Source organism: Trachurus trachurus (genome assembly GCF_905171665.1).
Source record: "Trachurus trachurus genome assembly, chromosome: 1".
In the NCBI taxonomy this organism is placed as follows: Eukaryota; Metazoa; Chordata; class Actinopteri; order Carangiformes; family Carangidae; genus Trachurus; species Trachurus trachurus.
The window spans coordinates 39308495-39369442 of record NC_139891.1 but is presented as its reverse complement, the minus strand read 5'-3'; the positions used below and the strand labels follow the sequence as shown (position 1 = coordinate 39369442).

At 40.2% G+C, this 60948-nt stretch overlaps 1 protein-coding gene across 1 annotated transcript; it reads right to left on the bottom strand.

Moving 5' to 3' along the window:
* Positions 1 to 265: 265 nt before the first annotated feature.
* tpcn3 (two pore segment channel 3) lies at positions 266 to 27920 on the bottom strand (the record flags this gene model as incomplete). Its single annotated transcript, XM_083970192.1, has 20 exons — positions 266 to 445; positions 2096 to 2211; positions 2751 to 2864; positions 4482 to 4562; positions 6211 to 6440; positions 7559 to 7628; positions 7717 to 7804; positions 8807 to 8871; positions 10030 to 10059; positions 12466 to 12651; positions 14002 to 14146; positions 17479 to 17686; positions 18795 to 18921; positions 20418 to 20519; positions 20969 to 21087; positions 21923 to 22039; positions 24396 to 24524; positions 24636 to 24750; positions 26624 to 26706; positions 27825 to 27920. 20 exons carry the CDS (start codon positions 27918 to 27920, stop codon positions 324 to 326), a joined length of 2343 nt encoding a protein of 780 aa, XP_083826318.1. The 3' UTR covers positions 266 to 323.
* Positions 27921 to 60948: the final 33028 nt, after the last annotated feature.

Here is a 60948-nt window from a genome sequence, read left to right as displayed (position 1 = left end):
TTAAAAAATATACATATTTTATAATGAGAATGAAGTCATGGTTTTGGTTCCTGTTCTCTAAATCACTGAACTTCCTGTTTTTCTGTCAAAACAAACGTTGTGTTTGTGCTCAGAAATAAAACATCGTCAGATCAAACATCAGTGGAAATCGTCTTTTATGTGAAAAACTAGACTTTGACTTGATGTCTCCTCTGAGGGAGCTACAGGACAGAAATATAAAAATATAAACACACACTGAGATACAGATACAAGAGCTGCTGGATATAACTGACACAATCTGGTCCCTTCTTATATAGATTTATATTTATATGTTTTAACAGTTTTTATACAGAGCTGAAGGTCGGGTTGGCAAAGTTCCCGTTGGGGTCGTCGCTCTCGGCGAAGTCCTCGGGGTCGAGGTCGGCCTCGAACATCCGCTGCAGCAGCGCGTCCACGGTGCGGTACCCTGACGGGAAACAAGACACCACATCAGCAACAACACACACAGACTGATCATCAATACCGGATCAATAAACCTGCCGAGGTGAAGACTGATCATCAATACCGGATCAATAAACCTGCCGAGCTGAAGAGCACAGCAGCTTTTCATTTAAAAACACTTTGTCAGGAGCAAAGGAAGATTGGTGCTGCCAAAGAAAAGAACATCTCAGTTCTCATGATAATGAAAAACATCTGATTGAAGCGAGAATTTCTTTTTTTCTAATTTACTCATTATTTATTTTTTATTATATAATAAAAAATTATTTATCGTAGAAATGGTTGTTTTTTACATACGCTTTTTTTTTTTTTTTTTTACATAATTAGTTAAACATTTATTCTATTTTAAACATTTCTCTTTTCACGTGCTTATAGCTGAGCTCTTTTTAAGAACTTAAAACTTTATCTATTTTCTTTTATTTGCTCTTGTTTTTAACTCTGTTTTTTGTGTTTGTTTTTATTCTGTTTTATGCATCTCTTTAAAAAAAAAAAAGTTTTGTCTTTATGTAAAGCACATTGAGTTGCCTTGGTATGAAATGTGCTATATAAATAAAGATGCCTTGTCTTGCCTTAAATGTTGTGATAAAATTAAAAAAGTAAAGTAAAAACTTCAACCAGGAACACATGGAAAATATCTTGAACGAACAAAAACAGACTTTAGATAGTTAGATATTTTTGGAGGGTCGAGGAGGCAACAACATGCTTTTATTTTGAAAAAATTGTGAAAATTTAAGAGAAAAGATTTTTTTTAAAAAGAGAAAAGAAAAAAAATCTGACAGATTTGTCAGATTTGTTTTTAACCTTCATGCTAACACTAGCAAGCTAACACGCTCAGGGTGCTAACATGCTAATGTGCTAAAGCTAAGCTAAAATAGCTTCCTATGTTCCTTGTGTTTAATTTGATCTTTGGTGTGTTTGTCTCTTGACAGAACTCAAAGTGGAGGGAACATGAAGGTCTGGATCAATTTTCACAATTGATCTTCATCTTAGTTTACAGTTTTCTGGATCTGCCCTTCAAAATAAAAGCCTGTCCTTCTTAGAAATGTTCCCTCTTGTTCACTGATCCTTTAAAGGGATAGTAGCATTTTTTTAAAGTGGGGTTGTATGATCTACAAATATGCCCTAAGTACTTTAATTGCAGTAGAAGACTCTCTGCACTCCTCCCGTTAGCAACGCCAGCCCATAATAGCCCTGCCCAGAGATTTACAACATACAGTGTTGTGAACAGACCCAAAGAAATGGCCTATTTTCACGGCCTAAAATAGGTTTTACCTGAAAAAAAAATACACAGTTCCATTGTTCGCTATAATATAATTTTTTCCAGCCCCTCAAAGTGCAGGAAAAACACAGTTTTTATTTGTACCTAAATAAGGTAAAACCTCTTTTAGGCCGTGAAAATAGGCCGTTTCTTTGGGTCTGTTCACAACACTGTATGTTGTAAATCTCTGGGCAGGGCTATTATGGGCTGGCGTTGCTAACGGGAGGAGTGCAGAGAGTCTTCTACTGCAATTAAAGTACTTAGGGGCTATTTGTAGATCATACAACCCCACTTTAAAAAAATGCTACTATCCCTTTAAAATCATCTTGTTCTTTTCTGCTGCTCTGAGACTTTTCTCACTTTTTGAGGCGATTTTAAACATCAGGGCCGGTTTGTTTGCTGCTGGCGATTGGCCGCTTCCCAGGTCGTTGTCGATGGTTTCCATGGCGTTGACCAGGTTGTCCTCCATCTTCTCCCTGGTTCACAGAGCAACACGGACAGCGGCGGTTACAAACACACATCACAGTTCTGGTCGTAAAACCACAAGTGTTGGGAGCCACGGCTTTAAAAAAATGTGAAATGTCCAATTTATTGTTTGACCATATTGTCATGAGTCGTGTTGACACGCACTGCAAAAACTCAAAATCTAACCAAGAATATTTGTCTTATTTCTAGTCAAAACAATCTCATTCTACTTAAAATAAGACTCATCACATTAAAAAGCAGCTTGTTTTTAGACACTTTTTTACTTCTATCAAGCAGATTTTCACTTGAAATAAGTAGAAAAATCTGATAGTGGAGCAAGTTTTTCTTTCACTGGCAGATTTTTCTACTTATTTCAAGTGAAAATTAGTTTGAAACAAGTGAAAATGATCTAAAAACAAGTTAATTTTTAGGTGATGAGTCTTATTTTAAGTGGAAAGAGATTAGTTTTGACTAGAAATGAGACATTTTGACTAGAAATAAGACAAATATTCTTGGAAAGACGTAGAGTTTTTGCAGTGTGGTAACTCACTGCTCCACAGCCAGCTCCAGCTCCTCGATCTTCTTCTCCAGAGACGTCTGCAGGTCGCTTTTATCCACCGAGTACTCCACGAAGAACGCCTCCAGGACGAACGCCACGAAGATGCTGAGAGACGACAGCAGTAGTATTATAAACAACATGGTTCAGTTCATGGTTCATTTTTGGTCAAATTGCCATTAAACATGTGCTGAATTAACCATTAGCACTTACTGTTACAACAAAAAGAAACAAAGATAAAATCTGTTTGTTTAACGGCAAAATACAAACAGCTGTGTAACACTTCTCACAACACCATGACTCATCGATACTCAGATCAATACTCATTAAAGAAACTGCAGGGTCTGCTCTGGATACAACTCTGCTGTTTTCCTACACAGCCAAATAAAGGTAGATGTTTGTGTTAAAGCTCCATACAGTATAAAGGTACACTGCAAAAACTCAAAATCTTTCCAAGAATATTTGTCTTATTTCTTGTCAAAATGTCTAATTTCTATTCAAAACTAATCTCTTTCCACTTAAAATAAGACTCATCACCTAGAAATGAACTTGTTTTTAGATAATTTTCACTTGTTTCAAACTAATTTTCACTTGAAATAAGTAGAAAAATCTGCCAGTGAAAGCAAGTTTTTTGTGCTTGTAATAAGAAAGAAAAACTTGCTCCACTATAAGATTTCATTTTAAGTGAAAATCAGCTTGAAAGAAGTAAAAAGTGTCTAAAAACAAGCTGCTTTTTAATGTGATGAGTCTTATTTTAAGTATCATGAGATTTGTTTTGACTAGAAATAAGACAAATATTCTTGGTAAGAGAGTTTTTGCAGTGTAGATGTTTGTGTTAAAGCTCCATACAGTATAAAGGTAGATGTTTGTATTAAAGCTCCATACAGTATAAAGGTAGATGTTTGTGTTAAAGCTCCATACAGTATAAAGGTAGATGTTTGTATTAAAGCTCCATACAGTATAAAGGTAGATGTTTGTATTAAAGCTCCATACAGTATAAAGGTAGATGTTTGTGTTAAAGCTCCATACAGTATAAAGGTAGATGTTTGTGTTAAAGCTCCATACAGTATAAAGGTAGATGTTTGTGTTAAAGCTCCATACAGTATAAAGGTAGATGTTTGTGTTAAAGCTCCATACAGTATAAAGGTAGATGTTTGTGTTAAAGCTCCATACAGTATAAAGGTAGATGTTTGTGTTAAAGCTCCATACAGTATAAAGGTAGATGTTTGTATTAAAGCTCCATACAGTATAAAGGTAGATGTCCATGTGTAGTGTGATTATAAAGCAGCTCTAGGTTCTATATTAATACTGTGAAAGTATCAAAGCCTCAGTCCACAGAGAAATGCACACAGCCTGTATTCAGAAACTGAGCCTTAAAACCAGCTGTCAGGACTTCCTGTCACTTTGTGATGTCACAACAAAGCCCCGCCCCCTCACCACCTGGACAACACCATCCCACGACTGGCAGGATTTGTTTTCTCTGGGTGTTTTATTCTGAAATCTGCTCTATTTTTATTGGATCACTTTAGAAAACAGTCAGCCAATCAGAAGAGAGACTCAGAGCCTCCTGTCTTCTGATTGGCTGACACCGACCTGTTACTAGAGCTCCAGAGAGAAGCTGAGAGAGGAGATGGAAAACTACACTGAGATGTTTTGAGATCTTCTCCCTTCAAGCCTTAATTGTTTATTGACAGATGACGATGGCGATGATCCGTTCAGTCTTACTTGATGATGACGATGACGACCAAGATGTGGAAGATGATGAAGAAGAGCCTGGCGGCCATGTGGGTGACGGTGGCGAAGCCGCTGCTGAGCAGTGGAGCAACGTTAAGGAAACAGAGTTCAGTCAATCGGACTGAAGAGGTGACATTTGAACATCACACAAGGAAGAGATTCACTGTTACACCCCTGAGCTGCCAGGCCCTTAGATGTTCAGAAACGGGGTCCGCCCGCTATTCTGACATCCCGCTATTTAGACATGCCGGTATTCCAACATCCCTCTATAGAGAATGTGAAGTTACGTCACGCCGTGGGACGTTGGGCGCCATCTTTGGAGGATCGCGGATGTAAACACTTGCTCGTCTCCCTAAAAAATGTTCCCCAAAGTCGCTTAAAAGTAATCATGGTGGGACCTTTTTCAAAAGTCTTAAAAATATTAACACATGGTGAGTGGTATTTTATGGTTGTAATTAGTCTCAAATCTAAAAATAATTGGTAACATTCTGACATAGAGAAGTTTTAGTGGTGGCCGTCAACGCTAAATTTCTCACCACCGCCTCCAGCTCCAGTTTTTTTTTGTTTTTCTGACTTTTTATGCATTTATTTTGAAAGGACAGCTGGAAAGAGACACAATCCAATGTTCATGTAGCAGTCACTTTACCTTGGATCATATAGGAAAGTGGGTCAAATTGTCCCTAACTCTATGTAATTGATGTGTTTTTTCTTCTTTTTTCTGCATTTGTGTTTATTATGAAGTCAATCTTAAATTTCATTTCAAGTGGCTTTAAAAAAGTCTTAAAAAGTCTTAAATTTAACTTGGCTTAAGCTGTAGGAACCCTGAGTAGTATATGCACTAATACCAAAAACGAGATAGTTCACGATGTCTGGATAAGTCAGTGGAGGGAGTAAATCTGGGTCTTGAATCCAGTCCCCACTCTCTGTTTACGTCCCACAACGCAAAGCGGCGTGACGTCAGCTTCACATTCTCTATAGACATCCCTCTATCTAAACATGCCGGTATTCCGACACTTTTTGGTACCGCTATTCCGACACGTCATCTTTTTTTCTTTTTTTTCACCTTCAGCACCACGGGCAGCCCTGCGGATGAGCCGCGGAGAAGCTGCAGCTGTGAGCGTCTGGGCTCTGGGATCTGGGCCTGATGCAGCACCTGGATGACGCCACTGAGAGACAGACACTCTCGTCAGACACTAACTTTATTCCACCTCCACTTTCCCCTGATTTTACAATTGTGAAACTTATAGGAAATAAAGTCTTTTTTTTTACTTGCAAAACCGACTCCTCCTGATATCCGCACCTCACATGCTCCACTGCCCGTTGCACATGTCTGATGTTTTGTTTTTTCTTCTCTCTAATGGGCCTATGTATTTGTGTGAGAAACAGTGTCTCAGATGAAAAAAAAAAAAAAAATCAGAAGGAAACGTCTGACAACAATGTAATCAATCAATCAATCAATCAATCAATCAATCAATCAATCAATCAATCAATCAATCAATGTCAGAAAAGTGGAATGTTTGAAAAATAGTAAAGTGCCACTACTCCGACAATGAAAAAAAAAATGTTGGAATAGTGGGATGCTTGAAAAATAATGTTAATGCCGCTATTCCGACAATTAGAAGTCAATGTCGAAATAGCGGCATGTCGGAATAGCAGCATGTAACCTTCAGAAACATATTTAATATTGTTTTGTAACTTCATGCTGTTCAATCGAGGGTATAAGGAAAGGATATCGTGCCACTGGTTGACCACAGTGAGCTCCACCAGCAGGATGAAGGACGACACCACGTTGTTGAAGTTGTTCTTGCAGTAGTTGAGTTGAGCGAAGTCGGTTCCCTTCAGCAGCGGGTTCCCACAGTACGCCTTCGCCGGGTCGCTGTCGTCCTCGTAGAACTTCACCTTCCCTTTGAACAGCTCCATCCCCACCATGGCAAAGACGTAGTACACCACCTGTGGGAGGAGGAGTTTTTAAAGGGATAGTTCACCCAAAATTGAAATTGCTGGGAGAAGTTTCAGAGTCCTCTGTGGCTTCTCTGAGTTACAGGGGGTCTCGGCGTAGCAGTGCATGTCCATATGACGGTTGCAAATGGATACCAACTGTCTTAGTAACAAAAAGACACACCAAAAAACATCCAAATACCTCCATGCTGCTCGTATGTAATGTCCGTCTTGTATTGAAGCCCCGAAATGCGAAATTGTTCCGGAAAAAATTAAATAAGTCTATATTTCAAGCTTGTTTGTAGCGGAAGCTTCTCGAAGCTCCTCTTCCTGGTCCGTTCAAATCTCACGCGATGGAGATATTTGGATGTTTTTTTATAATTTTGGAGTTTCCATGTGCTTTGCCGACGTTACCGCGGTAACAACACGCTACGGCAACTCGATTGTTTAACTATTTTGAACCATTAACCATAACGTTACGTTAATAAACAAACGTTTTAACTGCCCCGAGTCCTGACCTCGGCTCTAACTTCTGCTTGAACTGTCACCTTTGACGTCATCATCAGAGTCGTGTAGTTGTTTTGATCACGTGACATAAGTCACACAGGCAGCTCGCAGCCTCGCATTGGACGGAAGGGGGAGGGTGGGGGTGATTGACAGCTGTGACAGCCAATCGCCGGGTCCTCTCGGGTACTGTAGGACCCGGCCTTTCACAATAAGAGCCCCGAGCCCCGAGGCAAACTCTCCCGGTTCCGGTCGGGTCGGAGCCTCGGGTTTTCGGGCTGTCGGGTTTTTCCGAAGACCTCTAGTGTGAGCATTTAGCCAAGAATTACAGAAATAGCTGAAGTCTATGTTGGAAAAATTTTGAAATTACAAGGGGACCCGAAACAGCACTAGCTTCACTTTGTCAACATTGCTAAATGGCTAAAATTATCTGACTAACAGGTCAAACTAAGATCACTGTAAACTTTATATCAGCTCAACATCGGCATGGTTATTTTTTCAGCTTTACTTTTTTTTAACCTTTATTTAACCAGGCAAGCAAATTAAGAAAAAAATTCTTATTTTCAAGTGCAGCCTGAGGGGGAAGGGGGAGGGGAGGACAAGAAAATCATCTGTTAGCAACTTACAACGATGAGCTGTCCAAACGTGAGGATCGCCGGTCCGATCCTGGTCAGGGTGTTGATGATTGCACGAAACCTAAGAGAGGAAACAGGCCTCAGCGTTACCATGGCAACAGACACAGCTGTGGACCAGTCAGGACGGAGGAGGAGGGAGTGACGCTGACCTCTCGATGCTGTCCACCACCCGGATCAGTCTGAGGACTCTCAGGATGAAGACGATGTCCAGGATCTGTCGGCTGGTGTAACCGCCCGCTGCAACGCCAACACCGTCAGTAACCATAGTTACAGAGTCGTTAACACCATCAGTAACCATAGTTACAGAGTCGTTAGTGTTAATTGACCTCTGGCTAAGCCCCGCCCCCTCCACTCGGACAAACGGTCAACATTCGGTGACAGTTGCTATGGCAGCTGTCACCGTAGGAGACATTTCACAGGAGAGACAGAAAGATTAAATATCATCTGGAAGTCACCAAAACTTCACTTAGCTTTACTGCTATGGCTGCCGTTTGCCGCGAAACGCCGATAGCGACGGGCTAATTTCTGTTAGCCTGTCTATATTTTACATTATACGTTAGCATTAAGCTAGCAGACTTTATGCTTAGTTGTGATACTGGCTAACATCTAAACATCTCTGACAATATGTTGCCTCAAATACGTTGTTGACTTAACTTAGAACAGATGTAGACATCTTTGTTCATTTTATCCACGTTTAGTTGGTGTTGTGGTCTACTGCATAACTTTATCCAGAGCAGACACTTCTCTCGGTTGAGATGTGGCTTGGGAAAAGGTAAAAAAAATCCCCCCCATGGCCTCTCAGGATACCTAGTGTTGGAGTTGCATGTACCCCATGAACACCGTTTGACCATTTTAAACTTAAAATGTCAAGAAAAAACATATAAAAACCAATGAAAACTGACCAACTGCAATGCATTTCAATGGACGTGGAAGCAGAGAATGTCCGAGTGTATGGGCTAGCTATGCGCACTGTGATTGGCTCATCGCGTTTGGGGGCGTGGCTTAGCCAGAGGACAGTTGATCCAGGAGACAAAAAGTTATTTTACTTTGAGAACTCTGCTAGTTGTAAAACGTCCTGAGTGTCATGTTTTGGTGTTTGAGGAAACATTTTCAACAAATAAATGGTGAATTTGATTGATTATAGATAATCATCATTGCCAATTACTTTAATTATATTGTCTGTACTTCTCAAACTGAAGCTTAAAGATCTTTCACAGACACGAAACCAGCAATACTCACATGATTCCATGGCGGAGTTGATGATGGTGGCGATGAGGGCGGATATAACGATAATGGTGTCGAACCTGGAGACAAACGAGCAAACAACAAACAATTAAACAACAATTAAACGTTTCTTAATGAGGTTGGAAGCAAAACCAGCCACTGTGACGTCGGCAACGTGTCGAACAACAGAAAACCTTCAAATCTTGGACGTTTCAACACAGCTGGACGATGCAAATCTGCCCTGCTGGCCACTGGAGGTACTGCATCCAGTCTCCATTATTAAAAACAGCTTGTAAAATAGTTTACAGACTGTTTTGTGAGGTTTTTTTATACTTTATGATACGTCCATGACATTTAATGACACACTGTATTTACATCTGCATCAGCTGCACTGGGGGCGCATGGCTGTACAAACAAACAAACAATCAAGCAAAAAAAAAAAGAAGCTAAATTTACAATGAAAACGCCGACAGCTGCTGCAAATGAGTGTAAAATGTGCAATCTAATGTAAATGCAGACGACTGCTCTGTGATAAAAACTTCGACTTGTATAACACCAGTAATCAGTTTCTTTACATGAAGGCGTTAAATCAATATACGTTTTCATGCTGAGGTTGTAGGTGTTAAAAGGTTGGATTGTTACCCCAGAGCTGCTGCAGTGCTGCACAACATTACATTGTACAGATGCACACGCAATATTATAATGTAAACAGTTATAACATGATAAAAACATTAATAATAAATAATATTTATCATGAATAAAGAAAAAAGCAAAGTGAAGTGAGACTTTACCCCTTAACCTCTGTATTTTATGTGTTTTCTTATTTTTCACTTCTAGTTTCTCTCTTTTCATAGTTTGATTTGTGTGGAAGCCCTGAAAGCAAGTATACATGCACATATTTTAGGTGTATCTAAATGTTTGTTGTTGTAATGCTCATCTTCCTCATTCTGAATAGAAAATAGAAAATAGGTGAAGACTTTCTGACTCACAGGCTCAAGGCTGAAATGAGTAAATCTACCAAATGAATGAATTATTTGATTTGTCTCTCAGGGCTTCTGTAGGATGAATATGCAGAAGCTGTTTTACTCCCTAATAACAAAAATAACATATTTAAAATAAAAAAAATGAAATAAATTAACAATAAATAAATAAAATAAACGAATGCTGCATGAAGCGTTAATGAGTTGGTGGAAGCAGCAGCAGCAGATCAGGTAGAAGCTGGATCATCAGTCACCTACCTTGCACTTATGATCTGGGCTGAAGATAAACTGTGTGAGATGGATTTGACAGCTCATTGATTATAGATTAGTGAAAAGCAAATGTTAATCAAGTCAATCAATTATATAATAAAAACAAATAATACTTGTAAAAAATCTCTTCAATGTTGTTGGACCTGTAGTTCAGCAGGAGTTAGAAACCTGTGGCGCCCCCCAGAGGCCGTTCTCAGGAGTCTTCACATCAGTTTCAGTATAATAACATCATCATTCAGTCGATATGAAATAAACTCTGTGTTGTTTGGACGCAAGAGATGAGATTTCCTTCAATAAATCTGACAAGAATGTCTTTAGGTTTGGTTTCCAGATGTTTACTTGAGGGAAATAAATAGAATCAATAATAAATAACTGGTTATTTTATACATTCTGAAAAAAACAACAGAAAAAACTAACCAATTTCCTACTTTAAAGATGAACTTTGATGCATTAAATCTTATTTTTGCTATTTTCAATGGTGAATTTTAAATAGTAATTAATCTTATACCTTTTATATATTTTCTGTCTGTTTCCTTTATAATCTTTTGTATTCACTTGTTGCAGAGTATAAAATGTGCCATATAAATAAAGCTGCCTTGACTATAACAGAGGGACAGTGGTGCACATTTTCATTCTTCGGTTTTTGATCATTTTGGCAAGATTATGTTTTATCTTTTTTTTAATCTTGTAATTTCCAGCTCAGCTCCTATGGTAAATCTAAAATACTCTGTGTACAAATAGTTTGTGAAGTGCAAAGAATTCCCCTTTGAAACCTATTCAAACTGCATAAAAAAGCATAATACATTTATTTTATTATATCTGGGTGTCAATCTGGTCCTTTTGCCTTGGAATTGATCCTTTTTTATTACGTCTCCACTAGATGGCGTCATATTCACACTTGACATATCCCAGGCTGCATCAATAAATATATTGAAGATAATTCACTTTTTTAAATCTGAAAACATAGTGGCAAACAATAATTGGTATTTGATATTTAAAAAAATGAATCTATAATATTTATATATATTATATACAGCGATATACAGAGACCACTTCAAAATGATCAGTTCTTCTGGTTTTACTATGCATATCTATGTGTTTGAATAAAATGAACACTTTTGTTTCATTCTATAACCTACTGACAACATTTCTCCCAAATTGGAAATAAAAATATTGTCATTTAGAGCATTCCTTCTCCTAGACCTTACCGTATAATGCAAAGAAAATAAGTTCATATTCATTTTAAAACAACACAACACTACTTTTTAAACTTAGGAAGAGTTTAGAAATAAAAAATGGTGGAAAAATCCCCATTTTAATGTTTTTTTTTATTTATTTATAATCTTTCTTCCTCATTAAATATGATTCAGGTGATCAGCTAAGTAGAGTGAGATGAGCTTGTGTTGGAGTTCAATAGACAATCGATGGCTGCCATAGCAACATGTAGAGATAAGGCTGATTTATTAACAACATTTTGGAGTGGTCTCTTTGTTTTTTCTAGAGCTGTATATACGGTATCTGAGGATATCTGAGGGTTCAACATTAGTCCAGGTGATCTAGCTCATTTTGGACCCAAAATAGAACTAATTGTTACAGAATGTTTTTTTTACAGAATCATTTCTATGAGGTGTCCAGAACAACATACTAAAAGTCCTAAGAAATCCTAGTTGGGGAAATATGTTTAATTCTCATCGATCCAAGATTGATTTACTGTATAAAGTCTATGGTGCCAATAAGGCCAGACAACAATACACCCCAATGGGGCTATTTTGTATCATAAGTCAATTAGTGTTGATCTCATTTGCATATTTAAAATTCATTTTCCAAGAAACTTGAAATACAGAAATGGTCATTTTCATGGATACATTCATTCTGTAAAGTTTCATTCTGGTAGGAGTAAAGGCAAAAAATGGGCCTATTCCGATGTATTTTGGGCATATTCCATATTGCTCACTTATTCAAATTAATTTTCAAAAAAATGTGTAATACAAAAAATATTACTTTTCATGGATACTTTCATTGTGTAAAGTTTAATTGTGATAGGAGTAAAGGAAAAAAATAGCCCCATTGGGGTGTATTGTTGTCAGCACCATAGACTTTATACAGTAAATCAATGTTGGATTGATGAGAATTAAACATATTTCCCCAACTAGGATTTCTTAGGACTTTTAGTATGTTGTTCTGGACACCTCATAGAAATGATGTATGGTGAAAAACATTCTGTTACGATTAGTCTGTCGGAAAATGCTATTTTGCCTGGACTACATGTTTACATGATTTCAATATGTTGTATTTCAGTCTGCTACTAATCCCATCACAGTTTCCCAACCATATCACCACCTGTGGAGCTGTAACAGAAAACTCCCAGAATCCTCCAGTGAAACTCGACTTGACCTACAGTGTCGGTGAGAAGGAGCTGCTCACCAGTTCCAGAAGTTGTGTTTGGAGAAGAACGCTCGGGGCTCGAACACGTAGAGCTTCAGCAGGATCTCCAGCAGGTACAGCGCCAGGAACACCCACTCCGAGTTGGCGATCATCGGGTTCTCCTCGTCCAGACCGATGAAGATGGCGTTCACCAGGATGATGACGTCGTACACGATGACGAAGGCCCTGCAGCAGACCAGTCAGAGACAGAGACAGCAGCAGCGTTATAAACTCCCACGGCTGACGCTGCTCCTAGGGGTCTGACAAGATCTCGTCCCACGAGATCTCGCTTGATTAAACTCGACGATATTTCTCATCGCGTTAAAAATCTGTCTCGCAAGATTTTTTTTTATGTTAAAACAATGTAAAACAGGGTTTCCACTACCAGTTACCATTACTTTACACCCCTTTCCACTACACAGTTACAACTCTACTCGACTCGGTTTAGGTGCTTTCCAGTCACAGCTGAGTTCTTCATAGTTCCTCCTCAGTAAAAACCAAACTTATCAACCAGCGCATCCAGCGTTTACCAGTAATTAACGACTCTGTGGCGGCCGCAACTCTCTCTCTCTCTCTCTCGCTCTCTCTCACTGGCGAACACACACGCACTTACACACACACAAGGGCACATGGACAGGTCGCGTTGAGACGGTAATAAACATATGCGCTAAATCACGCTACTTTGTTAAAATCACTATCCGCCCCCTATTAGACCGTCCGACGGAGGGGAGGGGCGGGTCGCTGCCATTACTTAAAATCCTCCTAGAGGAAACACTGCACATAATGTTGTTTGCACTTTAAAAAAATAAAGGAATATTTTATTTTATTTTAACTTTTACAAATGTTTGTTTTAGTTTCAATTTGTGGAAGAAGAAGTTAAAAGCTCATGCTTACATCATGCATGTAAAAAGTTATAATAAAACATTTCAAAATGCATGTGCAACTTGGTTAAAGGCGACATATTCTGCTCGTCTCTGCTTCTTGACATGGTACCTTGATGTCTAAAAGTAATGTTAGTAACATGCTTTGGTCAGAAAAACCAACAGATTGAGCACAGCTGGTTCTCTACACACCAGTTTCACAGCCCTGCTCTAAACGGTCGGTTTAGAATCTTCGCTCTGGTAGCCGAGGTAACCATGGTAACCATGGTAACCATGGGAGCGAGGGCTTGAATATTCACATCACCAGGCTTGTGATGTAATAGGCCGGGTGAAATTAAAACGGCTTGTTAAGAGACACATTTTCTGACTATGGCAGTTTACAAAATATTGACGTAGTTGTCAAAACTGACGTTTAAGGGGTGAGGAGGCGCAAATACACACTAAAGCAATGAAAAAGTAAGTTTTGCATAATATGTCCCCTTTAAATAAAAGTCTGTTGGTCCAGTCAGAGATTTTGTCATTGTAGTTTTCTTAAAATCTTGTCTCGTTCTTGTGAACCCAATCTCGTGTCTCGTCTCGTCTTGTGAGATGAGTGTATCGTCACACCCCTAGTTGCTCCTGAAGGCCTTGGCGGCGGCGGCGGCGGCGGTCTTACCGGTGCTGGACCAGGCGGCAGAGCAGGCGGCTCGGCGCCGACAGGTAGAAGGCGGGGCACAGGCTGTGAAAGGGGTGTGGCCGGGACTTGAGCGTGATGACCTCGATGTTGAGCAGGTCGGCCAGCTGCACGAACGCCACTTTACCTGTCAGTCAACCACATGTTCAGGTGAATAGCATCAACCACATGTTCAGGTGAATATCATCAAAACAAGAAAAACGGTCCATACAGGTGTTTTACTGTCGTAGAATATGATTATTAAATTAATTACATTATTATTATCACTCTTTGAACAACTGTTTTCATACTGAATAAATGTAATTTTTCTTAATCCATTTTTTGCCCAAAACATCAAAATTTTAGTAAGAAAAAAAAAAAAGTTAGAGAAACTGGAATAAGAAAGTTTCATGTTAAACCTTAGAAAAAACATTAAGAGGAAAACTTTGAGAAAACATTTTAGGCTATAATAACTACACACTATGAGGCATTTTTAAATATTCAATTGTTTAAAACTTAACTGTTAGGCATGAAAATAGAAAATCATTAAACACGTAATGCAGAGATAAACATTTATAACTTTGTTGGTTGTTAACCGTGCAAACGGTTGTGTGGATTAGTTTTTAAATTCAGGATATTTTTAAAGTTTGTCATGTATTTCTATAAAATATGTGTTTATTAGGTAGCTAATCATTTTAAATATGATGTGGAAAAAATAAATAAGTAATTATCAAACTATCAAAATAAAAATAGTTATGAGTTTTAAATCATCAAATGCACTGTGTATAGAAATAATATATGGTTGTACTTTGTGTTTCCCTCAGCGACCACCAGGGGGCGTCGTCTTACAGAGTTTAATAAACACACCTGTGAACTGGTCCAACATGCTGAGTTTTTATGATGCGTTCAGGTGCCGTCGTTCTGCTCATAAAGACTGAATTACATCATTTATCAGCAGGAAGTTTGTGTTGTTTTTTTGTTTTTGTTTTTTAAATAAATCTCTTGGAGGCAGTTTTCTTGACTACAGCCCCGATGATGATTATCTAACTAATGTCATTAAATAATAATTTACATTAAAAAACAGAGCAGATTTCAGAATGAAACACTCAGAGAAACCAGATCTGGATGGTGTTGTCCAGGTGGTGAGGGGGCGGGGCTTAGTTGTGACATCACAAAGTGACAGGAAGTCCTGACGGCTGGTTTTAAGGCTCAGTTTCTGAATACAGGCTGTGTGCATTTCTCTGTGCACTGAGGCTTTGATACTTTCACAGTATTAATATAGAACCTAGAGCTGCTTTATAATCACACTACACATGGACATCTACCTTTATACTGTATGGAGCTTTAACACAAACATCTACCTTTATACCGTATGGAGCTTTAACACAAACATCTACCTTTATACTGTATGGAGCTTTAACACAAACATCTACCTTTATACTGTATGGAGCTTTAATACAAACATCTACCTTTATACTGTATGGAGCTTTAACACAAACATCTACCTTTATACTGTATGGAGCTTTAACACAAACATCTACCTTTATACTGTATGGAGCTTTAACACAAACATCTACCTTTATACTGTATGGAGCTTTAACACAAACATCTACCTTTATACTGTATGGAGCTTTAACACAAACATCTACCTTTATACTGTATGGAGCTTTAATACAAACATCTACCTTTATACTGTATGGAGCTTTAACACAAACATCTACCTTTATACTGTATGGAGCTTTAACACAAACATCTACCTTTATACTGTATGGAGCTTTAACACTAACATCTACTTTTATTTTGAAGGAGCTTTAATACAAACATCTACTTTTATTTTGAAGGAGCTTTAACACAAACATCTACTTTTATACTGTATGGGGCTTTTTTTAATTTTTTTTTTTTAACCTTATTTCTGTAACCACTGTATATACGTGTGTGTATGTGTGTGTGTGTGTGTGTGTGTGTGTGTGTGTGTGTGTGTGTGTGTGTGTGTGTGTGTGTGTGTGTGTGTGTGTGTTATATAAGTAGTGTAACTGGGCGTGTTAACACCTCCATGTGCAGAGAGTGTGAACACCATCTGGCCTCTGGTGATATCAGCTCCTCTGGTCAGTCGAGGATGATCAAGCAAAGTCCCACTTCCTCCGTGTGTGTGATCAGGGCTCAGATAGTGACTCAGCAGAAATCCAGAGATGATGATGGCTATTTGCCTGTTTGTTTGTTTGTTTGTCTGTTTGTCTGTGTACGTTTTTACTTACATAATTACAATTATGTATCACATCTCTTGCAATATCTACATAGTCCTGCTTGTGCAACTGTGTGTACGGGCATCGTGTAACACAACCTGGTACTTTAATCTGATGTGCACTTTAGGGCACCCTGCAATACAACTTGGTACCAATGATGCACTCCTGCACTTTTGCACTTTATCTCTCAGAAACTCTTTTGGTCCCCCTACCAATGGAAGTGTTGTCAAAATGTCAATGTTTTGAGGGGGCAGCAACTGCAGGAGAAGTAGGAGAGCAGGTATCACTCTGCAGAGTAGGACTCCTACTTTTCTTTACTTTTACTTTACTTTTTTTTTTATTGTAGGCTACAATGAAAAAACATGTGAAATGAAATTTTCAGATGTCTTACATGTTTTTGAAAAATTAAAATTAAAACGGATAAATCACTGTTTTTCTTGAGAGACTCTCTTTCACAAAAATGCATTTTTCTCAGCTTTCTAGAAAAAGAGTGGTATTTTTGGTGCAACCAGGCTCTATTCAACTTAAGATAAATCAAGAATGGAACAAGGTACAAACAAATGGTTTTTACCCTAGTTAAATAGAGAGTCTCCTCTTTCTATTGAGCTGTTTGGTGTTTTCAGATTCATAGCACAAAATATTCTGTGGGTCTTGACATATTACTCAAAATGCCCCAAAACGCTGGCACATGGCACTGACCATTTTATAAAAGGGCTGGCACCATAGACTGTAAAAAGAATGGACGTAGCGTCCGTGACGTCACCCATTGGTTTTGGGGAGTCGTTTTTTGTGACTCAAATATGGCGGCCTGAACAGCGCCATGTTGGATTGGCCGGCCGAGAACCCGCCCACTGGCCTCGAAGCAGCTGTCCACGGAGCTGCTCGGACCTGTCACTCAACGTTTCCGTGCCCTAATTGGCCAGAGTTTTAACCTAATAACAGTAAAACAGTAGAGTTAAAAAAAATTCCCCCCCCTCAGAGTGTGTGCGGGGGTAGAAACTATCGATTGAGACCAGAAAACGTTCTGACACCAGGCTTTGATCATGTTTATTGAGGATGTAAAGTGGGTGATTTTAACATGGGGGTCTATGGAGAATGCTGCTTTCTGACACCAGCCCCCAGAGGAAGCCGGGGGGATTGCAGTTTTTTGAACGCGGAAGTGAGCTTCACTTCTCAGACCGACAACTGCCCCCTTGGCTGGCACTCAATGAGTTAAAATAAAGTTTGTGCGACCTACCGATGGCGCCGTGGCTCTTGTCGTCGCAGACGCTCCACAGCAGCTCTCTGTGGGCGTTGCTCATGTCGGGCCGGACCAGCCGGACCAGCTGGTTCCAGTTGTCCTGGGTTACCACGGCCCCGCCCCCTTCCTCCGGCTGCTCCTGCAGCACGGCGAACGCTCGCACCATCTTGTGTCGTTTGGCCCTCACCAGCTGCCGTACCTCCTCCTGTTGGGACGGCGACGCGTTAAAGCAAAGAGACCGATGGAGTGACTGATCCACTGATTGATTTGTGATCATCTGAAGATAACTTCTTGTTGATTCAGTTATTGTTATGGTGTTTCAATTATAAAAAAAATATATATAAAAATATGAAATATTATGAAATTTCTTACAAAATCTTGTTTTTTCTTAAAGGGATAGTTCACCCAAAATTGAAATTTCACTCATGATCTCCTCCCCCTCATGTGGACTAAGGGCTGGGAGAAGTTTCAGAGTCCTCCGTGGCTTCTCTGAGTTACAGGGGGTCTCGGCGTAGCAGTGCATGTCCATATAACGGTTGCAAATGGATACCAACTGTCTTCGTAACAAAAAGACACACCAAAAAACATCCAAATACCTCCATGCTGCTCGTATGTAATGTCCCTCTGGTATTGAAGCCCCGACATGAGAAATTGTTCAGAAAAAAATGAAATAAGTCTATATTTCAAGCTTGTTGTGTAGCGGAAGCTTCTTGAAGCTCCTCTTCCCGGTTCGTCAAATTTGGACGAACCGGGAGGAGCTTCCGCTACAAAACAAGCATTTGGTATTTGGATGTTTTTTGGTGTGTCTTTTTGTTACGAAGACAGTTGGTATCCATTTGCAACCGTCATATGGACATGCACTGCTACGCCGAGACCCCCTGTAACTCAGAGAAGCCACGGAGGACTCTGAAACTTCTCCCAGCCCTTAGTCCACATGAGGGGGAGGAGATCATTTCAAAATTTCAATTTTGGGTGAACTATCGACTAGCCTAACGACTAAAATGTTAGCAAAGATCATTTCTGTTATTGTTTGAAACGTCAAGAGACTAAAGCAAAGCATGAAATCACATTATTTTAATACAATATCACTTTTGCTGTGTTTTTACTCGTTGGCCCTGAGGAGGAAAACAACAAGAGAAGTGTTTCTGGGGACACAATAAAGTGTTGGACCAGGCTGTAGTGTGTAATACTACAGCGCTATTTGTCTAATAACATCATGTGACACTAACAACAGTCGTTTCTGGTTGATTTAAACTCTTATTGTCTTTATTGATGACTATTGATCAGTAGTCCAACAGTTTGCTGAGTCGTACCTTCAGGTATTTTTTGTAGTTGTTGTAGACGACGGCCAAGAAGACGGACATGAAGATGTAGGTGTTGATGAGGATGTAGACGATGAAGAAGATGGCGAAGAGGAAGCTGGCGTTGTAGGCAGGCATCCTGACAGAGAGAGAGAGAGACAGAGAGACATAGAGAGACTCAGACTCTCTCACTTCCTCCTTCTCTTTCTGTTTCTCACCTCCAGAGTCGACTCAACACTCATTTAGAAATAACAATATGTTTCAAACTCAATTCAGCTGAAATTTAAAGGGACTACGAGGACGAGCGGAAAGCAGAGTGTTTTCATACTACATTTCCCATGAGCCTCTCCGTGCACGGTGAAATTCTTGGACCGGTGCAAGACGGAAGAAAGCTAAAGCATTTGCCAAGAATGTTTTCATGAATCAAGTCTGCAGGAATTTGTCTGCAGGAATTTGAAATCAATCTTTAAAGACTTTGTTTGCCTGTTTGGATTTTACTTATTTATTTGCTTATTTCATTTATGGTTTTTTAACAGTCTAAATATATTGAATAATAAGAAAAATACATGAATATCTGAAAAAGACAAACAGGAGTTTCCAGTTTCACAGTGAGTGCAAAGTAATATAATATATATAATATTTAAGTTTCCAAATTTGATCTTTCTGTTGTAAAATATTCAAAACCAAATACTATGAAACAAATACATCATATTTTTTTCAGCGGGGAAGAGAAAAAAGTAAAAAAAAATAAAACCTTGAAATAAAGAAATGATTCTGTTTAATGTCTCAAAAACATTTGTATTGTGTTAAACATCTCCAATAATCAACTTCCTCGTTTGTATCAGGAAGTCAGAGAAAATAAAGGAAACACATTTAAGTCAGTTCACACAATAATAGCTACGTGACCATGTCGACGATGAGTCGTTTATTTTACAGATGAAAAGATAAAATGTGTGAACAGCTGCCGGCCAGCTTTCTGCCGAGTCATGGAAAAAGTTATTCTGATGAGTGAAGTTGTGTGAAGCAGCAGAAACATGTTGATTAGTTTCTGTTAATTCTCAATAATCAATTGTTATTGAATATGCAGCTCAGTATAAGGATACTTTAAAGGGTTAGTTCAACATTTTGGCAAATTGGCCCATTGCAATAATCGGTGCAAGCTATTTTTAGAACAGCGGAGCAGAGCCGTGAGCTGCTCAGAGCTACACTACGGAGGCTCATGGACAGTTTTTCATCAAGTAGTCTCTGAATTTCCCTCTAAAACAACTCTGTGTGGTAACGTTGTGTTATTATCTCATAGCGTGGTGAATGTGCAGCTCACAACTTGTCCACCAGAGCGTTATGGAGTTGTTGGATTGTGTATTTGATGAGTTTGATGAGGGAAACCAAGAAATCCCATGAGCCTCCGTAGCGTAGCTCTGAGCAGCTCACGGCTCTGCTCTGCTGTTCTAAAAATAGCTTGCACCGACGATTAAAGGTAACAAACCTACTGCTATGACTATAGGGATTATGGCAATGGGCCAATTTGACTAAATGTTGAACTATCCCTTTAAACCTTTTAGAACAATTAAACATTTAGTAATAATCGCTGTGATCTGACCTGAGACCAGCAGCAACTCTGAGAGTTTAACTCACATGACGTCGGGGCTGTTGGCCGTGGTGACGAGGACGTAAAGATCGAAGACGATCTCCAGGTAGTTGGTGAAGTACGGAGCTCCGTTGATCGTCTTCAGACCTCTGCAGAGAAAACACACAGACAAAACACTCACCTGAGTTTTTATTCATATTTTTGCTGCTTGTGTGAAATGTCCAACAAATAAAGACTAGAGAATGCATTTCCTGAAGGAAATACGGGTGAATGCTGAAAGCTGGAAGCTGAATGAGCTGAATAAATTGTTGAAAAAATGCTGAATTAAGTGAAGAAACTGAAGCAGCAATCTTGAAGAAGATGAAAAAATATGAAGAGTATGAAATGGGTGGCAAATACTTGAATTAGCGAAAAATAGTATGAATGAATTGAAAAGCTTGAGTCTACTCAAATGAGTTTAAAACTGACGGCTTGAAAACATTGTTGAACCATTACTAATATAGATGAAACAATATCTGAAGAGTAAAAGTATAATAATATAGAAGTTGTTACAATCCTCATCATTATTATCAAAACAGTTGAGTTTCAGTTTTCTCACCGTTTGCCGAGCAGCTTCAGCGCCATGAGAGAGAAGATGAGGACGCTGAACATGAAGAGCAGGAAGACGTAGAAGATCTGAGGCAGAGCGTTCCTGATGCTCCTGAACGCCCTGCGGAGCTGAACACGAACAAACAAACAAAGAAATAAACAAACAAGCTTACTAATGATGCGTTGAGACGCCGCCATCGCCGCCGTCTCGTTTAGCAGCAGGAAGTTTCCCTTAAACACTGCGCTGAGTTTAAACAGCAGAGTTCAGCTGAGATCCAGAGATTACAAGACAACATGCGAGTGAGTGATAAAATGTCCCAGGGCACCTGAACACACCACTAAATCTTGACGTTAGGAGAAAAGAAGTGCTGAGAAGGAACTACTAGGGAAGTTTGTTTTACATAGGGCCCTTCAAATTTATGGACTTAGTGGACTATAAAATAGTAAAATTGTGAACACGTTTAAAAAAAGGGAATGAAGATATGAGCTCCGAGGGAAACATATGATTGAAAAAACAAAGTCCAGGACTAAAATAAAAGATCAATGTATTTCTGTAAGGGGTGTAAATATATGGGATGCACTTGATGACGATTTGAAGATGTGCCAGTCAATTTATGAATTCAAACGTTTGTTTAAGAATAAGGTATTTGAAAAATATGAGCGATGTGGTTGATGTAGCTTACACTATTATGGAATTATGTTTGGGATTTTGTGCAAAACGATATGATTTTCTGTTTGATGTTTTGAATGATGTGATCTGAATAAGTTGATCATGTAAGAAGGGTAGGCAAAAATAAGCGATAGCTTCAGCCTGATGCCTTTTCGGTTTGGCTCTTTTCTAGTTGAACTGATGTTTTCTGTTGGACTTTTAATTTTGAATGACCTGACTGAAATAAACACATTTTCATTAATTCATTCACATAATGTGAAGTGACTGAATCAGGGTTGGGGGTGGAGCCATTACCTGCCGTCCCTCTGTGATGTTGACCAATAGGAGCGGCCGCAGGACTCTGGACCAGCGGAGGGCGTAGTAGTTTGTCGCCTTAAGGGCGCCGTAGATGATCATGTCGACCAGAGTGAGCTGCAACAAACAGGAAGAGAGTCAACAGGTGTAACTGATGAACCACCAACTCCACTGAAGGACCACTCAATCTACTGAAGGACTACTAACTCCATTGAAGGACTACCAACTCTATTGAAGGACCACCCGCTCTACTGAAGGACTACTAACTCCATTGAAGGACTACCAACTCCATTGAAGGACCACCCACTCTACTGAAGGACTACCAACTCCATTGAAGGACTACCAACTCCATTAAAGGACCACCCACTCTACTGAAGGACTACCAACTCCATTGAAGGACTACCAACTCCATTGAAGGACCACCAACTCCATTGAAGGACCACCCACTCTACTGAAGGACCACCAACTCCATTGAAGGACCAGCAACTCCATTAAAGGACCACCCACTCTACTGAAGGACTACCAACTCCATTGAAGGACTACCAACGCCATTAAAGGACCACCCACTCTATTGAAGGACCGCCCACTCTACTGAAGGACCACCCACTCTATTGAAGGACAACCCACTCTACTGAAGGACCACCCATTCTATTGAAGGACCACCAACTCCATTGAAGGACCACCCACTCCACTGAAGGACAACCCACTCTATTGAAGGACCGCCTACTCTATTGAAGGACTACCCAATATATTGAAGGACTACCCACTCTACTGAAGGACCACCCACTCTACTGAAGACTACCAACTCCATTGAAGGACCGCCTACTCTACTGAAGGACCACCCACTCTACTGAAGGACTACCAACTCCATTGAAGGACCACCCACTCTACTGAAGACTACCAACTCCATTGAAGGACCGCCTACTCTACTGAAGGACCACCCACTCTACTGAAGGACTACCAACTCCATTGAAGGACCACCCACTCTACTGAAGGACCACCCACTCTACTGAAGACTACCAACTCCATTGAAGGACCGCCTACTCTACTGAAGGACCACCCACTCTACTGAAGGACCACCCACTCCATTGAAGGACCGCCTACTCTACTGAAGGACCACCCACTCTACTGAAGGACCACCCACTCCATTGAAGGACCGCCAACTGTATTAAAGGACGGCCCACTGACATCCGCTGCTACAGCTTCATTATGAGTTTCAACTGAAAATATTTTACTTTTTCCAATCCACAAAACTTTACTTCATTCTGTAACATATTACATTATTAGTTTCTTACAAAATCACAAATGAAACCAACTGTTCCTCAAAAGACAAAAGAGCGTTCACAGACTGTAGGAAACCGGAGTGTCGTCAGTTCCTTAGCAGAGTGTTTCATGTTTTTTTTATGTATGTGATGGAGTGAGCGGGAGCCTCAGAGTCACTGAGTCACCAGGAAGACTTTCTGCTGTAAAGGCGCTGACGAGGCAACATCTCCGGCTAAAGGTTGTTTCACAACAACGAGCAGAAAGTCTCCTCAGCACATTCTGCCTCTGCAGAGTTCAGACAGGAACTCAGCTCAGCACAGCAATGACTTCAGCCTCTGGTGACACTCACCAACTGTCACCAGGATACAAACTCGTCCTTCAGGCAACAACAAAACGCTGCCGGTGCACATAAGAGGTCGTCAGGGTCAGCGATCGGAGATAAAACGCTCATCAGTACGGTGGCTCAGAGGGGCCAACACACGGAAATGTAAGAAAACACAAAGACACTAATGGGCTACACACTCAGAAAACCTCATCAGAGCTGTTTGTGTGGACGTGATGAAACGAGGGACCAGACCGTGGACGCGATGGTCCGGTTCCACTCCGGAACCAGGATCAGAACCGGGACCGGGACCAGAATCGGGACTGTGACTAGGACCAGAACCGTGACCAGAACTGGGAGCAGAAGTGGGACCGGGACTAGGACCAGAACCAGGATCGGAACTGGGAGCAGTACCGGGACCGTTAGACGGGTTTGACAATAATCTGTTTTATTAGTAAAAGAAAATGTTACGTCAAAATGTAAAAAGCAAAAGAAAAGAAAAGATTATGATGAAGATTTTATTCTGTGGGTAATGGGGGCGGGACTAGATAAGCTTTAGCTTCTCCCGCTTTCCCTTTCGGCCATGTGGATTGTATTACTTGAACTAAGATGAAGTGTGATGATGATGATTTAAATTGACATGCCCGAAATAAACAAATAAATAAATAAATTAGAACGTCAGTATCACATGATTCTTATTGATCACATGGACGGTTAGCTTAGCATTAGCCTTTAGCCTGGTCCTCCAGAGATGGTTCCTGTTGGTCAAACTGTTGGAGGTGTTTTCTGAGTTTGTAGCTTGTCGTGTCTCTGCTGTACCACCACACATCTACACATCCACACATCCACAGAGCCACACAGAGAATCAATAGTCTGAGCTCGTCTCACCATGAGGATGGCGATGATGCAGATGTTTTTGGGGTCTTTCCAGAACTTGTCCCGGGAGATCACCTTGGCGTAGTGCGCCAGTCGACAGGCGAAGACCAGCAGACACAGCAGCTCCACCAACATGGTGGCCTTAAACACAACACAACACAACATATCAGAACACAACACAACACAACAGCGGCGTGAATCTGACATCCAGCACAGTTCAACGAAACCATGGCGACCGGGCGGCCATCTTACCCACACAGGCAGAGGGAAGACGGCCGGCTCCTCGAACACGGCCAGAGACAGATTGACCAGGATGAAGAAGTAGATGAGAACCTTCAGGAACCAGCGGTTGTAGAGCAGATACAACCTGGACACACACACACACACACACACACACACACACACACACACACACACACACACACACACACACACACACACACACACACACACACACACACACACACACACACACACACACACACACACACACACACACACACACATTGTATTTTCCTATACACTGACTTGAATGGTTAGACTAGAGCACTGGAAAAGAGAGTAACGACACCACCATTGACTCCCGTGGTAAGGGTTTAAGGGTTTTGCGCCCCTAGTGGCAGGATATGGGTATTGCAAAAGCGCCCAGAAAACCCATTCACTCTTATGTATGTGTGTTGCCCACTTGCTTGTAAATTGATGAAAATGGCCGTGTTTTTGGTTTTAGGTGTCTTGGTCATATCAAATTATACTTATAATTTGTTTATTGCAAAATGTAGATTGAAACATTAATGTAGACAACTGTTTTTTTGTTTGTTTGTTTTTACTTGCCTATGTGTTAATGTTTATCTGTAAAGGATCCTCAATGATGCTATTAACGTGAGTGATAAGTGTCCTTAAATTATTGAAAATACCACACTTGCTCATTCATCTACAAAGCAGAGATGTCAGTTCTTGGGCGCTTTTGCAATACCCATATTCCTCCACCAGGAGGCGCTTCCATTGGACCAATGCTGTCCTTACTCTCTTTTTCAGTGCTCTAGGTTAGACTAGTGATGGAGAGAGAGTGACAGTAAAGTTGTAGTTGGACGATATTGCAACAAAGGATCATGGGTCAAATTCGAACCCACGGATACCATGATACAGACTGAATGCCCATTAATTCATTGAGTGCTGCTGTTTTCCAAAGCTTTAATCGTGGTGCCAGCAATTTAGACCATTGTTGACGATTTTTCTAGAGCCATAGCGTATTCTACATTATAGCCATACACATACTATGGCTCGTTTGAAAGGTGAAACTTTCTGCTTCTAATTGGGACAAACCGTTTATTTCTACATGCCTCCGTTCCTGAGCAATCCCAAGCTAAACATCGGCCAGTTTTCATCAAAATCCCTGCGTCTTTTATGAAATATGCGCTGTTTGTGCCCTGTTGCTCTTCTGACAATTACATTTCTGGGTCAAAGGGCTCGTGCAAGATGAATATAGTTGTTCTATTCACAAAACCACCATGGGGGTGGGGGGGGGGGGGGGGGGGGGGGGGGGGGGCGCTACAAAACAACAATAACGCATTTCTACTGCTAGACCGGGTGGGATTGTCAGCTGAACGGCCGGCCAAGATCCTGTCTTGTTCGGGTCCGAGCTGCGGGAGCCTCGCGGCTGAAAGCGTTGCGGCTGTGTTCGCTAACTAATGGTGGAGATATGAGCTAAGAGGGAAACTTAACTTAAAACAACCAAGAATAAATACTATGTTAAAAAGCATGTGTATGTCTGTGGCGGGAGTAAAACTGTGGAATAACTTGTCAAACAATGCAAAAACATAACACAATATAAAAAATAGATTAAAACAAAATTGAATTAAAGGGTAGGCATCTATAAGCTGGATAGCTTCAGCCTGCACCTTTTCAATCTATTTATGAACTAGTTGAACGAATGATGGTTTTATGGAAGGTAGACTGACTGTGATTGATGCTCAACTGTAAATAATTCTGTGTAGAGGATCGAATAAACTACTACTACTACACACTGGGACTCTTTTCAGTGATTTTCATGAATCCATGTCCGTTGCTGTAGTGAGTATTTAGGCAACTCTAAATGATGCTATTCTGGAAATATCATACATTTCTGTATTTATCAACAAAAAAAGAAAAAAAAAGGAGAACACACAATATTTACATGAAAATTAAAAGTCATGAGGTTGAGCTGAAACTGCACTAGCATCTTTTACCGACACTCGTCTCACCTGACGCTCTGAGGCGACGTGTCGAAGAAGATGTTCCTGTTGTACTGAGCATCGGACACGTAGATGGCAGCCAGATCGAAATCCTGAAAGACACACACACACACACACACACAAATAGAACTAATTGTAACAGAATGTTTTTCACCGTACATCATTTCTTTGAGGTGTCCAGAAAAGTCCTAAGAAATCCTAGTTGGGGAAATATGTTTAATTCTCATCGATCCAACATTGATTTACTGTATAAAGTCTATGGTGCCAATAAGGCCAGACAACAATACACCCCAATGGGGCTATTTTGTATCACAAGTCAATTAGTGTTGATCTCATTTTCATATTTAAAATTCATTTTCCAAGAAACTTGAAATACAGAAATGGTCATTTTCATGGATACATTCATTGTGTAAAGTTTCATTCTGCTAGGAGTAAAGGCAAAAAAATGGGCCTATTCCGATATATTTTGGTCATATTCCATATTGCTCACTTATTCAAATTAATTTTCCAAAAAACGTGTAATACAAAAAATGTTACTTTTCATGGATACTTTCATTGTGTAAAGTTTCATTGTGATAGGAGTAAAGGAAAAAATAGCCCCATTGGGGTGTATTGTATTGGCACCATAGACTTTATACAGTAAATCAATGTTGGATTGATGAGAATTAAACATTTTTCCCCAACTAGGATTTCTTAGGACTTTTAGTATGTTGTTCTGGACGTATGATGGATGGTGAAAAACATTCTGTTACAATTAATCTGTCGGAAAACGCTATTTTGCCTGGACTATACTCTGTGAAGGTGTAGCTACTTGAAGTGGTCACTGAATGGATTGAATAGCTAGATTTTAAATAAATAATACAACAAATCCAATTATGTTGTTTTAAAAAAGTGTTTCAATGTCATAATCAATTTTTGTTTTGTTTTGTTTTGTTCTTAAAGTTATTGATCAAATAAACTAAACTCCCCCTCCCTCCAGCCTCTGTCACGGAGCTGATCCAGCTGTGGAGGAGTTGCAGCTGTTTGCAGAGTCTCGCGCTCCTTCACTGTTTAACTGTTTTATGAGTCCAGCGGGACAAGAGTCCATCGGTTTACTGCTGCAAAGTCATGTGGAATAAACGTGTGTATGTGTGTGTATGAGTGTATGAGTGTGTGTGTATGAGTGTGTGTGTGTGCATCAGCTGAGTGAGTCTCTCTCTCACACACACACCTCTTTGGTCTTTGCAGGATTCCCTCCGTTAGGAATTTCCTTTCCTTTTCCTGCAGACTCATCAGGAATGTTCTCGCTCTTCTCCGGCTCCGACATCTCCAAAAAAAAAAAAAAAAAAACTAGACTAGACTAAACTTATCGACAACAGCAACAAAAAAAACTTCTCCAGAGAGTTACCAAAACTTTTCAACGCTACTTGAAGAGTTTCCTAACTTTGTTTTGACACAGAGTTTGTCTCTGCAGGGGGAAAAAAAACAAAAAACTTAAAAATCCAGATGTGTGTTTCTTCTGTTTCTGCTGCAAGCGTAAAAAAACAAACCAAACCAAAACAGAAAAGCATAGATCCACATCAGATGTTTCCGTCTCTGCTGCAGCTCTGTCGCTTCAGTTTCTCCTCCATCGCCGCCGCAGCGTCTCTCTGAAGTCTGAACTGAGCCGCTGTCTAATGAAGCAGGGCTGTGCTGCCTTCACGGACCGCAGGAAAAGAGGAGGAGGAAACAGTGGACACAGTGACGTGGTAACAGGGTTGTGAGTGACACTGAGAGAAATTTAAGTGTTCAAGTTGCATGATATTTAAGCAGCAAAAGTCAAGTAAATGAAGTAAATGCAGTAGATTAAGTTTAATGTTCAACTAACTACTGTCCTATAAATAAAAACACAAAATGACCAAAAACAGATCAACGGATGTTTGTAGAATTACTGGAAAACAAAACAAAACATGAAATGGTTAAAGAAAAAAACAAAAAAACAGTCACACACGAATAAAAACAGAAAACCCTTAGAATAAAATCTGACAATGATCAATAATTAAGTAAGTGCTAATTTGTAGAAGCTCTTTGTTTTTATATTAGTTCTATTCTTCATCAGGCTGTTATCTTTTCTACTCTTTTAAATTTGACTTGGTTTTTATTCAGAAGACTTTTTATTATATTTTTTAAATGCTTTAAAAAAAAACACTCCATCATCTTCGTTTCTTTGTCCCTTTTCTTCCCCGTGTGACTGTGTGAAAACACGTTGATCATCTGCTGTCAAGTCAGTTCTCTTTTCTGTCGACTTCTCATTTTCCGACTTTATTCGGGGGCAGTGAAGGCAGCACCAGGCGTCATGTGATTCGGCAGCAGGACAGCCGGAAACGGGGAGAGAGAGGCATTTAAAGACAAAAGACAGAGTGGAAATCACAGATTGCAAATGAAGATGTGATTTCCAGATTTCACTTTCACCCGGGTGGAAAAATTCCACCTTAAAATCAGGTGTTAAACACACGGCATTGCTTATCTGTCATATAACTTAAATAAACTTTATTGTTAAAACCCTGCGTGCACAGAGCCAGGGACACAGGTTTGACTTCAGAGACAATGAAGTGACAAAAAAAAATGAAACACAGCAGGTAAAAAGGGAATATTAAAGGAATAGTGCACAAAAAAAATTAAATTCAGTAGTTTTTTATTCCTCAAAGTGCATCTGGAGACCCGGGATGCCGATTCCTAGTCCAATGAAATCCTTATATGAGAGCCAATATAGCACCCGACACAAAAACATCCATAAAACTACACAAAAACCATTTAATATTCCTCCACACTGCTCGTCCACTGCAATCCAAGTGTCCTGAAGGGAGACAGTCCAGAGTTTACTCCAAACGACGTCAAACTCTGGACTATCTCCCTTCAGGACACTTGGATTGCAGTGGACGAGCAGTGTGGAGGAATATTATGGAATATTAATGGTTTTTGTGTAGTTTTATGGACGTTTTGGTTGGACTAGGAACCGGCCTCCCGGTAATGACTGAATTTCATTTTTTTTGGGTGAACTATTCCTTTAACTTTTACCGTATATGATAAACATTTAACTGATGATTATTTTCAAATTTAATCATTAGATTTTTAAAATAGTAGGAAATCTGGACCAATCAGAGAATCTAAACAAACTTCCTCTCAGCACTTAATCATCATCATCATCATCATCATCATCACCATTTCCTCCAACAGGATCACACAGTTAAATCCAAACAACCTGTCCACATTTCTGTCTGTCGTTTGACACTGAATCAACTTTGAGATTTGTTTTTCAACTCAAAATAAACTTCCTGTTTGGTCCGAGCTGGAAAACAACAATGTTTCTGACAACAAAGTGGCTTCAGTTCAAACCCAGTGATTTATTCTGTGTTAAAATGTATTTAACAGCGAAGGAGTCACAGTATGAAACAGACACAGTGAAATTCAAACTCAGACAAAAATAGAGAAGATTTCAGTTTTCACCATCTCATCTGTGTTTTCTCCTCCTGCAACATGAAGCTGTGTGTGAACACTCTGACCTCTGGTGGTGGACAACAGGAATCACAACACCAGTCATGATTGTTCCCACAAACTCTCAGCACCTGTTGAAGTAAAGAACAAGAGATCAATATCCAACTCTCCTGAACCTTCCTTCCCATCCACCAAGTGTTTTACTGCTGTGTCATTTAGTGCAGCAACAACACAATAAAAGTCACAGTAGAAATATCAATTAATTAAATGTTACTCATTCTTGATTTTTAAAGCATCAACAGAACCAGAATAAATATATAACACATATATGTGGGGTATGCAAAGACCCTATTGTTTTACTATATAAGAATGCTGTAAAACAAAAGTACTGAATGTCAGACCTAATGAAGGAAACAGTGTGACATACTGCCATGTAAATGCAACAGTAGCTACACCAGAGGGGTAAAATATACAAAATACAGTCATAATTTCTTGTATTATCCATCAAGCTCTTGAAGTCCAGCTGGTCTCCATTTATCTTCAGAAAATGTCCAAAAGACAGTTCTGCCGGTGCTTTTACACACTCACCGTCATGTAATGATAAAATCACAAGACATACAAATATATATATATAATTCATAAAAAATATTAACTATTAAAAAATTAATTAATGATGTGGACCAATAAAGATAACATTAAACTAATTAAAAAATAAAACTAAGGCATTTCAATTTCTACTGTTTTAGCTTTTTTCTCTTTTATTGTTTGTATTGTGAGTCTGTTGTTGTGTGTCTTGCTATGGACCTTGAGTCTGAAATAAAGATATATAATAAAGATATAAAACTAAAGATCGGTTGATTTGACACCAGTCAACTGCTTCACCCAGACCTAAAGGAGTCCTCATCTCCTTGAACTGATGGGTTTGGTAAATGTCATTTTCTACTGTCAGTAGTGTGATAAATGTGATGAATCATAATGAAATAGCTGATAAATGTGTTGACAAGTATATTTTGTGAATTTCTTTAGGTTTATTTTGTCTCTTTGGTGAGGGATTTAAAGTTTTTTTTTTTTTTACTTTTACACCTTTATTTCAAGAGGACAGGTGGAGAGAGACAGGAAATGGGGAATGAATGACACGCAGAAAAAGTTGATGAGGGGGATTCAAACTCGGACTCATTGCAGTAAAAAGAACAATAATAACCTCTGCAGCATCTGAGCTATAAACTGCACTTTGACTAAGAACATGATAGGCTACTTACTCATTGATCCTGTTAGTCTTTTAGCCTATTGGACCAGACCTCCACTCTTCTTTGTACTGTAAGTTACGTTCCTTATATTCATCATAAATCTCCATAAGCAGCGTTTACTCCGCTCGGTGCGCGCGTTTCCAGCCATTAAATGATATTTTCGGTACTCGACTTGTACGAGGGGAGAGTTTCAGGTGGAGCCAGCTGATCTGGAGCTTGATTGATCGGGTTGGAGCTTGGTTTGGAGTTAGCGCAAAGGGATTAGCAACACAAACACAACAGCTGGAAAAAACAACAACAACACAGGATGTGGATCGTCCATGATATGTGAGTAACATCTATCTCATGGTGTTAACTTCTTTCTGTCTCCTCCTCCTCCTCAGTAGCGTTAGCATTTTGCACTTTGAGATTAGGCTACTTTATGAAAAGTGCTTTACAAATAAAATGTATTAGCCTATTATTATTATTATTATTATTATTATTATTATTATTATTAGCTATTATTAGCATCACCCCCTGTGTGGCGGAGGTTGCACACCACTGATGATGCAACGACGGTTACTAACGGTCGGATTTTTTGAAAATCTTAGATGTTTGAAATCGTAGTTTTAAAGGAGTTCAAATGGCCGTTTGTCCTGTTTGTTGCACCTGCTTCCATGAGTTTCCACGAGTTAAGTTTCCGTACGAGTTTACCTGAGTAAGGAAAACAAATTTGATTGGTTGTTATCGAGCGGGCGGGATATTCAATGTTTGGGGCGGGACCGAGCTCGGCGTGTGTATGTGCGAGTGTGTTTAGCTAACGTTAGCTAATAGGCTTGCTACGTTATAGCTTGCTAACTTAGCTAGCTAGGCTAAGTGATGGAGCACAGGGAACAGGAGGAAGAGAGTTTATTTCGGCTGTGATGGACAAGTCTCCTCGTTTTTCTCAGACGTTTGATTGATGGATGACGGTTCCTGATATTGTTGGCTGAATCGTGAGCAATGTAACGCAGAATTCATGCACCTGCATTATCCAATGGCCGGATTTACTCGAATAGAATTTTGCACAAAGTTTGGGCTACATCGTCTGATAGGTGAGTGATTACACTATTTTTAAGACCCACAGGGGGCTCAAATTCAATTTTCTTTTCTGATTACCTTTAATCTTATCTGGTATCTTTTGAAAAACGTCAAAATGTTCTGTGTTAGAGAGTTATTATACTGCACATCTATGCTTTGGTTAAACATACATTTTAAAGAGGAACTATGCAGGATTTTTATCTTAACCACGCTACATTTTTACGTTAATTAAACAGCTTCAGAGTAATGTAGCTGGTTTAATAACTGACTTGTAACTAGTTCCAGGGAGAATGGAGGCTCTCTGCCTTCCACCTAGCGTCTCTTGGCTGAAAACCAAACTCGTAAGATCAGAGCCTCCGACCCGGTGTCCCAGCTCTCGTCTCTGCGGCACCGCCACACGAACGCGCTTGTTTACGACAGATAAGACTACACAAATATACCCATCGTAACATTGTAACATGGATTGACATGAGTTGTTGGTTTACATATTGCTAACCATTACCTACCAAGGTAAAGTCGTCAGTAAGTAACATTGTAACATGGATTGATTTCTCGACAGCTTTGTTGAAAACAAATTATGCACATGGCCGAGAGGGTTAGCAACCCAGAGGAGAAGAGACTGGACTTGTATAGTTCCCATTTAATCCGCGCTAATTTGCACCGTGATTTGCATAATGAACCTCAAGCTATTTCAGTTCTCACTCCTGCCAGGTGAGTGTCAATATCTGTTGTACAAGCGGGCAATATATTATTGTGTGTTAGCAACTTGTTAAATATTAGGCCTGGTGTGTCTTTCCTTTGGTGAAGAATAGTCTGCGGTAATCTGCCGTTAGTTTTGGCTAAACTGACATTAGCCATTAGCCTATTAGCTAATAGCAGACTAGTGTTGAATTTTGCCGTGTGAAGTTTCCCTGACATGTTAATAACGTTCAACAGTCAGCGGTTTCACGTACCACTGGTTCAACCATTAAATGTAGTGACGGCATGAGTTGTTGGTTTACATATTGCTAACCATTATCTATCAAGGTAAAGTCGTCAGTACTACACATAACGTTAGCTTACTGTATCGTAGTCATGATAACGGACAAGTCACTGAGTGAAACGTTTTAAACGTGGTCTGAAAAATGTTGATGCTTTAAATGTTTTAAGTTAACGGATGACTGCATAAAATCATAGAACACATCAAGTTTTCTGACACATTTTGGTTAAATCAATATGTTTATCATACTTCACATTTATGATACAGATTGGATGCCGTTAACTGAACATGCCGTGTACAATGTGTTTTTAAATGAGTCCTTCCGTTGATATTTGAACCATTGGCTAGAAACGTAGTTGCTTACCAATGGTAGTCTGCTGTTGGCTTTGGCTATACTGTTAGCCCAGTTGTTGCTTTACAGAACAAAATACGTTTTTGGACACATTTAGATCATCATATTTTCATCAATATGTGTATGATTAATATTTATTAATACATTAATACATTTTATTTATAACTTAAGTGGTAGGCTAGTCTGCTGTTGGCTTCAGCTATCCTGTTAGCCCAGTAACTAGCAGCTTGTTACTTATCAGTTTGAGAGTCCCTGACATTAAACATAAGTTGTTCAACTGTCAAACACAAAATTCTGACGGTGAATCTGTTTATTTCATCTGTTTACACTGGTGAAAAAGATGTTTAGACCTTAGATGAAAGATTAAACACTTGTTTTTATCAGTTCCTCAATTCTCATGTATCTCTGACGGCTTGCCCCGGTAGTCTCTAAGGCGAGAGCATGGCTGTAGGTCACACATTCATGAACCTCATGAATATGCATAATGTTAACAGGAATTTATTCATCTTCTTTTAACAGCTTGACTTCTGTCCCCTGAGCACAGTCGATCATCACCCTCCTCCCTTGTCGGATGAAATCAGGTTTTACATCAAATTTATGTTTCTTTCAAACGCTGTTCATGTGTTTTATTGTGTCTGAAGTCACACAGAGAGATGAGAGGAGCAGTGATGAGTTTAACAGCAGCATCAAGTGGATTTGTCCTCGTCCTTCTTCTCACTGTACCAGGTACTGTACATCTACATTTACTTTGTAGGACATTTAGTTAACACACTCGGATCAAGATGAAACAGGTTTGAGTCAATAAATATAAAACATTATTCTCCTTTATAAGTTTAGTGGTTGATATATGAACTCAAGAAATTGTTAAAATACGTGAGTTTTGGTTGTTGTGTGTTATTGCACAGTGAGGCTGGTTCTGTCTCAATTAACTGTATGAATGAAGCTGTATCCAATCAAATCATGTTGATTGTCATTCCTCTGTATAGTCGTGCAGACAGAATGAGAGAGCGTTTCTTCCAGGAATCCAATGTGAAAACCACACACACACACACACACTTGTAGCACAGTACAGTTGTTAAAGTGCCAAGTGAGGATGGAGGATGATGAATAAATGATTTAAAAACAAAACCAGTTACAGGTACTATCGTGTCATGGTGTGTATACTTGAGATCAGCGGTTCAGCATTTGAACAGCTTATGGAAGGAAGCTGTTGATCAGTCTGGTGGTTCCGCATTTTTATGCTTTGGAAACGTTTGCTTGATGGGAGCAGTTCAAAAAAATTGTGGAGAAGGTGTGAGGAGTCCTTGATAATGGTCAGTGCCCTGTCATCTGAATGATTCAGTAAATGTAGAGTTATTCTACAAATGTCTATACGTTTGGTTTAAGAGAACGAGAGAACAGCTACCAAGACTCAAAATAAGGAACTACTTAGACGTCAATAGTTAATTTTGTTACTTGTTGATGTAGCCTAAGTGTGATGTTTCCACTCCCCGTTTGGTTCACAGCGACCCGCCCTCCCTTACAGTAGAAACCAAGTGTGAATATCAATATATATAGTATACAGTACATGCATTCTAATTAAATGCCAGAATAAGCACAGAGTGACCCGAGAGGAAACAAAACAAGGACATTGCACACATACATGACTTTTCTTCAGTGACATATAAATAACAATATAGAACAATATCACAGACATGTTTGTCTTAAACTTGCAGTGAGACGTGTTGGAGCCAAGTAGTTGAGTAAATGTGTTTTAGTCATGTAGCAGGTTTACATGTTGAATTAGCTCCATAAAACTTCAGTGTTGTTCTGAGTCTGACTGTGGTTTCTGCTGTGCTCTGTGTTACAGTGATACAGGGTCAGAGTGACTGGGGAGTGACTTACACTGACACTCACATCTGTGCCTCTAAAGGATCAACAGTGGAAATGAGCTGCACATACTGGCACCCATCAACGATAAATGGCTATGCTACTACAGTTCAGCAAAGATTCTGGTTCACTAAGGGGTATTATGATGCTGTGGATCTGACAACAGACTCAAACTACAGAGGTCGTGTGGAGAATCACTGTGATGACAGGAAACGCTGCACTCTGAAAATCAGAGACCTGAGAGAGAGAGACTCAGCTGTTTACAAGTTCAGATTCATAACTAATAATATAGGATACACAGGGGAACCTGGAGTGACTTTGTCTGTCAGAGGTAACGTTTTCACTGGAATATTTATCAGTTTGGTTCAAGTCATTGGCGACTGAGAATCTTTATTTGTCTCTGTGTTTGTACTTTTCTAGTTTAGTTCATGTCTGTTCTTTCTTCACAGATCTCCCAGACCTCCAGGTGCTGGTGGAAAGATCATCAGGCCAGGTAGAGCTGAAGTGTCACAGCAGTTGTAAAGCAGCTGATCGTTGTTCATTTGTCTGGTACAAGAACAGACTGAAGATGGAGGAGGAAACATTTTCCATTAAAGTCTCTGATAATGATACCAACAGATATTCCTGTGCTCTTAAAGGATGTGAGGATCACCACTCTCCTCCAGTGTGTGAGTTTACTCCACAGTGTCACTAATACAATGTCAAACTAAAACATCAACTACATCATATTCACTTCTACTGTGAAAAGACAGTAAGGCTGGATTGCACCAACAAGGTTTAATTTAATCTAAGATTAGCTCTAATCAGAGATTAGTAAAACTCAATTTAAAATGAGTTAATCCATGTTTAAAATTAAGCACAGCTCTGTTGCACCACTTAAAATTAATCTCAGTTTAGTAAAACTCAGTTTAAATATTTAAACTGAGTTTAAACTGATTTAAATCAGTAGGGAAGTGTGAAGGAAACTAATTAAATATGCAAAATGGAGTTTTGTTCATTGCAGTTTGTAAACAAAACATTCAAGCTGGGCGGGCTCAACTGTGTAGACTAGCCTCCTGCCCCTGACAGCAGCAGTCAAGACCGCAGAGAAAACGAAATACAGTCTGGGCTAGGGCTGTCACTTTTTATTCGACATTCGAATATTCGTTCGAATGTGGGGGGAAAAGTTCGTATTCGAGCAGTAATGACCTGCTCGATATGCAGGCTGCAGCAAAGATACTCTATTTACCGTCTTTGGCTGCAGTGCCCGGTGCCTGCATAGCGCCGCGGAACGTCCACCGGACGCGGAAGGGCCGCGAACAGCCGAGAAACGGAGCCAGTTTACTTTCTGTGCCCATATTAACCGCTGGTGTGGTGTCGCGGCGTGCACCTCCGCGGCCGGCTCGCGACGTGCAGCGTCTGGTCTATTTTGTGTGAGAGCCGCGAGCAATCGCGTCAAGCTGGGCAGGAAGTCAAACATGAAACAACGAGAGTATCCGGTCAATTTTCAAAATAAAACACCGCGACTGTGTGTGCGGCGACGGCGGCGCGGGGGGGTGGGGAATTTGGGGGGGCGTTGTAATATTCGAATATATCCGAACGAATTACGGGTCATTCAATATTCATTCGAACCTCATTTTTCTAAAAACTGACAGCCCTAGTCTGGGCCGATACCCGCTGTCACCAACACCGGAGCCTCTGGTATCACATGTTTTTTGTTTTTTTAAACAGGAGAGCCGAGCTGGGAAGACGGTGTTAGCGGTGGATGCTAACCACTACCACTAGCCGGATTTAGCATCGAGCTAGCTCCCCACAACGGTCCTCATACTTGTTACCAGTCGAGGCTTTAGTTGTCAGTGACGGTCAGGAATCGGTCTGCAGCTCCAGCGCTTCACTCAGACTGTATTTCTTTCTTTTGTCCTCCTGACTGCTGCTGCTGAGAGAGAGAGACGTGCTAGCACTCGTTAGCATCAGAGACAGCTAGTGCAGCTAGCAGCCCTGAGCCTCCAACTCTGCTGCACGTAGCTTCACCTGAGCTTTGTCAGAGTAAACACCGTCTCTCTCTGCCCAGAAACGTCTCTGTGCGCAACAAAACAAAGCAAAAGAGAGAAAATTGAGAGACAGAGCTGCCTGTCTCTCAATTAATTTTGCTCACTCCACCTCAAAAATGCAGCCATTGAAAAAATTAAACCTCCTCCACTGTCAGTTTAAAATTAACCCTAGATCACAGTTTAAACTGGAGTTTAAAGTTCTGGTGCAACAGGATTAAAATTAAACTTAATTTAGAGTAAACTGAGGTTTAAAGGGAGGTTTAAATCTAATCTGTCTTAATTTTGAACTAGCTTTAAAGTTTAGTGCAACAGAATTTAAACTTAAACCATAATTTAATCTGGTTTTAAAGTTAAACCTTGTTGGTGCAATCCAGCCTTAAAGTTGACTTCTCCTCATGTTTCCTCCTCCAGATGCTCCAAAGCTTCCCTCTGTGTCAGTGAGTCCCTCTGCTGAGATAGTGGAGGGAAGTTCAGTGACTCTGACCTGTAGCAGTGATGCTAACCCAGCAGCTAAACTCACCTGGTACAAGGTGAAGGAAACATGGAAACATCTCAGTTACCAACCAAAGTTTGTCTTCAGCTCCATCCAGCCCTCTGACTCTGGAGAGTATTATTGTGAAGCTGTGAATAAGATGGGATCGAGAGCAACACGTTTATCTATTGACGTCAAATGTGAGAGTTTATTTTAAACCTATATGAAGCTGAACAGTAACCAGAACAATGTTTTCCAGACACAACATTTCTTATGCTCCCAAACACAAAACTATGAATCGTTTCTCATTTAAATACAACATGTAGCTCTGCAGTTAAACTGTGTTGTTGGTGTTTGTTGTTCCAGATGCTCCAAAGCTTCCCTCTGTGTCAGTGAGTCCCTCTGCTGAGATAGTGGAGGGCAGTTCAGTGACTCTGACCTGTAGCAGTGATGCTAACCCAGCAGCTAAACTCACCTGGTACAAGGAGAAACAAACTCAGCTTCAAGGAGCAGAAGGTGTTTATCATTTCTCCTCCATCAGGTCTGAGGACAGAGGGACCTACCACTGCAGGTCTGAGAATAAATATGGACGGATCGACTCCAAGTCTCTGATTATAGACGTCCTGTGTAAGTAGAAGACACATCTTGAAATTCAAGTTGTACATAACAGTTTTAATATTACATCTTTATGTTTCCTCCTCCAGATGCTCCAAAGCTTCCCTCCGTGTCAGTGAGTCCCTCTGCTGAGATAGTGGAGGGCAGTTCAGTCAATCTGACCTGTAGCAGTGATGCTAACCCAGCAGCTAATTACACCTGGTACAAGGAGGATGAAGACTCACCAAAAGCTTCAGGACAGATCTTCACCATCACTGACCTCAGACCTGAACACAGTGGGAATTATTCCTGTGAAGCTCAGAACACAATAGGACGTCAGAAGTCCACCTTAAATCTGACTGTTGTTGTTTCAGGTGAGTAAATGTGTGTTAATCCTCTGTTGACTCCGTCGTCCTGTAACTCCCTCATCAGTTGTCAGTGTTTCCTTCTGATCCTCCAGGTTCATGGAAATCAGCAGCTGCTGGAACAATCCCTGTTGTTCTCCTGGTTCTGGTCCTCCTCACTGTCTTCCTGTGGATCAGGTGAGAACGTCTGTGTCTCCATCATCATCTTCACTGATCCATCTAAATGTCGGAGTTGATTCATTCGACTGTTTTTCCTCCTGTCTAGAAGAGACAAGTTGTTCCCACAGCAGCGTGAACCAGGAGAGAGACCTGACAACGGAGCAGAGGTGAGACAGGAAGAGTTCAAGTCTTCCAGAGTGAAATGAAGCATGAATGTCAGACTGCACTTGTCCTGTTAAAACTCACCTGGAAACTGTTGTATCAGCTGTTTAGTCCACTTTCTTCATGGCTGCCTTCTTGGTGCTGGGTGGTGTTTTACAAACAATGGTTCATTAAAGCTGTGGATGATGGTGTAGATCCCTCAGGCTGAGAAAAGTGGCTTTAAACTGTGGAACCTCACTACAAGTTGATTCAGTGACTTTGCTGAATGTGTTAAGGAACATGAAGCAGTGTGTGAATACTCTGACCTCTGGTGGTGGACAATAGGAATTACAACACAATAAAAGTCTTGTTATAACTGAGATGTGTTTGTCCCGTCAGCTGAACGTGGGTCCAGCGTTTGACTCCCCGTCCTCTGCAGCAGGACAGCAGGATGACCTTCAGTACGCCAGCATCAGCTTCTCTCAGCAGAACCAGGGAGATGTTGTCTACTCCAACATCAGAGGTCGTCTCCATAGAGAAACTGAGGAGGAGGAAGATGGAGTTGAATACTCTGCTGTCAGACTGAACAACACCAGCAGTGCATCAGGGTGAGCAGCTCCTCTCACATGAAAACAACACACATCAGGTTAAAAACTGTCAGAGTGAAGGTTTTATTCTTCTCTTCACAGAACAAGACGACAACAAGATGGAAACGATTCATTTGCACTGTACAGCACAGTCAGCAAACACACATGAATCTGTGGTTTGTTGTTTATACTTTGATCAACAGGACGAGCAAAAATACAAACACTTAACAGTGGTTTATGTAGGGAATGTAAATACTTATTTGTGTTCTTTTTGTTTTAAAGGGTTGTATATGAATGAAAACATATTTTCTCACTTACTCCTCCTACTTTTATCCAATCATGTATTTGCTGTGAAAATGTACCTGAATGTGACCTCTGTATGACAAACTGTAAATATAACAGCTGGCTACACTGTATCATATAAATATCTGAATAAAACACAGTCAAACCAGTTTGTGTTGTGTGAGTGATTTGATGGTGAACAACACAATAGTCCAATGTTGCCAAAACCAACTGATACAATACACATTTATTTATAAAGCACATTTAAAAAAGTGCTGTACAACAATAAGCATGAAAAAATGCCAGGCAGTGTGATGTCAACTACTTCTCATAAACACAACAGCTTGAAGACAAGAATATAGAGATATAGGATACAAGACACCACATGATGGGTGAATAACATCTACCTGTTATGGTCTTCTTTCTGGTCTTACGTCTTTAAAAAAACAAAAACAAAAAACTCTCCTCCTCAGCCATGTTGCCATGATGTTATGGCGTGTTACTCAGGTATGTGAGCTCCCTGTTTATTAATTTACTCTATGCATTTTGTGTTAAGAATTTAGCTTTTTTCTTTATAGTTATGCCAAGGGGCGTCGGTTTACTTTGAAAAGTGGTGGGGACAATGACCATATGCACCCCCCCAACCTAAATCCTTTTTCTTTTTCACCCCCCCTTGTTGTCACACTGTCTTTAACATGATGTTGTAATAATCAGCTAGCTTAGCCCCCAGACACAGCCAGCAAATATTCATCTGTAAGTAAAAAAAGAACAACAACAAATCTAAACTAGAAAAAGCATTTCCAAGAATGGAAATGGTGTGAATGCTGAAAGCAGCTGAACGCTGTTGCAGAATTAGCAAATAGTGCAAGCAGTGATCACCATACAAATGTTTGACCGAGGTAGGAATCGAACCCACAACCTCATGGTCAGTAGACTTTCACTCTGCCTCAAAGCCACAGTGTACACACAGTTACAGAGACTGTTGTCTGTTGATGAGCTGCACTCTGTCTCACTCTGAAGTTAACGAGCCCAAAGCTGCACCTGTTGGAAACACACTGTGTCAACTCCAAGAAAGCTTGAGAGTCAAGCTTGAATGACTTACAATGAAAATTTCTGTGAATTTCAGGCTGAGATGGATGATGCTTCAACATGAAGCAAGTTATCAGAAGTCAACAGAGGACGACTGGGAAAATAATTCACTATAATTGTTGTTGAGGCAAGATTTGAACCAGGAATCGAACCCACAACCTCACGATCACTAAACCTTTACTCTGCCGCTTCGCCACAGAGAGCACAGACATAAGCATGTTGCCATTGTAATGTGATGATGTGCTGCAAACGGTGGCAGTAGCAAGTAATTCATCTCTTAACGAACACCTGTAACCAATTGAGGGTGGGGGAGGGGAGCAGATTTCAACATCACATTGCTCAGCCTGGATTCGAACTAGTGACCTTGGGGTTGGCAAGCGGCCACCTTACCAACTGGACTACAGACAGAGTTTTGGAGAAGAGAGGTTGAGACTTTGATCAATGTGAGATTTTTCAATGATGCTTAAAAAAAAAGTAAGGAAAGTGCAGAAATTAGCCACACCAAGCAAGAAGAGGACTTTTTTGTGACCTGTGACTATTTTTTGGTGAATTAAAATGAATTAAAAAGCACTTAACAGCAAGTTACAAAGTTGAGCTCCTTCTCCTGCTGCTGTGAAAAAAATGCATTGGGCTGAATGAGAGCAGAGAGCTCCCTGGCTGCATTTAAAAAATATTTTAAATTATTATCTAAGTCTCTGCATTTTTGACCAGAAGTTTAGCCAGAAGACAAGTGTGGCTACAAAACTGGAGAAAATAATTTGTCTAGAGTTTAATTTGCAGAAAAAGTTAAATATTTAAAAAAGTATAAATAGTTAAAAAGAGAAAAGTAATGCCGATAAAGTTAAAAAAAAGCTGCACGTTTTGATATATGAATCGTTGAAATAGCACAAAGTATGAAGGACTAGAAGAAGACCGTAAAAAGGCGGAAGAAAATGGCCGAACAGAAGAACAATAGTGTGAATGCTTTCAGCATTCACACTAATTAATTTTACATTGATAAATTTACATTCATTTTATAAATTTGATTGAAAATTGACGCCATTGGTGATACGTGGACAGTTAACAACTGGATTCAAAAACCATTTCTCTTCATCATGAGCAGCTCGTCATTTAAGTAAGTTTTTCTGCCAGGTGAGTTTTCTCCTGTACTTCATGCAAAGGGTCGATATATTGTTATTGTTGATGTTTGCAACTTATTAAATATTAATATGTCTTTCTTTTGGTTAGAAATACATTTTAGTCTGTGCTAATCTGCTCTTAGTGTTTGCTACACTGATGTTAGCAAATATCATATTAGGCAGAGGCAGCTAGTGAGAGAAAAACATAAAATGGTTGAACCTTTGTGTGTGAATGTCAGTTTCCTTAACATGTCGATGTCTGACAGTGAATTGTTTTATGTACCAATGGTTCACCTAAGTAGTTAGATTAGGTATTAGTTAACACGTTGCACATGGTTAACCCATTGCTACCAAGGTTACTGTAAGTCATCTGTACAGCTAACATTACTAATACTATAAATACTAAAGTATGACGTCAATCTACTGTCTTCCACTGAGTGGCCAGAGCGTCGTCACTGGAAGAGTAGCAAGTCGAGTCAAGTCGAGCCTAGTAGAGCTTTAGAAACTCTGTAGTGGAAAAGGGGCGTAATTATCAATGGTTCAACTTCAAACACAAAATCATGACAAGATTTCTTTTCAACTGCAAAACGTTTGTATTTCACCTGCTTATACAAATGATAGATAGATAGAACTTTATTCATCCCGAAGGAAATTCTTCTGCCAGGAGGATGCTCCAAAGGGAAATGTGCAAGGGAGATATATAGAGACTTGCTGAACTTTAGAAAGATTTTTAATGTTTGATAATGTTTTTAATTATTTCTTCAGTTCCCATGTGTCTCTCATGACTTCCTCAGTAGTTTGTAAGACAACAACATGAAAGTAAAAGAGACTTGTACCGACATCATGAATATTCATGATGTAAAGAGGAACTTACTCGTCGTCTTTTAACAGCTTGACTTCTGTCCTCTGAACACAGACGATCATCACCCTCCTCTCTTGTCAGACTAGAACAGGTTTTTGATCAGATTGATGTTTCTTTCATACACTGTTGAGCAGCTGATGTGTTTTATTGTGTCTGAAGTCACACAGAGAGATGAGAGGAGCAGTGATGAGTTTAACAGCAGCATCAAGTGGATTTGTCCTCGTCCTTCTTCTCACTGTACCAGGTACTGTACATCTACATTTACTTTGTAAAACATTTAGTTAACACACTCGGATCAAGATAAAACAGATTTGAGACGATAAATAAATAACTCATTATTCTCCTTTATATGTTTAATGGTTGATTTGATCTCATATGATGCAAATCATTCAAACACATGTGAGTCTTTGTTGTGTATCAGTGTTATTACACAGTGAGGCTGGTGCTGTTTCAATTAACTGTATGAATGAAGTTGTATGTGGTTCATCTGAAGGATTCAGTAACTGTAGAGTTTATCTACAAATGTCTGTACATGCATTTTAAGAGAACAAGAGAACAGCTACCAAGGCTCAAAATAAGGAACCGGACATCGTTGGTAAATTGTGTTACTTGTTGATGTAAGTGTGATGTTTCCGCCCCCTGTTTGGTTGACCCACCCTCCCTTACAGTAGAAAAACCAAGTGTGAATACCAACATACATGCATTCAAATTAAATGCCAGCATAAGCAGTGTGACCAGAGAGGAAACATTTCACAGACTATAATAATAATTATTATAATTATATGTATTATGTGACACTGAAACTGCATCAACATTACAAGTTTGAAAGTGAATAAAAAGGAAGAGACTGCAGGAGAAAAACATGACTTTTCTTCAGTGACATATAAATAACAATATAGAACAATATCACAGACATGTTTGTCTTAAACTTGCAGTGAGACGTGTTGGAGCCAAGTAGTTGAGTAAATGTGTTTTAGTCATGTAGCAGGTTTACATGTTAAATTAGCTCCATAAAACTTCAGTGTTGTTCTGAGTCTGACTGTGGTTTCTGCTGTGCTCTGTGTTACAGTGATACAGGGTCAGAGTGACTGGGGAGTGAATTACACTAAAACTCACATCTGTGCCTCTAAAGGATCAACAGTGGAAATGAGCTGCACATACAGTTACCCATCAAGGATAAATAACATTTACACTACGGTTCAGAAAATATACTGGTTCACTAAGGGGTATTATGATGGTGTGGATCTGACAACAGACTCAAACTACAGAGGTCGTGTGGAGAATCACTGTGATGAGAGGAAACGCTGCACTCTGACAATCAGAGACCTGAGAGAGAGCGACTCAGCTGTTTACAGGTTCAGATGTATAACTAACAATGCAGGATACACAAGGCCACCTGGAGTGACTTTGTATGTCAGAGGTAACGTTTTCACTGGAATATTTATCAGTTTGGTTCAAGTCATTGACGACTGAGAATCTTTATTTGTCTCTGTGTTTGTACTTTTCTAGTTTAGTTCATGTCTGTTCTTTCTTCACAGATCCAGACCTCCAGGTGCTGGTGGAAAGATCATCAGACCAGGTAGAGCTGAAGTGTCGCAGCAGTTTTAAAGCAGCTGGTCGTCGTTCATTTGTCTGGTACAAGAACGAACTGAAGATGGAGGAGGAAACATTTTCCATTAGAGTCTCTGTTAATGATACCAACAGATATTCCTGTGCTCTTAAAGGATGTGAGGATCACCGCTCTCCTCCAGTGTGTGAGTTTACTCCACAGTGTCACTAATACAATGTCAAACTAAAACATTCCACTACACAGTTTATGTCTCATACTGGATCAACCTCTGTATAAACTATCAACTACATCATATTCACTTCTACTGTGAAAAGACAGTTAAAGTTGACTTGTCCTCATGTTTCCTCCTCCAGATGCTCCAAAGCTTCCCTCTGTGTCAGTGAGTCCCTCTGCTGAGATAGTGGAGGGCAGTTCAGTGACTCTGACCTGTAGCAGTGATGCTAACCCAGCAGCTGAACTCACCTGGTACAAGGTGAAGGGAACATGGAAACATTTCAGTGACCAACCACAGTTTGTCTTCAGCTCCATCCAGCCCTCCGACTCTGGAGAGTATTGTTGTGTAGCTAAGAATGAGATGGGGACGAGGGTTTCACGACTGATCTCTGTTGATGTAAAATGTGAGTGCGAAAGTTTGTTATAAAATCCATATGAATCTGATTAGTAATTGGAGCACAAGGTTTCATATACTGCCAAACAGATAAATAAACCTGGTAGCCTACAAGGTGAAGGAAACATGGAAACGTCTCAGTGACCAACCACAGTTTGTCTTCAGCTCCATCCAGCCCTCTGACTCTGGAGAGTATGAGTGTGTAGAGCTCAGAATGAGATGGGAAGGAAATCAGCACGTTTATCTATTGATGTCAAATGTGAGAGTTTATTTTAAAACCTATATGAAGCTGAATAGTAACCAGAACAATGTTTTCCAGACACAACATTTAATTTGCATCTAAACACAAAACTGTGAATTGTTTCTCATTTAAATACAACATGTAGCTCTGCAGTTAAACTGTGTTGTTGTTGTTCCCTCCTCCAGATGGTCCAACGCTTCCCTCTGTGTCAGTGAGTCCCTCTGCTGAGACAGTGGAGGGCAGTTCAGTGACTCTGACCTGTAGCAGTGATGCTAACCCAGCAGCTAATTACACCTGGTACAAGGAGGATGAAGACTCACCAAAAGCTTCAGGACAGATCTTCACCATCACTGACCTCAGATCTGAACACAGTGGGAGTTATTCCTGTGAAGCCCAGAACACAAGAGGACGTCATAAGTCCACCTTAAATCTGACTGTTGTTGTTTCAGGTGAGTTCTACACATGCATCATCACACACCTGTTTACTGCACCACAGCTCATCAACATCAATGATAATTATCACCTGTTGTTGTTCTCACTTTGCAGGTGAATCAGTGATGATCATGAACATCATCAGGTCGGCTCTGATGGTCCTGATGCTGATCACACTGGCTGTCTTCAGTCTCTGGACAAAGTAAAACAAACTAATCATCAGTTTATTCACTGCTCTTTTATTTTCTTCTTTTATTACCTGTAGTTTTATGTTTTATGAATTCCATTAATCTTATGTGGCAAGGTGAAGAGGGGATTGAACCCACACCTCCCAGGTAATAGTCATGCACGCTTGCCAGTCACCCAAAGGGACGTCCCCTTGGCCAAGTAGCCAGGGCACATGATCAATTGGAGGCATAGTGACAGGACCTGTCAACTGTCACATCGCCAGAATGTGGCAAGGTGAAGAGGGCCCGGGCGGGCTCCGAACCCCAGACTCCCGGGTAAGAGTCATGCGCTCTAACCAGTCACCCAAAGGTACTGGCAAGCACGCATTACTATTACCCGGTTCAATCCCCGCCCGGGCCCTCTTCACCTTGCCACATTCTGGCGTTGTTGGAAGGATCCATGTAGCACTAGTGGTGGGTCCATGGATTCCTAATGTGTGGCAGCCTGCGCGGAAGCACAAGGACGTGCTTGTGAAAAGAAGGGGAGAGATGTGACAGTTGACAGGTCCTGTCACTATGCCTCCAATTGATGATGTGCCCTGGCTACTTGGCCAGGGGGACGTCCCTTTGGGTGACTGGCAAGTGTGCGTGACTCTTACCCACGAGGTGTGGGTTCAATCCCCGCCTGGGCCCTCTTCACCTTGCCACACTTATATTATGTATTTGTTGTTGTTGGGTTGAATCCAGGAAGAAGAAAACTCAGAGTTCAAACCTTGAACCAAATGAAGCTGTAGAGATGATGGAGGTGAGACAAACTGAGAAACTACAAAACTACACAACTTAGCTCATAAATGCTGTGGAAACTACAGAGGATGTGAAGTGAATTCATGTTTGAGTGTAACTTATATTCTAAATGACATGTAATTGTGTGCAGGCTTCATGAATGAGTCTCATTTTGTCCCCTCTGTCCATCAGGTGGACTCTTGTCCTGTTTATGAGGACGTCACCACAGCAGCACAGACAGAAGACACAGAGGAGCAGGAAGACCTGGTGTGAAGTTACAGTCAGATCAGAGCCTCTCACATTCAATAACAACAGATCAATAACATGCAGACTCCACATTTATAATTACAACTGTAACTTTACACAGGTTTGATGTGATGTTTTTAGATGCTGTTGAAGTGAAGATGGGACTCACCTGATGGAAACAGGAAGAAGAACAACATTGATTGGATCTGATCATTATATTTAGCAGCTATGGAGACAGATTAAGTTTTAATTAATGACTTTTCCTCAGTTTTGTCTCTTTATGGATGAAATGTGTCACAGTGCAGTGGTTCATTATGGTTTAAGATGTTACTGATGCAAAGACAGTTTTCACTGAAGTAGAACTGATCTTATATTTGAGCTTTAAAACTCTGTGGTCACTCATCAAAGCAGGATATAGTTCACCAAATGTGAAGTCCTCTCAAAATAAGAGTCCACTATCGATAGCTTGTTTGACAACCCAACAGTAATTACAACATATCATAAAATATCTAAAAGATGTTGGTCAACAATGTGAACTCATCACTGTAAATAATCTCAATTGTAAATAGTTTCAATAATGAAATTGTGAAAATGAAGAACCCATACTTAAAGGGATATCAAGAGATGAAGTCTGCTGATCGCTAGCTTCTCTAGTTGTAGCAACTTTAGCAAGTCTATTTTCTCCACAGGGCAAACTGCGATCAAAAAGCCACTCATAGCCACAAATAATTCTCAGAACAGCACCAGGCTACTACAAACAGGGTCCCATCCCATAATACGAGGCATCAAACATCTGTTAGCTTTGCCTGGTTTCTATTGAAAAGAGACCAAAACAACTCACCCACTCTCCTCCAGTTATACGCTATGCAGCGACTTTCCACGTCCAGCATAGAGTCCAGGCGCTGACAACACACGTCGGAGTTCAACTGGCAGCACAAACATCTGGTTTCAGCGGCCACTGGCAGGCAGTGACCACATCTGACCCCCTCCCCTCGTATTATGTGCCGGGACCATTTGTGCTGTTGATGACACTTGGTGCTGTTCTGAGCATTATTTGTGGCTATGAGTGGCTTTTTGGTCACGGTTTGCGCATGGAGGAAATAGACTTGCTAAAGTTGCTACAACTAGAGAAGCTAGCGGTCAGCAGACTTCATCTCTCAAGGGGGGGTCTAACTTGGTGTCACGGTGCGTTGGACCATAGGTTAAACTATGGAATATCCTTTTAACATCAATTGCAGTATTTACTGTCACTGAATAGATAATAATGTTTTTTTAACACTGTTTAATTGGTTGACTTTTAATGTGTCTTTTTTTCTTTCTTTCTTTTTCTCCTTTGACTCTTTAAATATTTTCCATTGTGTCTCTGGGTTGATGTGATGTGGATGATACTCTTTCTCTGTAATTAATTACATTAATAAATGCATAGTTTGCACAAAACCACGTCACAATCCTTCTTCATTTTAGGTTTTGTCATCTGGCTCATCCTGCATTTACATTATATAAGGAGGAAGGAGTTGTGTGTATAGAAGCATCTTTACATGTTTTCTATAATCACAGGTTGAAGTGTCTGTGATGTTTCCTGTGCATGTTATTTACCTGTGGACTTTGTGAACTTTGAGTTGAGCCACAGGTAAGAAGAGCAGCTACAAGTTCTGGTTTCCTCACTGTCCCAACTACTGAACATCTACAGTTACTCTGTAGGACATTTAATAAACCCACTCAGAACAAACAGAAACAGGTTTGAAGAAACAACTAAATACCTCAAACGTCACTTTACCACATTTAATGTTTGATATGATGCAAATGATTCCAACACAGCTTCACTCTGTGTCAGTGAGTCCCTCTGGTGGTGAGATAGTGGAGGGCAGTTCACTGACTCTAGTCCCAGTATTGACCAAGAGTTCATTCAGTGCTGTTTGGTGATTGTTCTCTGTTCATTTTAGTTCTACAACCATGAAAACAGGTAGAAAGTACTTAGTAGTGGTGCTGATTACCAAATTACCATGTCTCTCTTTGGGTTAACATGTATTTTAATCAGTGTTAATCTTCCTGAAGTGTTTACTATACTGATGCAGCCTTTAGCCTAATATTTATTTTACCTGTTTACACAGATGAAAAAACAATTGTTGTAATTTACAGAGATTATCCTGTTAAACACTTGTTTTTAATATTTTCTTTAATCTTCCTTTGTCTCTTAGGACTTCCTCAGTGAGACGACAACATGACTGTAGTTCACACTTCATCTCATGAATATTCCTAACGTTTGTAAGAGCCATAATTTATAGATGCGAAATAAGGCTTTAAATTTCATTATTTCATAATTTTTGGTCTATGTGATGTATTTCTAGAGTGCTAGAATTTGAGGAAATCACCCACAACCTCAGTTGCACCGTCCAACTGAGGCTGTGGGTGTGAAAGGCAGCACATTTTTGGGGGTTAGGGTTACTGTTAGGGTTTTTCTACACAGTGATGGATATAAATTGAATTTTGTTTGGTTTTTGAAACGGATACATCTCTTTGTTCATTCTTGTAAGAACACTACCTTTCATGCCCCTCATGTGGCTTTGACACACCAGGAAGGAAAGCCACAACAACGTTAACAGGAAGTTATTTGTCTTAACAACTTGACTTCTGTCCTCTGAACACAGACGATCATCACCCTCCTCTCTTGTCAGACTAGAACAGGTTTTTGATCAGATTGATGTTTCTTTCATGCACTGTTGAGCAGCTGATGTGTTTTATTGTGTCTGAAGTCACAGAGAGATGAGAGGAGCAGTGATGAGTTTAACAGCAGCATCAAGTGGATTTGTCCTCGTCCTTCTTCTCACTGTACCAGGTACTGTACGTTCATTTCATTTTAATTTATTGTTTATTTGATGAGGACAATGCACATTAATGAACAATTAGTGATGTGCACATCACGTCATGTAAATATACCGGATTTAGCTAGGAGCTCCTTTCCATCCGTAGTCCTCACATTTAAAGACAGACAGACATACCGTACAAAGAGATAACAGTAGGAAGCTACCTGCATAAGTGCAAGAGAAGACATAGTAATAGCAGCAGTTACAACAATGAGAGAACAGGTAGCAACCTGCATGAATATAAAGGAGGAGTAGCAGAAGTACTAGCAGCATTTGTACCAATAAAAAAATAGGAAATAAGAAAACAGGTAACATTGTTCAGGTATCATCGTTATCTACATAAATGTAAGAGAAAACAAAGTATTAGCAGCAGTTTCAGTTTCAAGTGCTACAGTAACACTGTATTAAAGTGCTACATTTACTACATTTACTTTGTAGGACATTTAACACACTCAGACCAAGATAAAACAGGTTTGAGTCAATAAATAAATAATTTATATTCTCCTTTATATGTTTAATGGTTGATTTGATTTCATATGATGCAAATCATGTGAGTCTTTGTTGTGTATCTGTGTTGTTGCACAGTGAGGCTGGTGCTGTTTCAATTAACTGTATGAAGGAAGTTGTATGTGGTTCATCTGAAGGATTCAGTAACTGTAGAGTTTATCTGCTAATGTCTGTACATTCAGTTTAAGAGAACAAGAGAATAGACTGAAAATAAGGAGGCAAATGTCAGTTCATTCTGATACCTGGTGGTTTCAGTGTGATGTTTCCACTCTATAGATGGTTCACAGTGACCTCAACCTGTGGTTATCTACACATCTATCACAGACAGTAGCAGCAAAGTGTGAATACATGTATACATACTTAACAGCAACTTGACCACACAGTGAACAGAGAGGAAATGTAAAAATAGGTATTTGTTCCTCACACTGTTTATTGAAGCTGCATCAATATTCACAGGTCAAGTACATTATTCAGTACATTATTCACATTGTGAGTTTGAAAGTAAATCAAAAGGAAGAGACCACAGGAGTAAAACATGACTTTTCTTCAGTGACATATAAATAACAATATAGAACAATATCACAGACATGTTTGTCTTAAACTTGCAGTGAGACGTGTTGGAGCCAAGTAGTTTAGTAAATGTGTTTTAGTCATGTAGCAGGTTTACATGTTGAATTAGCTCCATAAAACTTCAGTGTTGTTCTTAGTCTGACTGTGGTTTCTGCTGTGCTCTGTGTTACAGTGATACAGGGTCAGAGTGACTGGGGAGTGAAATACACTAAAACTCACATCTGTGCCTCTAAAGGATCAACAGTGGAAATGAGCTGCACATACAGTTACCCATCAAGGATAAAGGCCCTACGACTAGATAAATGGTATAGCACTACAGTTCAGAAAACATACTGGTTCAGTAAGTGGATTAATGATGCTGTGGATCTGACCACCTCAGACTACACAGGTCGTGTGGAGAATCACTGTGACTGGTGGAGTAAACGCTGCACTCTGACAATCAGAGACCTGAGAGAGAGCGACTCAGCTGTTTACAAGTTAAGATTAACAACAAACAATGGAGGATACACAGGTGAACCTGGAGTGACTTTGTCTGTCACAGGTAACATTTTCACTGGAATATTTATCATTTTGGTTCAAGTCATTGACGACTGAGAATCTTTATTTGTCTTTGTGTTTGTGCTTTTCTAGTTTAGTTCATGTCTGTTCTTTCTTCACAGATCCAGACCTCCAGGTGCTGGTGGAAAGATCATCAGACCAGGTAGAGCTGAAGTGTCACAGCAGTTTTAATGCAGCTCGTCCTTCATTTGTCTGGTACAAGAACGAACTGAAGATGGAGGAGGAAACATTTTCCATCAGAGTCTCTGTTAATGATACCAACAGATATTCCTGTGCTCTTAAAGGATGTGAGGATCACCGCTCTCCTCCAGTGTGTGAGTTTACTCCACAGTGTCACTAATACAATGTCAAACTAAAACATTCCACTACACAGTTTATGTCTCATACTGGATCAACCTCTGTATAAACTATCAACTACATCATATTCACTTCTACTGTGAAAAGACAGTTAAAGTTGACTTGTCCTCATGTTTCCTCCTCCAGATGCTCCAAAGCTTCTCTCTGTGTCAGTGAGTCCCTCTGCTGAGGTAGTGGAGGGCAGTTCAGTGACTCTGACCTGTAGCAGTGATGCTAACCCAGCAGCTGAACTCACCTGGTACAAGGTGAAGGAAACATGGGAACATCTCGGTGACAAACCACAGTTTGTCTTCAGCTCCATCCAGTCCTCTGACTCTGGAGAGTATTACTGTGATGCTGAGAATGAGATGGGATCGAGAGCAGCACGTTTATCTATTGATGTCAAATGTGAGAGTTTATTTTAAACCTATATGAAGCTGAACAGTAACCAGAACAATGTTTTCCAGACTTATGCTCCCAAACACAAAACTATGGAAAGCCGTTTTAGTCATAATGAAATAAATTAATAAATGCATAAATAAATAAATATAGCCATGAAATGAGTCCCGAATTAAATAAATAGGATGATAAATAGATTTAAAATGAAATATAAATACATATATTTTTATTTTAAAAACAACATTTTTATTTTTTCAGGAGACTTTTGTTTTCTAACGCCTCATTTATTTATTTCCAGATACTTTTATTTCCTAATGTCACATTTATTTATTTCCGGCGACTTTTATTTCATTACGTCACATTTATTTATTTCCGGGGACTTTTATTTCATAACGTCACATTTATTTATTTCTGGGGACTTTTATTTCATAACGTAACATTTATTTCACTGCTCTTTTATTTTATGCTGCAATATTCAAATGAGGGGGCGGGGTTATCTGGACCCTTTCATAGTAAAACATCACACGACGGCCTATTCACCTTATTTTGCGCTGGATCTAGTGTGCTGTTGTTGTGAATTGTTGACCGCTACTCAGCAACTTGATCAATAACTTGGGGAGGAGAATAGTGTTTTAAACATATTTAGTTTTTTCTAGTTTCTGTTGTTGTTACACATTGTCTCTCTGCCTTATGAGGTCATGTCGTTTGACGGCTAATGTTATGTGCTGCGTAGCTAACCAGCTAGCTATGTCTAGCATTATGTCCCTGCCACAGCAAAAGTAAAGTAAAGAGCAGACGGCAGTATGTCCAGCGCAAAATAAGGTGAATAGGCTATCATGTGATGTTTTACTATGAAAGGGTCCAGATAACCCCGCCCCCTCATTTGAATATTGCAGCATGACATAAAATAGCAGTGTAATAAATGTGACGTTATGAAATAAAAGTCCCCAGAAATAAATAAATATGACGTAATGAAATAAAAGTCGCTGGAAATAAATAAATGTGACATTAGGAAATAAAAGTATCTGGAAATAAATAAATGAGGCGTTAAATTAAAATATATGTATTTATATTTCATTTATATCTATTTATCATCCTATTTATTTAATTCGGGACTCATTTCATGGCTATTTTTATTTATTTATGCATTTATTAATTTATTTCATTATGACTAAAACGGCTTTCCATACAAAACTACTGTTTCTCATTCAAATACAACATGTAGCTCTGCAGTTAAAGTGTGTTGTTGATGTTTGTTGTTCCAGATGCTCCAAAGCTTCCCTCTGTGTCAGTGAGTCCCTCTGCTGAGATAGTGGAGGGCAGTTCAGTGACTCTGACCTGTAGCAGTGATGCTAACCCAGCAGCTGAACTCACCTGGTACAAGGAGAAACAAACTCAGCTTCAAGGAGCAGAAGGAGTTTATCATTTCTCCTCCATCAGCTCTGAGGACAGAGGGACCTACCACTGCAGGTCTGAGAATAAATATGGACGGATCAACTCTACGTCTCTGTTTATAGACGTCCAGTGTAAGTAGAAGACACATCTTGAGATTTAAGTTGTTCATAACAGTTGTAATATTGCATCAAGTTTCCTCCTCCAGATGCTCCAAAGCTTCCCTCTGTGTCAGTGAGTCCCTCTGCTGAGATAGTGGAGGGCAGTTCAGTGACTCTGAACTGTAGCAGTGATGCTAACCCAGCAGCTGAACTCACCTGGTACAAGGAGGATGAAGACTCACCAAAAGCTTCAGGACAGATCTTCACCATCACTGACCTCAGACCTGAACACAGTGGGAATTATTCCTGTGAAGCCCAGAACACAATAGGACGTCAGAAGTCCACCTTAAATCTGACTGTTGTTGTTTCAGGTGAGTAAATGTGATGTAGTGAATGTGTGTTAATCCTCTGTTCACTTAGATGGCCAGTAACTCCCTCATCAGTTGTCAGTGTTTCCTTCTGATCCTCCAGGTTCATGGAAATCAGCAGCTGCTGGAACAATCCCTGTTGTTCTCCTGGTTCTGGTCCTCCTCACTGTCTTCCTGTGGATCAGGTGAGAACGTCTGTGTCTCCATCATCATCTTCACTGATCCATCTAAATGTCGGAGTTGATTCATTCGACTGTTTTTCCTCCTGTCTAGAAGAGACAAGTTGTTCCCACAGCAGCGTGAACCAGGAGAGAGACCTGACAACGGAGCAGAGGTGAGACAGGAAGAGTTCAAGTCTTCCAGAGTGAAATGAAGCATGAATGTCAGACTGCACTTGTCCTGTTAAAACTCACCTGGAAACTGTTGTATCAGCTGTTTAGTCCACTTTCTTCATGGCTGCCTTCTTGGTGCTGGGTGGTGTTTTACAAACAATGGTTCATTAAAGCTGTGGATGATGGTGTAGATCCCTCAGGCTGAGAAAAGTGGCTTTAAACTGTGGAACCTCACTACAAGTTGATTCAGTGACTTTGCTGAATGTGTTAAGGAACATGAAGCAGTGTGTGAATACTCTGACCTCTGGTGGTGGACAATAGGAATTACAACACAATAAAAGTCTTGTTATAACTGAGATGTGTTTGTCCCGTCAGCTGAACGTGGGTCCAGCGTTTGACTCCCCGTCCTCTGCAGCAGGACAGCAGGATGACCTTCAGTACGCCAGCATCAGCTTCTCTCAGCAGAACCAGGGAGATGTTGTCTACTCCAACATCAGAGGCCGTCTCCATAGAGAAACTGAGGAGGAGGAGGATGGAGTTGAATACTCTGCTGTCAGACTGAACAACACCAGCAGTGCATCAGGGTGAGCAGCTCCTCTCACATGAAAACAACACACATCAGGTTAAAAACTGTCAAAGTGAAGGTTTTATTCTTCTCTTCACAGAACAAGACGACAACAAGATGGAAACGATTCATTTGCACTGTACAGCACAGTCGGCCAACACACATGAATCTGTGGTTTGTTGTTCATACTTTGATCAACAGGACGAGCAAAAATACAAACATTTAACAGTGGTTTATGTAGGGAATGTAAATACTTATTTGTGTTCTTTTTGTTTTAAAGGGTTGTATATGAATGAAAACATATTTTCTCACTTACTCCTCCTACTTTTATCCAATCATGTATTTGCTGTGAAAATGTACCTGAATGTGACCTCTGTATGACAAACTGTAAATATAACAGCTGGCTACACTGTATCATATAAATATCTGAATAAAACACAGTCAAACCAGTTTGTGTTGTGTGAGTGATTTGATGGTGAACAACACAATAGTCCAATGTTGCCAAAACCAACTGATACAATACACATTTATTTATAAAGCACATTTAAAAAAGTGCTGTACAACAATAAGCATGAAAAAATGCCAGGCAGTGTGATGTCAACTACTTCTCATAAACACAACAGCTTGAAGACAAGAATATAGAGATATAGGATACAAGACACCACATGATGGGTGAATAACATCTACCTGTTATGGTCTTCTTTCTGGTCTTACGTCTTTAAAAAAACAAAAACAAAAAACTCTCCTCCTCAGCCATGTTGCCATGATGTTATGGCGTGTTACTCAGGTATGTGAGCTCCCTGTTTATTAATTTACTCTATGCATTTTGTGTTAAGAATTTAGCTTTTTTCTTTATAGTTATGCCAAGGGGCGTCGGTTTACTTTGAAAAGTGGTGGGGACAATGACCATATGCACCCCCCCAACCTAAATCCTTTTTCTTTTTCACCCCCCCTTGTTGTCACACTGTCTTTAACATGATGTTGTAATAATCAGCTAGCTTAGCCCCCAGACACAGCCAGCAAATATTCATCTGTAAGTAAAAAAAGAACAACAACAAATCTAAACTAGAAAAAGCATTTCCAAGAATGGAAATGGTGTGAATGCTGAAAGCAGCTGAACGCTGTTGCAGAATTAGCAAATAGTGCAAGCAGTGATCACCATACAAATGTTTGACCGAGGTAGGAATCGAACCCACAACCTCATGGTCAGTAGACTTTCACTCTGCCTCAAAGCCACAGTGTACACACAGTTACAGAGACTGTTGTCTGTTGATGAGCTGCACTCTGTCTCACTCTGAAGTTAACGAGCCCAAAGCTGCACCTGTTGGAAACACACTGTGTCAACTCCAAGAAAGCTTGAGAGTCAAGCTTGAATGACTTACAATGAAAATTTCTGTGAATTTCAGGCTGAGATGGATGATGCTTCAACATGAAGCAAGTTATCAGAAGTCAACAGAGGACGACTGGGAAAATAATTCACTATAATTGTTGTTGAGGCAAGATTTGAACCAGGAATCGAACCCACAACCTCACGATCACTAAACCTTTACTCTGCCGCTTCGCCACAGAGAGCACAGACATAAGCATGTTGCCATTGTAATGTGATGATGTGCTGCAAACGGTGGCAGTAGCAAGTAATTCATCTCTTAACGAACACCTGTAACCAATTGAGGGTGGGGGAGGGGAGCAGATTTCAACATCACATTGCTCAGCCTGGATTCGAACTAGTGACCTTGGGGTTGGCAAGCGGCCACCTTACCAACTGGACTACAGACAGAGTTTTGGAGAAGAGAGGTTGAGACTTTGATCAATGTGAGATTTTTCAATGATGCTTAAAAAAAAAGTAAGGAAAGTGCAGAAATTAGCCACACCAAGCAAGAAGAGGACTTTTTTGTGACCTGTGACTATTTTTTGGTGAATTAAAATGAATTAAAAAGCACTTGAGGAGATGAGGAGAGCCAACCTTCCCCCTTCTGCACTCACCACCTTCTACAGGGGTGCTATTGAGAGCATCCTCACCAGCAGCCTCTCTGTCTGGTACGGCAGCTGTTCTGCTGCGGACAAAAAGGCCTTACAGAGGGTGGTGAGGATAGCAGAAAAGATCACCAGATCAGCCCAACCACTCATCCAGGATCTGTACACATCCCGCTGCTGCAAGAGAACCATCAATATCATCAAAGACAATACCCACCCAGCACACAAACTGTTCTCCCCCTTACCATCCGGCAAACGCTACCGCAGCCTGCGGTGCAAGACAACCAGACTCAGCAACAGTTTTTTTCCACAGGCCATCAGACTACTCAATTCACTCAAGGACATACACATACACACATGAACATACACATACACATATGAACATACACATACATAACATATGGACTTGTTTCTGCTGCTATGCACTTTGCACTTTTCATATTGCACTTTATTACCTCCCCACAATATCATAGGCCTCTTATCTGTCAGTATATTTGTGCTTTCTATGTCATGTATGTGTGGTATGATGATGTTGAAATTTTTAAATGTCTTAATGTTTTTAAATTGCACATTTGGAGTTTGGGGAAACGCAATTTCGATCCCCTGTGTAACTGTCAGTTACATTGTGTGATTGACAATAAAGTTTACTGAACTGAACTGAACTGAACTGAACTTAACAGCAAGTTACAAAGTTGAGCTCCTTCTCCTGCTGCTGTGAAAAAAATGCATTGGGCTGAATGAGAGCAGAGAGCTCCCTGGCTGCATTTAAAAAATATTTTAAATTATTATCTAAGTCTCTGCATTTTTGACCAGAAGTTAAGGTCAAAAATGGTGAAGGGAACATGGAAACATTTCAGTGACCAACCACAGTTTGTCTTCAGCTCCATCCAGCCCTCCGACTCTGGAGAGTATTGTTGTGTAGCTAAGAATGAGATGGGGACGAGGGTTTCACGACTGATCTCTGTTGATGTAAAATGTGAGTGCGAAAGTTTGTTATAAAATCCATATGAAGCTGATTAGTAATTGGAGCACAAGGTTTCATATACTGCCAAACAGATAAATAAACCTGGTAGCCTACAAGGTGAAGGAAACATGGAAACGTCTCAGTGACCAACCACAGTTTGTCTTCAGCTCCATCCAGCCCTCTGACTCTGGAGAGTATGAGTGTGTAGAGCTCAGAATGAGATGGGAAGGAAATCAGCACGTTTATCTATTGATGTCAAATGTGAGAGTTTATTTTAAAACCTATATGAAGCTGAATAGTAACCAGAACAATGTTTTCCAGACACAACATTTCATTTGCATCTAAACACAAAACTGTGAATTGTTTCTCATTTAAATACAACATGTAGCTCTGCAGTTAAACTGTGTTGTTGATGTGTGCTGTTCCAGATGCTCCAAAGCTTTCCTCTGTGTCAGTGAGCCCCTCTGCTGAGATAGTGGAGGGCAGTTCAGTGACTCTGACCTGTAGCAGTGATGCTAACCCAGCAGCTAATTACACCTGGTACAAGGAGGATGAAGACTCACCAAAAGCTTCAGGACAGATCTTCACCATCACTGACCTCAGATCTGAACACAGTGGGAGTTATTCCTGTGAAGCCCAGAACACAATAGGACGTCAGAAGTCCACCTTAAATCTGACTGTTGCTGTTTCAGGTGAGTTCTACACATTCATCATCACACACCTGTTTACTGCACCACAGCTCATCAACCTCAATGATAATTATCACCTGTTGTTGTTCTCACTTTGCAGGTGAATCAGTAATGATCATGAACATCATCAGGTCGACTCTGATGGTCCTGATGCTGATCACACTGGCTGTCTTCAGTCTCTGGACAAAGTAAAACAAACTAATCATCAGTTTATTCACTGCTCTTTTATTTTCTTCTTTTATTACCTGTAGTTTTATGTTTTATGAATTCCATTAATCTTATGTGGCAAGGTGAAGAGGGGATTGAACCCACACCTCCCAGGTAATAGTCATGCACGCTTGCCAGTCACCCAAAGGGACGTCCCCTTGGCCAAGTAGCCAGGGCACATGATCAATTGGAGGCATAGTGACAGGACCTGTCAACTGTCAAATCGCCAGAATGTGGCAAGGTGAAGAGGGCCCGGGCGGGCTCCGAACCCCAGACTCCCGGGTAAGAGTCATGCACGTTAACCAGTCACCCAAAGGGACTGGCAAGCACGCATTACTATTACCCGGTTCAATCCCCGCCCGGGCCCTCTTCACCTTGCCACATTCTGGCGTTGTTGGAAGGATCCATGTAGCACTAGGGGTGGGTACATGGATTCCTAATGTGTGGCAGCCTGCGCGGAAGCACAAGGACGTGCTTGTGAAAAGAAGGGGAGAGATGTGACAGTTGACAGGTCCTGTCACTATGCCTTCAATTGATCATGTGCCCTGGCTACTTGACTAAGGGGATGTCCCTATGGGTGACTGGCAAGTGCGCGTGACTCTTACCCACGAGGTGTGGGTTCAATCCCCGCCCGGGCCCTCTTCACCTTGCCACACTTATATTATGTATTTGTTGTTGTTGGGTTGAATCCAGGAAGAAGAAAACTCAGAGTTCAAACCTTGAACCAAATGAAGCTGTAGAGATGATGGAGGTGAGACAAACTGAGAAACTACAAAACTACACAACTTAGCTCATAAATGCTGTGGAAACTACAGAGGATGTGAAGTGAATTCATGTTTGAGTGTAACTTATATTCTAAATGACATGTAATTGTGTGCAGGCTTCATGAATGAGTCTCATTTTGTCCCCTCTGTCCATCAGGTGGACTCTTGTCCTGTTTATGAGGACGTCACCACAGCAGCACAGACAGAAGACACAGAGGAGCAGGAAGACCTGGAGTGAAGTTACAGTCAGGTCAGAGCCTCTCACATTCAATAACAACAGATCAATAACATGCAGACTCCACATTAAGAATTACAACTGTAACTTTACACAGGTTTGATGTGATGTTTTTAGATGCTGTTGAAGTGAAGATGGGACTCACCTGATGGAAACAGGAAGAAGAACAACATTGATTGGATCTAATCATTATATTTAGCAGCTATGGAGACAGATTAAGTTTTAATTAATGACTTTTCCTCAGTTTTGTCTCTTTATGGATGAAATGTGTCACAATGCAGTGTTTCGTTATGGTTTAAGATGTTACTGATGCAAAGACAGTTTTCACTGAAGTAGAACTGATCTTATATTTGAGCTTTAAATCTCTGTGGTCACTCATCAAAGCAGGATATAGTTCACCAAATGTGAAGTCCTTTCAAAATAAGAGTCCACTATCGATAGCTTGTTTGACAACCCAACAGTAATTACAACATATCATAAAATATCTAAAAGATGTTGGTCAACAATGTGAACTCATCACTGTAAATAATCTCAATTGTAAATAGTTTCAATAATGAAATTGTGAAAATGAAGAACCCATACTTAAAAGGATATCAAGAGATGAAGTCTGCTGATCGCTAGCTTCTCTAGTTGTAGCAACTTTAGCAAGTCTATTTTCTCCACAGGGCAAACCGCGATCAAAAAGCCACTCATAGCCACAAATAATTCTCAGAACAGCACCAGGCTACTACAAACAGGGTCCCATCCCATAATACGAGGCATCAAACATCTGTTAGCTTTGCCTGGTTTCTATTGAAAAGAGACC